Consider the following 72,089-nt stretch of genomic DNA (forward strand, 5'->3'; position numbering starts at 1 on the left):
CTACGCGGGTCAATGTTTTCAATGCAAAATCTACACAAAAGAATTATTTTCGATGCAGCCGCTCCAGACTATCATAGGACAGTTTCCTCACATTTCTGATCGCTTGTGCGAAAGATATGGCCATATGGGCAGATTAGTTTCTTCTTCTTGCGGATATAAGATATAAGCACTTGTTACCACTTGTGCCAAAGATATAATCGGTACGAGTACGACTAGCTCTCGTTTTCTTCTTCATTTTTCTTCTCAAATAATATTGGTAGGCTTCAACTAGGCATGGATGGATAAAGGAGTTGACCTAGAAGCTTACCGTATACTACCTTAATTTCAAAGCTTAATGCTTATATTAATTTTTAAAAGTCAAATCAAGTAAATTTAATTAAATTTTAAAAGAATTATCAACACATATGATATTTTGTAGATACCATATAAAAAATATATTTTATTATCTATCTAATGATATTAATTTCATATTTTAAATGTGAATGATTTTTTAATAAAAACTTGTTCAAACTTGATATAATTTGTTTCTAAAAAATTACAAGACTTAAACCTTGAGATGAAGGTAGTAATTTGCTCCGACGAGACGAGCCCCCGGAGAACATATTGAATTCCCAAGTTTGACTAACAAATTCAAACCAAATAAATCAACGGAGATTCCGTCTCCGTCCTCGGTGGTACTAGTATATAGGACTAGTATAACTCCATTGACGCCTTCTCTCGTCTTTCCGTGCGGATAGTCGGGAGTTTGTCAATTTTCCTGTTTCATCGATAGGTAACCTGGTCGCGTGTGTTTTTCTATCTACCTTTCTATTTTAAGAACATATCAGCTCACATTTTTTTAATGTACTACTAGCAAGTAGCGCCGCTGAGCAAGTAATAATAAACAAAAGGTGGGCGAAACGAATGGAACATTTAGTATTTATTTCACATTTTAATTTACAGAGATGATTTGGTTCGGCTGATATGAGTACAACTGTACAAGCAGCTGTCGATACCTTTATCTATACCTAATAATAAAGAAATTACCTAATAATAAAGAAAATAAGGCTTCTTGTTCGTCCGTCTATTTTTGCCCCTGGATCTCAATGAAATTACAACTCCTGCCACCGCCTAATTCAGAAAACGATTCGCTCAAGCCCAAATAAATTCGTTAACCTCGCTCCCATGGTGATTCTCGCTCGCCTTCGTGCGATGGACGCCTTCCGCCTCCCGCTCCCTCCCTGTGTTGGCTGCTCAGCCATCACCATCGACACGGATCTCCAACAGAAGAAGGGTCTTGATATGGGTCGGGCGCCGTATCGTCCACGTAGACGTATGTGTCGTGCCACCGCTGGAGCTTCTCCCCGGCCCCCTCCTCCACCCGCACCTGGACAGAGCATGCCAGCTCGACCTTCGTTCGTCATTCCCGGCAGCGGCGGCAACACGCGCCTGCGCTTGACGCGAAGCCGGCGGCGACTAGCAGCCGAGACCAAGACCCGGCACCTTAGCGCCTCTATCCGACCATCTCCACTACGCCAATCTCAGGCGTGGGAGCGTGTCTAGGCGAGCCCCGCTCCAAATTGAGCCGCTCCTCCGTCGTGTCCTGGTACTGCAAGCTGGGCTCACCCTGCTATGGCAAACTTCTCCTCCTGCATTCTGCTCCGTCCCCATGTGGCACGCCCTGTTTATAGAGTTCGGCGCTCCACCGTACAGAAAGTGTTCGACATAATGTCTACACATTGGCCATGGCACATTCGGTGTTCAAGTCATCCAGGATTTGGTGACTTGGTGCCACTGCAGGCTATGTCTATCAAAATAAGTGTATGCGTTTTAGTCTGCTACTATTTTCTCTAATTCCTTTACTATTAGTAGCGGCGATGCTACTTCTAATTTGCCCTCTCTACATGTAGCCCGTACTGATTATTGCTACTGGCACTGTGCCAGTGAAGCTGCATTAGAAGAGGCCTAGGTACCTTTGAGTAAATGTGTCTATAAGATGTAGTTTCACTGTTCTTTTGCTCCTTGCAAAACTGTTTTAGCTTTTGAGGCTACAACATGTAATAACTGTGCAGCGTAGATTGGGTAAAACATATCATGCATACTGATTTCCTTTGTGTTATTTCGTTGAAATTGAAAACACAATTTTCCATGTAATCCAATTATTTAACAATTTAACAAGATTAAATTAATTTAGTGTTTTTCATATTATTTAGTTTTTTCATATGATGATTTTATACTTTCCGATACACGTGATCTATACCATGAAAATTAGAAACCAATTGCTCAGTTATTTCCTTTATTACTTTTGTTAGGATTGTTTTATAGTGGCACATCTAGGAGAATTGGAATTTTGGTGGAAACCACCGTACTACTTACATCCCGAACCAATTAACTCAACTTTGTTTAAACATAAGATATATGAGTACACACATTTTATTATCTAGATATATATGTGTATCTAGACAAAATTAAGTCAACTAATTTGCGGCGGAGGGAATAGTTCAAAACCATGAAACAAACCAAAATCGAGGGTATAGTTTAAACATAAGATGTTTGACTTATTTTATACCCGTCGCAACGCACGGGCACATTCCCTAGTCTATACCTAATAATAAAGGGAGAAGCGTTTCCGTGGTTTGGTCCGTCAGACCTGATTTTCGTCCGTTCGCTTTCGTTCGTCCGTCGTGCCCAGCTTTCCTACGTCTCCCCCTGTCCAGCTGAACCGCGTCGTGTATGGAGCCACACAAAGTCCGGCTGGACCTGATCCTTCTTTAAATAGCTAACGATCATACCGTATGCCACGTACACAGGCGCTAGGTCTGAAACTTTGTTTAACTCAAAAGGTTTCCTCAGTCGTTGTCTGGACACCGATCTGGCCTATGTATTGCACGTCAAAAGAAAAACGCCAGCAGAAGCAACGATCGGAGCTGACCAAAAATTCAGACGGGAGACAACCGTCATACGCAGAGTCCAGATTGAATCTCTGAGGTAATAGAAAGAGTCCAGGTGTAGTGTGGGAATCACGATCAGAACCGCGCGCGAGTCGGTCTTTTCTTGGCTTTGTCTATACCAAAAAATATAGGAGCGTTAGATTTTGCTCTGCAACAATCGATCTAAGCCAGACAAAAAAATAACGACGACTTTGATGCACCACCACCACCTCCTCCTTCCCGGCGGAGGTCATGACTCATGAGCCGGGTCGTCGACGGGGGCGAGAGCTGGCAAACCAGTACCACTACACGCGGGCGGCAGGATCATGAGGTGTCTCATGGATTAATTCTGCAACAGCCTAGCTGAGGTCGCCAATGTGGCCGACGTCAAAGTCATCTGCAAAGTGTACCTCTCGTCTAGGGTTCTGAACTTCTGATCACGCCAAAGGTTAAGGAGGACCGGGAAACTAGGCACGTCAGGACCAAGAGGAGCGCCGCTGCGGGCGGCGCACTAAGTGCGAAACTGCATTATGTCCTGACGAGCGCTGCGCCATGTCGACGAAGCAGTTCGCTGACCTTGCTGCACTCTTGATCTTAATTTTTTTGCTGCACTCTTGATCTTAATTAACTGGATTTACTTTGGGCGTGCTGGGTCGGACCGCAATCGGCACAACATCGACGGGGACATGCATTCTTCCAGCGCGCTGATGGAAATCATGCAGCTCGCATCGTGGAGGTTGTCGTACCGCGCGTGGCCGATACCTTCAAGCTAGCTTGGCTGTGGATCAAACTGAATTAATTTCTTCAATGTATGCTGCTAGGTGCTTCCTCCATTCACACAAAGATTGCTATCTGAAATTCTGAACCTTCATGTTGCTACAGCTGCTCACGCACATCAGTGTAAATGACCAGACTTGGGTGCGCCTAGAGGCTGAACTCAACATGTTTCTTCAGATACACTAGGAGTTGGTGTTGGATGCTGCGGTTGTTGATAAGTGCAGAGATAAGGTCGTGGCTGCCGAGGATCATCAACGAGGCGGCAAAGGTCAATGTTGTGCCGGACTCGCACGCAGGGCGGTCCGACAGATTGTCTGCCTTGGATCTACCAACAAGCTGTACACTACATCAAGGCTGATCTATCACAGCACCCTCGACACTACATAATCAACAAATTGGACACTACGTCGTCTACAAGTAAGGGTTGATGGAGAGCTATTATGTATACACCACATGTTGGTTGATTTTTTTATTTTAAGTTTACTTCGGTTATTCTGATATTTGTCTTTAAACGATATTTCAAGTCCTCCTTCCTGCATTTTGAACTATAACATAAACTCAAATTATTCTATGTTTGTTCATGCTAAATTGAAAAGGTCCATGTGCTTCTATCTTAATTGGTTGTTGTGTAAGATGTCTTCTTCCAGTTAAGGGTGTTGAAATGTCAATAATACGTATACCTGATGGTTGGTACTAAATCTTCTACAGTAGCAATAGTGAGTAGTATCATTGGAAGAAATATGTGCTCATGTTTTCAAGATAGAAAACTCTATAGGTTTGGAAAAAAGGGAAAGTATTAACACGCCTAGGGTTTTGAGCATTAGCCTAAAACATATACCATAAATCAACGCGCAAGTCAATCCATTTTGGGGCAGAAGTGATCAATATAGAACCGATTAAAAATTATTTTAATAAACCCGTTGCAACGCACGGGCAAATTTACTAGTAATAATAAAGGAGCTAAGGTTTCTGCCAAAATTTTCGTCCAACTTTTCGTTTGACCGTTTTACCCTCCCACCAAATTACATACTACTGCTAATTGTCATTATACCGGTTCGCGTGTATCTCTTTTTTTCTTCCATGGCCCAAACCCAATCCCGTGATTCAGGCACAGGAGCCCTCATCCCGCGATTCCTTGCACAGGAGCCGCCTCGCCCGCTCGGATCTCGCTTGTTCCGCAGTGGGGCGCCACATCCCTCATCCCTCATCCGGCCGGAGAATGAAAGTTCGCCGTCGGACGAGATCCCGTCCCCGAGGCGTCCCGATTTCGTCTGCAAGGGCGCGGGCATACGGAAGAACTCGCCGCGGCCACATCCCGGCACAGCAGCTCGCTCCCCGCGGGTCAACGCCGCCCGCCGCCCACGCGGGCTTCGCCCTGCCAAGGCCGCGCGCGATGCCATAGAGCGTCTGCAAGGGCGAGGGGCTCGCCGCGGCCACATTCCGGCTCAGCAGCGTCGCTCGCCGCGGGTCAACGCCGCCTGCGAAGGCCGCGCGCGGCGCTGTCGAGCGTCTGCACGGGCGCGGGGCTCGCCGCGGCCACATCCCGGCGCAGCAGCGTCGCTCGCCGCGGGTCAGCGTCGCCTGCGAAGGCCCGCACAACCTCGAGACAGGGGCTCCTTCCGCGAGCAGAAGGGAATCGACCTGAAGCTTCCCTCACAACCAGCGCGCCTAAGGAAGGGAGAGGGGGAGCTGGGTCGCCGGGGAGAGGTGAATTGGACGGAAGGAGCACCGAGGAGCCGGCGATTGGCGGCGGCGGACTGTGCAACAACTAAAAATACTGCAAAGTGTGTGGTGATGCTGCCGAGCTGCCGGCCCGCCCGCATATCCAGGGCGGCACACGCTCCCTGGCCGCGCCCCTCTCACTGGACCTCTTCAGCGATCCGTTCCTTGCCGTCAGAACGTCCCTGATCGCCGGAGAGCTCCGCCCTGAACCGTCCCTCACCGGCCTGCTCCGCCCTGATCCATCTCTGCCCTTCTGAGATAGCTGATGCTTGCATAATTGGTGGATGCTACCTAACAGATGCAGAAGAGAGAAGGTTCCAAAACTAGAATATGTTTCATGCAAGCGCAATCGTTCTTCTAATGGTGGTACTTCCCGTGTTCTTTGCCTATAGTTATGCAGGTTTGCAGATACACCAAAAGATTATGCACAGCTGACTCCGCATCTGTTTCTTCTGCAAAAGATGGCTTCAGTACGTACAAGAGCGGCAGATTCAGTGATGGACAGAGGTAGTATTATTAATGACAAGGGAACATAGACTGGTCACATATTTGTGACAACTACTGCTGGCAAAAATGAAAGCGCTACAAGAACAGTGAGCTCTATGCAATGTTTCTCTTCTATAACTGAGAAAGATTAGCCATATCTAAACTTGGTTTTGTAGTATACGCCTGAGACTGTTCATGGTGTTGTAATCGAGCATTACAACATGTACCAGCACATGCCACTTATCCAAGTGAAGTTGTATAATATTTATGTGCATGTACTTTACTGGCATGTTCAGTTCGCATAAGAAAGCAACTCATTTAAAGCAACCTTAGCTAGCTCCAAATCAAGTTGATTTGGTCTTTGATGAATTAAAATAATATCTTATTTTTGGCAGATATGTAGGGCATTTTCTTTACATTCAGGCAGAGATATCAAGCCTTCCAGGTATACCGCAAAATGCCTTATAAGGTATATGATACACACGAGCAATCTATAATTGTAAAGATCCTGAAGTTTAATGGGATAATTCTTAATAATGGCAATAAAGTAGTTATTTTTAAATTGTTATATATTGAATACTTATTTATTTCAGTATATATTTAGGAGTCAAGTGTGAATGTACCCTGTAAGAGATGTGTAGAGAAGCGAGTCACAAGATATAATTCATTTGATTATTTATTTCTCCCGGTGCAACCTATAGACACTTTTACAAATACTTGCTCCGTAGCGAAGCACGGGTTTTGTCCTAGTCTTTTCTAAAAAAAAGATGTGACAAATTGAAAAAAAAATCCAACACAATTAAGGTTTGGGTTACCACTATTGCTGACACCCTAACAGATAGCAGTGTGTGGCCCGTGTTTTGTTCGCTAAACTAGTTTCTAACCGGTGGACCTATGGCAGGCCTAGGTGGCAAGGAGGTAAGGGTTAAGGGAGACAAATGTTAGACTGGTCTAAATTGTTACTTAGATCCCCTCTATCTTTAATATCTTTAAGAGCATCTCCACCGGCGCCCCCATAACGGTCCCGATAGTATTTTGGGGACCGGCAGCGAAAATGGGCTCGCACCGGTGCGTTCCAAACGGTGCCGGCTAATTTTCGAGCCCAATAGAATCGCCGGCAACCCCGTGCCAGCCTCTTCGCCAAGGGCACGAATCGGGCGCGTCGGCACCTCGGGGCATGTCTGAAAACGAGCGTGAGCTCCGCCTGCAGCCAGACACACCGATTTCCCACCTCCTACACACGCCCGAGCCGACTCCCACCCCTCTAGATCGCCACCGTCACCGTCGCTGCCGCGGCCCCCTGCTTGCAATAGACACCGCCAACTGTCTAGGAACCGCCGTCCATCGACACGGCCGCCACCCCCTCGACCGGCGGCCGCTGTTTCGCCCGGAACAGAGCTCGCCGCCACCGCGATGGTACCGCCCCGCCCGCAAGGTGTTCGTCTGATTGCCGCGATGGACAGCGACGATGAGATGATGGTGCAGCTGTTCACGGAGGAGCAGAACGCTTAGGCTGTTCGGCGGCAACAGCAGCAGCTGATTCTGATGAACCTGATGCGTGTTCGTCAGCCTTTCTTCGTCGTGCCTCGGCGCGGCGGCTCAAAGCCAGGCAAGAGGAGGAACATCAACCGGCATCGTGAAGCCGGCGCAATGCTGCTTGACGCCGACTACTTCAACGACGATGCGACTCATTCGCTGAAGGAATTTCGGCGCCGGTTTAGGATGAACAAGGAGCTGTTCTTGAAGATTGTCCATGACGTCAGGAAGTACGACAAGTACTTCATGGCCAAAAAAGATTGCACAGATTTGTGGGGTTTCACCTCGATTCAGAAGTGCACTGCTGCAATGCGCTGTCTTGCATACGGAGCTCCTCCAGATAGAACCAATGACTACCTACGGATGGCAGAGTCGACATGTACAGAGACTCTCTACATGTTCTGTCGAGCCGTCATAGCGGTATTTGCTAAAGACTATTTGAGAGCACCAAGACAAGATGATACAGCTCGGATCCTGGAAAAGAATGCAGCAAGAGGGTTTCCTGGGATGCTCGGAAGCATTGACTGTATGCATTGGGGATGGAAGAATTGCCCTTTTGCTTGGCAGGGGATCTACAAGGGGCATACTGGTGAGTGCAGTGTCATTCTTGAGGCTGTGGCAGACCATGAGCTTTGGATTTGGCATGTATTTTTTGGCATGACAGGAACAAACAATGATATCAACGTGTTGCAGCGCTCTCCGGTGTTTGCCAGGCTAGCTGAGGGATAAGCTCCTGCCGTGAACTTTGAGGTAAACGGCCACGCATACAACAAGGGGTACTATCTAGCTGATGATATCTACCCAACATATGCTACATTTGTGAAGACAATTCCCTCTCCATCAAACGAGATGGAAGCCTATTTTGCAACATACCAGGAAGCAACACACAAGGATGTTGAGCGTGCTTTTGGGGTGCTTCAGCACCGTTTCGCCATTGGCAGGTACCTGCTCTCACTTTGTCTGAGGCTCAGATGTGGGAGGTGATGAACGCCTGTGTGATCATCCACAACATGATCATTGAGAGCGAGCGCAACGCACCTGTGCAGGATAATCATCCATTTGATTATCAAGGGCCACTAGCTGAGGTACAACATGTACCCCAAGAATTTGCTGCTTTTTTCATATGCACAATGAAATTCGAGATGCAGGTGCCCATGCACAGCTGAAGGAGGATCTAGTTGCGCATTTGTGGGCGAGAAGAGGAGCCGCCAACAATGCATGATTTTATTTCTATTTGTTTGCATGTATGCATAATTTAAGTATTGTTTGTTTGTTAGGTTGTATGAATAATTTAAGTACTATTTGTTTGATTGATTGTATGAATAATTTAATTACTATTTGTTTGATTGATTGTATGAATAATTTAATTCTACTTGTGTGATTGTATGAATAAAATATGATTGATATGTTGTTTCAAAATATTGTAAAAAGAAAAAAATTGGGGGCCGCCGTTTGGGAGGCGCCGGCGTGGGAACAATGTCCCCAAATGGAGAATGCACTGCCGACGCCCCTGCCGGCGACTATTTGGGGGCTGCCGGTGGAGATGCTCTAAATCCTCAGTGAGCCTCACGCCTAACTAGAGTCAGGCTCACGTCGGCACAACACGTTGGAACCAGCGAAGAAGCTAGAGTATCTGAAACCAGGGTGCACGCAGGGTGCCTTGACAGAGAGAAGATAATTTTAAAGGGTGCATATATGGTGAAAAAATATTCTACCAAGAATTTGTTTTCTAACACCGGGGTCATGTGCGCCCCTAGCTTAGGGTGGATCCGCCGCTGGTTGGAACCACCTCATCATTCTGCCCTTCTCCCTCAATTTACAACTCTCCTCTTCCACGGAGCGCGGCGAATGTTGTCGTCAGCATCTCTATCCTCCCGGTCTCCGCGGACCTCGCTGAGCTCCCAAGTCCCAACAACCCGTTAGCTCCACATTAGTTGAAGGTCGTGCGGAGCTGCCCCGGTTTGTTTAGTTCATCTTCATCTTCTCTGGTACTAGGGCGACGTCGATCTCCTGCACCGCCTTGTACCATACCTCCTCGTTTTCTTCCTCAACATATTGCGAACCTCTTGAAGCTTCCAGAGCTGCCCCTCAATGCAGTGTGCCTTTGAGCCTAGCTCGTCATGTCACCCTGCTTTGGCCACAGTCGTAATGAGAACCCGATGAGAAATTCTGATGGGAGCATGGAGAATACAACACGGTCGACATTGACGAAGCATCTCTGTTGGTTGACGATGACAGAGCATCTCTGATGAATGGTTTCATTCGATGACTTTTCCCCAGCACATCACAGTCGGGTGGATTGAGGCCAAGGCGAAGGGGCGATGATTCGTCGCATGCCGATGGTAGCTCCCTGGCGCCACTGCCCTAGGAAAGCTTGTCAAGTGAAGCATCATCGAGTGTCTGTTCTCGCTAGTGCCACTAATGAAAGAGCCACTTTGGGGCCGGGGGGGGGGGGGGGGGGCTGCCATGCTTGAAGCCGACTTCGCTCTAGACATGACACAGAGTTTGATGGCACACGGTCATTGTGCACATGTGCGATGTTGTGCTTCCCCTTCCTTGAGTTGGAGCCTCACGACGTTGAAGCCAAGGGTCACCGACACGTTCAGGAAGGACCAATTCGAGACTCCTAGTGAGCGCTTTTGACGGATAGACTGTGTGAATGGATTTTGTTTTCTGCAAAATAAACGTGCCACGTAGGCCTACACGTTGGGGTCCACAGGGGAAAAACACACTTTGGGCACCAGAAATAGTAGGGGAAAGGAAGAAGCAAGAAGCCCACGCAATAAGAATTTACAATGTATGAAGGGATTTTTTTCCTGCAAAATAGACGTGCCACGTAGGCCTACACGTTGGGATCTACCGGTCAAAAACTCGCTTAGGGCACCTGAACTGGCCTGTTAGGTTTACGGTATTACGCAACGGTAGTTTTTTTATATAAAATTTGCCGCATTGTTCGTCTTTTTAAACCCTAATCTCAATTGTGGTTGTATTTTGCATTTTTTTCAAAAAAAGATGAACCCCGATCTTGTTGCTAGTTATGCATGCATTGGCAAATGAACCAAACAGAGCAGTTCTCATTCGGCATATACCATTTCCCATTGTTCTTTCTATCAGCACCATTGCCGGGGAAACCTAATTACAATAAGGTTACTACTACTACTACTAGAGTCCTTCCTGCCGAACTAAACACAACAGTTTCGGGCTTTCGGCAAAGAAGGAACATGATTTCTCAAGAGAACTCTGGAACTCCTTGAACTACTCACTAGACAACCTGCATCTGAAACTTATTCAACTTGTTTCTTTGAGCTGAAACTTATTCAACTTGAGGACATACTATATATGTACCACCAACGCCACCACCTAGAAGGTCGACCTCCAGAGCCTCCCCTCGAACGATATCACGATGATCGACACGTCGTCATGGTAGTTCCTCCTGTCGCCGTGCGGCACCTCGAGCAGTTGATGGCACTCCATACCTGAAAATCAATCGGCATATGAACAATGTCAGTAAGCTGGTTTGTGGATACATGATTTGTGCTGCCACTGCCAGATGAGATAGAGTTGGTTGCTCACCAGCCTTCCTTGCAGCCCGGAGCAGAAGTTCTCGGACGAGATGCTGTGCGGGATCGCCTTCGGGATTTGCCGCTGTGAACATCTGCACCTGATCAACCACCTCCTTGTTGGTGAAATACTGATAGAGCCCGTCCGACGACAGCACCAGAAACTTGTCTTCCGGACCGATCCGGTGGTGGCACAGTGACGGGATGCAGTTGAGGTAGGGGTCCATGCCGATGTAATTAACCTTGAACGCTGCTAGCAGCCTATTGTTCCACTTTGGCTGCGAAGTCAAAAAAATATATGAAATTGTCAGATATGCAGATTGACAATTCAAGGAAACTTCGATGACTTGGCTATATGTTAACTATTTCCCTATGCTGCAAAAATGCAACAGGAACACGCACCAAACTGGTCAGTTGACATTGCACGTTTGCATGATGGGATGCATGAATTACATGTCCATATCACAATTTTTAGGCCCTTCGTCAACAGAGAAGGCATGAACAACGCTATTGAGCTACTGTAGGATAGTCACTAATCAAGTTATGACTTTAAAGGGTCTGCAGATGTGATGAACAAATTGTTTCATGGAATTAATTGGAAATGCCCACGTCTAGCCCCACAGTGCTAGGCCGATAGCAATTTCATAAAGCAAATCCTAGCAGTCTAACATGCAAATTGAAGAAGAAACAGAGACACTGTTTGATTGGTGTGTACCTGCTTCAGGTAGCCCGCCCCAAATGCTCTGGTGACGTTGAGCTGCCCCTTCACCCTGCCGTTGATGATGGCGTTGCGATCATTCAGATGCTGGCCTCTGATCCTCATCACCTCCTGCATCACCGAGAACCCAGATCGATTCCGTCAACCACAACTCGATGATCGAAACAGTACATGATACTGAAGAAACGATCGAATATGGTGCGTACCTCCTCAACAGCGGTGCTGTGCTCGGCGGTGAGCTGCACGGTCTGCAGGCCGTCCAATTCTTGCCTCGCCTTGCCGATGATGTTCCTGATGTCGGCCTCCCGCCTCCGCGCCAGCACCACACGACTGTCCCCAACGTTCATCACGTACACGTCCTTGTCCTTCATCACCATCACCAGCACGCACGACCCCATCAGCCCGAGCTCCGGGCTCTCCTCCGCGTTTTGCTCCGCTGCCTCGAAGAAGGCCTCCTCCGTCTTCCTCAGCGCCCGGGCCAACGCCTTGAGGACTTCGCGTTGAATTGTTTTCGTTGTGCCACCCCCGGTTGTGGCACCATCGACCATCTCCAGCTGTTCCGTTCGTCCCCTCTTCGTCGGCTTACGGTAAAATTCTGGGCTGTCGTTGCCTCCATCTGGGTGATCGGCATTGGCCACCGGCTCGCCGCCCTCGTTGTCGTCCCAGAGGACGCCCTTGAGCTCGCGGTGCACGGCGACGTACAGGTTCGCGAAGAGGTAGTCGGTCGCGTCTGGGCCGTTGAAGCCGTCGTAAATCCCGACGAACACCCACCCGTGCTCCTCGGACACCGCCACGTGGAACCGGTCCTCGCCGGCCATGCCCTGCGCCCACTGCACATTGTTCTTCGGCGGCGAGCTGGGGTCCCCGTCGCTGGAGGACTCCGTCTTTGCCGCGTCAGCAGGTCCCTCTGACAGGAGGCCTAGGCGCGAGGACCCCCGGAACCGGAGCTTCGAGGCGGCTCTGGCCAAGAATTCGACGAGCGATCGCTCATTGTGGCTTTGAGAGCGCGCCAGACGACGTTCAGCGATGAGATGGGAAATACTGGCCTGGGGCCTCACGAAGGAGGACGACGACGAGAAGGAGCGGTCCAGCGTGCCGGACTTGGAGATCATGGATGCCGTGCCGGACGTCTCGGAGAAGCGGCTGGACATGGATTGGAGTGGTCCGGACATAGCCATCCTGTTCGGCACGGCCTGGAGCGGCACGGAGGCGAAGGAGCGCGAGCTCTCGAAGGTGCACGCAGACGACTGTGGCCACGTCATCTGGTTGAGAAGGCTGAACGACGGCATCGACGCAGCTGTCACCTGGTTGGCACTGATGGCCGCGCCGGACAGCGAGAAGAAGGACGTCTCAGACGACGCCGAAGTTGCGAAGGCGGCACTTGTAGGAACGTACATGAAGGAGTGGCCATGGCTATCCTCGGGGAGCGGGTCCGAAGGGACGGCAGTGGCGTATGGATCCCCAGAGAAGCATGGGTTCTTGGTGATACCATTGCCCATTTTGTTTCCTTGGGTTTGGGATTTTGGCGGCGGAATAGGGGGTGGATGAGTTGACCTTTTGGGAAAGCGAGGGGTAGGGGAACGGTAGTTTGTTTATGGGAATTGACTATAGTTGGAGTTGAGTGATGCAATCAACGGTAGGCCATCCTTAGACTAGTGAATATGGCGGCTTTTTTGCTCCGGCTACCCTATAACTTACCTCAAGTGTTTTTTTCTTCTTCTTTTGACAGAAACTTACCTCAAGTGTTCTTGCTAGCAAAAGCAATGCTTCTTCATACTTGGGACTTGGGAAGCCATGGCACACTGGTAGAGTTGTGGAGGAGTTTGGGTGGATTGCAATGCTCTTGCTTCCGGAGTATATAGAACTCGGAGGGCGTTGTGGAGGAGTTTGGGTGGATTGTAATGCTCTCGCTTCCGGGTTATATAGAACTCGGAGAGCGTTGTGGAGGAGTTTGGGATGGATTGAAATGGTCTCGCTTCCGGTTTATATAGAGCTCGGAGGGCGCTGGCGGACAATCATAACAATAATTTTTCGGTGGGAGATATGCCTCTATTTATTCGATGTACAACCGTTTTGATATCTTGAAGATATGATGACGGACAATACATATGTTTCGAGGCACCGAGGTGCAGTTTCAACTCTGCCGATGTAGCGAGCGACAAAAATGGGCGGGTGACAGGTCACCAGTTCAGTCGACACGAGGCACCGTGGGCGGCAGATGATGAGGCGTAAATGACCGCACTATACTACTCGACATATGTATCGTGTCGCATTCGAAATCAGCGTGCTATATGATTATTTAAAAATCATTTATCCGGTTGCGACGATGCTAATGAAATGCGGACTGCACATTAAGTAATGCTCTTATTTAGCGCAAACCGTCCTTCTAGATTCTATATCTTTCTCTATAAATGGCATATCTTCTCGCAATAGTTTCGTTGAATGGTAAAATCCCTATATTGCCCCGCTAAGTAAAGAATATACTTCTTATGTTGAAAAATATTCAGTTATGCGATGTGAAGTTGAAGTATTGTGTGGTTATATTCAAATTATTTTTGTGTGAATGTGATTTTGTTACTATTGAGAAAATATAGCGAAACAAATTAGGGTCATTACTTTATCTTAGGTGAATGGAAAATATATATCTTGAAAGGAAGCAATATCGGCAAATGTTTCGACAACAAAAAGAAAACCCACATAACACCAACATATTTGTTTTCATTATTGAAAGAGGACTCACCTTTTAGTTGATGTACAAAGTTGGACATAACAAAAAAAAGTATGGCATGCATCAATGCATGCAACGAATTGGGGGTGAAAAGCTGACTGACCGTAACAAATGGTACGGTGCTTCTTAACTTCCTTTTCCCTGAAGGAATTGTTAGCTTCAAACTAGTCATAGTGAAGAGTAATATAGAGTAGTAATACTGCGTTATTACCTCTATTGTGGGTAGTAACATATGTGTGGTACCATGCAAGGTCATATTTATTAGGTTGTAGACTTATTTTATCTTGGGAAGTGTGATGCTATGGTAACCTAGCTAGTTACCGACTTGTCTTTCTTTATTTATTATTATGTTATGTTACCAGAATATCTTGAAATGTGTAATGTTACTATCTATGTTACTCCCACTATCAGAAGCCGAGTCTATTGCTTAAGGTAATAAAGTGCCCATTTTCGAAAAAAATGTTACTCCCACTATGAGTAGTCTCATTGAACTGGATGGTAATAGGGCTAACATCCGTTTTATTAAACAAGGACCTACATGCACATATAACGGATGGCAACTTCTCCCGTTCATTTCTCCAAAACACAATTCTGCAATCTATTTAAGATAGTTAGCGTTATAGTCTTCTATATGAAGAGAGAGAGAGAGACTGCAATGACCATTCTTTCCCGTAGAAAATCGCACGACATAAATAAACATCTAAATCATTCAACAATATGAAAAGCAGTCATCTTTTATGCCTGTCGAAAAAAAGATTATATTTTTATTCTTGTAAAGAACAATTAAATCAGGAGTATTTTTTAAGCGATGTTGGAGTTTAAATTATGATGTCCAGCAAAAGAATGAATATAGAGGTAATTCCTCTGGTCCAACGAACTAATAAGGTGTATAAATTAGTCAAAAGTCAACATCCTCTAAACTTGACCAATGGTATAGATAAAAAAATAGAACTTACGATACCAAATCAATATTAGTAGACTGTAAAATATATTTTATAATATGCTTGTTTCATCCTGTAGATATTTATGTTTTCTTCTTTATATTTCGTTAACCTTAGTAAACTTTGATTTTTCACTAAATTTATAGTAAGTCTTATTATTCAGAATGAATGTAGTATAATCCTTCCCGGACGTTGGGAGCAAGGTTAATGATGTCTTGGAGTACTACTATATGCTCTGAATTTATTTCCGATGCGCTCCTACTCGAAATAATGAGTAGCCAATTTCCAAGTTGTTGGGAGCCGTGATGTTCGTCCATTAATTTGTGTAGAGTGTATCCAAGACATAACATACACAGTTATTTATTTAGCTGACAGTAGCGCAGAATGAAAGAGAGAGTGGTAATCGTGAAGGTAATATTGGGAGGCGGTAGCACCATATTTCCTCTCAAGTGCTTGGGCGTTAATGACAGAAAGATTTCGTTTTTCGCTTGGTGGATTTCCTAGTTGTTGGGAGCCGTGATTTATACGTAGAGTGTATCGGACAGTTATTTATTTAGCTGACCGGATGCAACCCCTGGAGCAGCATAAAAGAGTGTGGGTAATGGTGAAGGTAAGGGATTTCCAAGCTGCTCGGAGCGCTGCATAAAAGAGGGTGTGGTAATGGTCCATAGAGTACATTAGTTTCTGTAGAGCGTATCGGAGACTTATCATACGGTTATTTAATCAGCCGGCAGTACAGTAGTATAAATGGCATATCTTTCTCGCAATAGTTTCGTTGAGTGCTTAAATCCTTATATGGCCCCGTTAAGTAAAGAATATATTTCTTATGTTAAAAATTATTTGATTATGCGATGTGAAGTTGAAATACGGTGCGGTTATATTCAAATTATGTTTTTGTGAATGTGATTTTGTTACTGTTGAGAAAATATATCAGAACAAACTTAGGGCCATTACTTCATCTTAGGTGAATGCCAAGTACATAACGTGAAAGAAGCAATATATGTTAATGTTCAGAAAGCAAAAGACCGAATGACAATAACATATTTGTTTTGATTATTGAGAAATGACTTACCTTTTATTGATGTAAAAAGTTGGAAATATTTAGCAAGACAAAATGATATCCATGCATGCAGCGAATAGGGGGTGGGGTGGGGTGGGGGGGGGGGGGGGATAGTTGAGTGACCATAGCAAATAGTGTGATAATTATTAGCTTCATTTTTCCTTGAAGGAATTGTTAGCTTCATCTCGGTTCGATGGCGATCTATTAGATATGGTCCACATGCACGTATAAACGCACGCAAACTTCTCCAGTTTGTTTCTCCAAAACATAATGTTGCAATCTAGTATTCAGGATAGTTAATGCTATAGTATTTATTCTATATGAACAAAGAGAAACCGCAATAAACATTCTTTCCCATGGAAAAATCCAGCGACATAAATAAATATCTAAATCATTCAACGCAATTAGAAGCAGCCATCTTCGTACCCCTGCTAAAAAAATATTTATATTCTTGTGTAGAACAATTGAATCTTTAAATTAGGAGTGTTTTTTTAAGCGATGCTGAAGTTTCAAATATGATGTAAAAAAAAGGAAAACACGGATAATTCATCCGCTCCAATGAATAAGGCGTAAAAAAATTAGTCGAAAGTTAACATCATCTAAGTTTGATCAATGTTATAGAAAAAAAATATTACTAGCATGTATGATACGAAATCAATATTTAGTAGATTCGCCGTAAAATATATTTTGTAGATGTCCCCACTTTCTTCTTTATATTTGGCAGAAGTCGGTAAGATTTGAATTTGGACTAAATTTATAAGCCGTATTTATGAAAATAAAGGTAGTCCTTCCCGAGCATTGGGAGCGAGGTTAATGATTTTTCCACGGCCAGCTGGTCCGATTGCTAGGGTTAATAGTGTACTCAAGTAGAGGATTTTCCTAGTTGTTGGGAGCCGTGATTTACATGCATTAAATAATTTTTATTGAGTGCATCGTGCAGTTATTTATTTAGCTGACAGTATGCAGCGTAAAAGAGAGTGTGGTGATGGTGAAGGTAACACCTAGAGGATTTCCAGTTTGCTCGGGGCCATGATTTTCATAATAGGAGTACATTAATTTCTATAGATGTAGCATTACTGGGCAGTATGCAATGCAACTTCTTGGAGCGCAACATTTAAAAGAGATCGAGTGGTAATGGTGGAGGTAATGTTGGGAGAGGATAGCACCATATCTCCTCTCAACTGCTTCGGCGTTAATGAACAGAAGATATTGTTTTGCTTGGCCTAAATGGCATTAGTTTTTTTTGGTGCGTAAATGACAGAAAGATAGATTGGTGACGTGGGAGTGGGAAGGATGGGCTGCGAGCGAAGGAAGGTCAGACCATGGGCGGGGTGCGCTACAATCCGTGTGCCAGTGGAAGGTGACAAACACAGTGGCATCACCGGCTGATGGATGGCACCGGCACCGCCGGCCAGCTGGATGGGATATCATCTCCTGTTTGGGAGCGCAGGGTCAGACCTCGCCGGGCGGAGCTTCTTGGCGCATCCCAACCGCCCACCCACCGCGCCGCGCGCCACTCGTCTCACTTCCAAGGCCACGCGGCCATCTCGCGCGGTGCAGCCCAGCCCAGCCTTTTTTTTTTCTCGTTCCATTTTCATTTTCCATTTTCTTTATTTTTTGCTTTTATTTAAGCGAAAATGATCACTCTTTGTACCACGAATATGTGCGGGAAGTGCGGGAATATTCTTCGAGAAAATATGAAGCTTGTTTAGAGATATGAATAGTTTTGGAAGCCACATATTTTTTAAAAACCATATGAAGAGTCACTCCTCGAAACAGGTTTTCATTCCGCTATACTAATATAGAAACCACACGACAACTGGTAGAGCCTTAGCACAAAGAACAACCCAACAATTTTTTAAAAAGAAAACAGTGCCAACAACGGCAGATTGACAAGGCAAAGATGGTCCGCAACCGATGCGCCATTCGTCGCCCCACCACCATAGTACTTGGAACCGCTGATTCATGAAGGGCTGCAATAACAACAAGGCTGTTGCCCGGACCGATCCTAGGGTTTTCCCCGGTACTTTGAGGGGGAGTGGGGAAGGGGTGCACCTGACGCCCTTCAGGAAGGACCGGCGGCACCAGCAGGGGTCTCTGCATTAGTGTCAAACGAGTCGAAACAGAATTCTCCTGGCCCCCAATAAACCACTAACCCGGTCGCTCTGAAGCACTCCATGCTGAAAGGATCGTATGTGCACCTAGAGGGGGAATTTGAATACGTGCTAATCAAAATGTAATTCTTTTTTAAATTACACTTCCCACAATAGGTATACTCTCTAGACATGTAACTATGTGAATCTACCTATATGACAAGATACAAGCAACTAACAAGATACACGCTAGAAATAATAAAGGAATGGTAAATGATACAAGTAACCGAGAGCGAAATACATAGAGACACAAAGTTAATTCCCCTAGTTCCTTCCTTTTGAAGGGAAGTATGTCTACTTGGAGGGGCGTGGCACCACGAAGGCCAACCAACGCCACAAAGGCATCACCCTATTATCCGGTGAGCAAACCGCGAAGGTTTATATCACTCTCCACTCAGCGGTAGCATTCAAGGTGGCAACCAGAAACTTTGCGCAAATCTTGGGCTTGCATCCATATCTTAGTTGGTGGCTCCCAAGTGATGGCCACGAAGCTTTACACAAAGAACTAGCTTCAGGGCAACCTCTTCCATTAAGGGTTCCAAAGAACCCAAGAGTAACAAGATTCACAAGGAGCAGTTGTAACAAATCGGGTTGGTAGGATTGTAGACCTAGAACTTATCCTTCACTCCTCAAAGAAACAAGGTGTTTGGGTGGCTAGAGAAGGAGGTCTAGATGATTTACGAGGTGTAGTAATGGTGGAGAGAGGTAGGTAGGTAGGCAAGATTGCAAGGATAAAGAGTACCTTCTTTTATAGGTGGAGATGGATTCTAGTTGTTGGGGAAAAGAAGACAGATTTTTCCGCTCACTGGAATAGCCGGCCGGGCCAAACCACTCCGACCGGCCGGACTAATCCCCAGTGGATGGAACAATACCGGCAATGAGCTGGCATAGTACTGAGCACCTGGAACTTGTCTTGGACCGAGGCAGGACCAATCTAGTTGTGTTCGTCCTTCTTGGTCGGACCAATCTAGGCTGGCTAGACCACTCTGGCGGCAACATGGCAACATGCCCACTATAAGCTCCGCAAGCCCAAGGAAAAGACCACGACCTGGGATTTTTTTGAATATGCTTGGGGGTGGTTTGTAGGATGTTTAAACCGACCGCAAACCACCACGCCAACCTATTATTATTCCCTCTGGATAGTACGGGAAGCCTAGCTTAAAACCGAAAAGTAAACGCCAAGCGTCCCTTCACAAAGCTTCATGAAACCGGGGATACTCCACACAACATTTGCTCATTTATATTTAACTATACAAGCTCAAGCAAATGTTTAGTATCCATGTGCTGTTAACAAACATGAAAACCAATTTAGGGGGAAAATTCGCTTTCAACCCCCCGCCTTTTTGTGTTTGATGACAACACATGGATTTGCAACATAATATAGAATGTATACTATAGAATCAAGTGTTAATATAATATATACAGGCTCCCCCTAGATGTGTCCACTACTAAAGTAAATTGCTTTTGAATACAAAATTCACACCACTAGGATCAACACTCCCCTAGGTTTTATAAACGAACAACTAGTGCAATGAGCTCAATGTCAACAAGCATAACCATTGCACTAGATAGATACACCGAGCATTATGTAAAGTGTAAAACATTATAACTATGCTACGCCAAATGATAAAATGAAGCAAATGGAAGAGGCAAAGAGATGCAACCCCCATGGGTAAAGCAAATCCTCAGTGAAAACCTAATAGACTTATCTCCCCTTTGGCATCAAGACACCAAAAAGGAACATAGTGATGCTACATGCCCATGGAGATCACCAGGCATACTCGTCTTCTCCATACTCATCCTAGTATTAAGCTTCGTCGCCTTGAGGGGATAGAGCTTTCCTTGAAGAATATTGATGCATGTAAAATGCATACATGAACTTTGTCCTTCATCATACTGAATTACCACATAATATTTGCAACATATATGATAATAAAATCATGTTTTACATTGATTTATGGGGATTTACCAATGATCCCCTTTATTTGATTTATAAATCTGTAGAACATGATTCCCTATTTTGTGTATTTCATCGGGAAAGGCACCCTGGGACCTGGAAGCACACCTGGAAGGGCCTGAGGACAAAAAGATTCCAGGTGGCATGGCCAAACATGTAGGGCACGCCACCTGCCCTCTTTCGGCCATCGATCGTCAAAATCGCGTGATATTTTCGGCCACCGACGTATTTTGACCTAAAAATCACTATATACATATGACCCGAAGAGTTATCGGGAGGAGAGCAATACAGAAGACATAAACACAAAAACAGAGGCTGCAACAGCGAAGATTGAAAGGGGAAACTACGTCGGGATCACCACCGAAGGGATTTCCACCTTCTCCAACGTCTTCATCATCATCACCATGATCAAGAGGGAGTAGTACGTACACCTCTGGACTACGGTTTTGTGGTAGTATCTTGATCCATTTCTCTCATGATCTTCATAGTTCTTAGTGCCATATGAGTTGCCCTACATGATTATGGCTATATTTGTAATACCTATGTGGTGGATCCATATTCAATGATATTGTGTTATGAGATCTGATCATATTATGTGCAAGATGTATTGATAGATGCATATTATGTACTCCGTTCTTAAATATTGGTTCTGATCCAAATTTTATGCAAGAGCGTGTGTGGGGTGATGTGTGTATTAGATGGAGTTGCATGGTTTTAGTGATTGAATAGTGACAACAAATTCATGATCTATTATGGTTTTGTATTTTCTTTTGCTACCTCACTAGGGATTAAGTGAATGCATGTGTTATGTTCGTCACGTGACAAAAGTGATGATCTTGTTAGCTCAAGATAGCATATTTGATATTCAAACATCATGTGAAAGTACGTATGGCTATGCTCTGTTAATTCTTAATACAAGTTTGCATGAATTTTCCCTTTCTTGTGGAGTATAATAGAGACGTGTTGCATCATTTCTATGTTAGGACGTGATGCCTATATGAATGTGTATCTTTCACATGTTATTATTTTGCATCTTCATATCCCATTGATGAATTGTTACTGTCCACTACAACTTAAAAGACAGAATAGTCAAGTGAACCCATGAACCCCGGTCCACTTTTTATCATAAGAAAAACCTTTATATTGTTTTTATCTTCCTTTCTATTTGTTGCATTAGTTTAATCCGAAAATACAAAAATAATTACTTTTCCTGTTTGCATCCAAAACCCCAAAAACAACCAACATTTTACTATTTTACTTAGTTACTTTATTTTATCTAGTTTTACTTGTTCTATTACTACTTGTGTTTTATTTACTTACGCGAAGCCTTGTGCTTGACAACCACATGGTGGAGTTGGGGACACAAGGCTTTATTTTACTTTGCAGGATTGCTAGAAGAAGAGAGGGAGAAATACCTCTTGGCGCAGTCCCCGAGAGTTTGATATAACCCTCGAGTTACCCTTGTGGGGAAAATTGATTCCTCGACTACATACTCTGCATTTGGAGTCCCAACGTTTCAAGAGACTTTTCCTGGTGTTTTAAGGCTCCATCAAAGATGCATCATCATCCCAATCAGAGTAATTGCCCTTCCACTCCGCTGAAGCGATGAGATTACCCTGAGAGCCACTAGCCACGGTCAAGCCCATCTTCCTCAGCATCTCATTTTTTGGCATCGAATGAGTTTGTTCTCATGATGAAGCTTGTAGTTTTTCTCTTTGATTTAATACCTTTGAAAAAGAGTTTCCCTTGAGCTTATCTTTCCAAGTTTCCTTGATTTCCATACCACGAGTATTTAGGACAGTTTCTTCCACACCGAGAGCTTCTTCTTGCATGCGGCACTAGGAGTTGGTGGATGTAGTGACAGATAACGCGTGAAGCACATGTCCGTTGGGAACCCCAAGAGTAAGGTGTGATACGTACAGCAGCAAGTTTTCCCTCAGTAAAAAACCAAGGTTATCGAACCAGTAGGAGATGAAGGCCACGTGAAGATTGTTGGTGAAGGAGTGTAGTGCGGCGCAACACCAGGGATTCCGACGTCAACGTGGAACCTTGATGACCCACAAGTATAGGGGGTGTATCGTAGTATTTTCGATAAGTAAGAATGTCGATCCCAACGAGGAGCAGAAGGTGTTGACAAGCATTTTCGATGAAGGATTCACTGTAAATGCTCACAGACAAGTATTCAGGGGGTTTTGATGTAGCAGATGAATAAAGTACGAGTAAGTAAAGTGCGAGAGTAATAATTGCAGCGAGTGGCCCAATCCTTTTTAGCACAAAGGACAAGCCGGTTTGTTTACTTATAATGACCAAACGTTCTCGAAGACACACGGGATTTTAGTCTAGTGCTTTCGCTACATACGGCTAATTAATCTTCATTGTTTTGATAAGTGTTGTGTGGGTGAACCTATGCTAATGTACCGCCCTTCCTAGGACTAATACATACTTGTGATTATACCCCTTGCAAGCATCCGCAACTACAAGAAAGTAATTAAGATAAATCTAACCACAACCTTAAACTCTGAGATCCTGCTATCCCTCCTGCATCGATATACCAACGGGGGTTCAGGTTTCTGTCACTCCGGCAACCCCGCAATTGGCAAACGAGTACAAGATGCATTCCCCTAGGCCCATAAAGGTGAAGTGTCGTGTAGTCGACGTTCACACGACACCACTAGAAGAATAACACCATAACTTAAATATCATAACATTGAATATTACTCAACCATACTTCACTACTAACATTTAGACTTCACCCATGTCCTCAAGAACTAAACGAACTACTCACGAGACATCATATGGAACATGATCAGAGGTGATATGATGATGAATAACAATCTGAACATAAACCTTGGTTCAACGGTTTCACTCAATAGCATCAATAACAAGTAGAAATCAACACCGGGAGAGTTTCCCCTATCAAACAATCAAGATCAAACCCAAATTGTTACAGCAGTGACGATGTGCAGCGGTGGAGACGGCGGTGATGATGATGGAGATGATGGTGATGGTGATGGAGATGATGTCTAGCTCGATGGTGGTGACGATGGCGTCGATTTCCCCCTCCGGGAGGGAATTTCCCCGGCAGATCTCAGCCTGCCGGAGAGCTCTTTTCTCTCTGGTGTTCTCCGCCCCGCAGAGGCGGCTGTGACTCTTCGCGACTTTCTCCCTGGAGCTTAGGTTTTCGGGACGAAGAAATACGCGAAGGAGAGGAGGCCAGAGGGGGCTGTGGGCCCCCTCCCCACAAGGCGGCGTGGCCAGGGCAGGGCCCGCGCCGGCCTGTGAGGGGGGCCCATGGTGGCCCTCCTCGGCTCCTCCTTCTGGCTCTCGTCATCTTCTGGAAAAATAGGATTTTTCATATAACTTTCGTCAATTGTTGATCTTCCGAAATATTGCATTCTGACGGCGCTTTTTCCAGCAGAACCTAACTCCGGTGTGCGATCCTCCAATAATCATGAAACATGCAAAATAGATGAAATAACATAAGTATCATCTCCAAATATGAAATATATCAATGAATAACAACAAATTATGATATAAAATAGTGATGCAAATTGGACGTATCAACTCCCCCCAAGCTTAGACTTCGCTTGTCCCCAAGCGAAACTGAACTCGGTAAACAGGACCACATGTTTATGGAGTGAAGAGTCGATAAATAAAATACGGACAAGAAGCATCATATTCATTCACACAAGACATTCTAGTAAACAACTTCCTCATATAATTCAACTTGGAACAAGTATAGGATAATCACAAATAAAGGTGCATAAGAAATCATAGTTGGTGATGGCAAACTTCGTTCTTGGTCAGAGAACAATTAACAGGTTATACTTATCTATCAAGCAGCGCTCTTATGTTAAAGTTTATATGGCACAGCTTGCATACTCAATCATAATAATCTCCTCATGATCATTGATAACTTTCAAAGCTATATTCATTCAGATAAAACTTATACTAAACAAGGAAGAGTAAAAGACATGATGAAGTAAATCACAATATAATGGTTTGATCACAACAACTCAAATGCTTGCTTAAGATGGAGGGAAATAGGTTTACTGACTCAACATAAAGTAAAAGACAGGCCCTTCGCAGAGGGAAGCAGGGATTAAATCATGTGCTAGAGCTTTTTCAATTTTGAAATCATATAAAGAGAGCAAAAGTAACATTTTGAGAGGTGTTTGTTGTTGTCAACGACTGGTAGCGGGTACTCTAACCCCCTTGCCAGACAAACTCTCGAAGAGCGGCTCCCATAAAGTTTTATTTTAGGTTGGCACTCCTTCCAACCTTTGCTTTCACAAACCACGGCTAACCGAATCCTCGGGTGCCTGCCAACAATCTCATACCATGAAGGAGTGCCTTTTTATTTTAGTTTTATTATGATGACACTCCTCCCCACCTTTGCTTTCTCAAGCCATGGCTAACCAAATCCTTCGGGTGCCGTCCAACAATCACATACCATGGAGGAGTGTCTATTTAGGTTAATTAATTTGGGACTGGGAATCCCATTGCCAGCTCTTTTTGCAAAGTTATTGGATAAGTGGATGAAGCCACTAGTCCATTGGTGAAAGTTGCCCAACAAGATTGAAAGATAAAACACCACATACTTCCTCATGAGCTATAAAACATTGACACAAATAAGAGATAGTAAATTTTGAATTATTTTAAAGGTAGCACATGAAGTATTTACTTGGAATGGCAGGAAATACCATGTAGTAGATAGTTATGGTGGACACAAATGGCATAGGTTCGGGTTAAGGTTTGGATGCATGAGAAGTGTTCCCTCTCAGTACAGGTCTTTGGCTAGCAAGGTTAATTAGCAAGCATAAGAGTCGAGGGAAACAAACAAATATACATGTGATGGAAACAATCATGCATCTTCCTTGTAAGCACAAACAATTTTAACTTCAGAATAATAAGCTATGAGCTAACAAGAAAGGAAGACAATGAAACAACTACATGTATTTCTCTTTTCTACTTAAACCGCAAAGTGTTGTTGCTATTGACCAATGCTAAGTTTTCCAAAACCAAATAGATTTATTCAGTGCTCCCAAAGTGATACCAATACTAATAACAAGATCAATCATATAATAGGGATTGCAAACTAAAATAAGATGTGCAATATGTAAATGATAAGACTTCTCATTAATACTTCATAACGATAACTCACACCAAGGGATACATAGACAACCAACTAAAGGAGAGATACTTCCACACTGCAACCCATCTTATACGATAACTTCCCTACTCATGATATGACACTACTTGATAGTAAAAAGTAAAAGATAGTGATGATGTGATACCGCGGCACTCCCCCAAGCTTGGAACAAACCAAGGGGATGCCAATACCGATGATGAATTACTCCTTCGGTGATGGTGGTGATGAATTCCTCTCGCGCTTCTTACAGGTCTCATTCAGCTTCAGTTTCTCAGTTTGGCAATTCTGCACTAAGACTCGAAGAGATTCATTGTTATCTGAAGTTGGCGGTGGCGACCTTGTGATGGGAATCGAGTAATATTCCAGCATTCTACGGAGTCGGTAATTCTCCTCCTGAAGTATCTCCACTTCTCTTCTTAGAGCCCGATATTGATCACAAAACTCATCGGTAGTCCGTAGAGCTTCTTCCAACACAGGGAAAGAGTCGAGGCTAAGAGCAGGTGGTAAGGGTCCCTGCAAGTTATGAGAAAAAGAACGTCGAGTGTCAACAGATCCCACCAAAATTTGCTTACTCCCAACGGCTTGTTGCTCTTGTTTTGACGACACCCTTTTCACTTCTTCCTCCGAAAGCCCCTTTCCCTTGTTGTTGGAGGTCATGGTGCTCCTAGATTGAAAATAGATCCTGGCAGAAACAGCTCGAAACAAAACACGTCGAGAAAACGATATACGGACCTCCAGGGGTCCGGGGGATTTATATAGCATGAATTTTTATGTCATAAGGAAAGTACCAGGTCGAACCAGAGTCGGAGAGGGGCGACGAGGCGGCCAGCTCATAGGACGGCGCGGCCAGGCTGGGGCCCACGCCGGCCTATGGGGGCACGCCCTCGTGCGTCTCCTCCACTCCGTTTTGATCTCGTAATTTTTCATATTTTTCAAAAACAGCAAAAACATTGTTCGGAAAGTAAATTGCGAACTTTTTATTACCAGTACTGTTACCTATTCAAAGTCGAGTTAAGCGGATTTGTCAATTTGACCTTTGATGAAAGCCTCCGGTGTTTCCACTCGAATAACATCAACATCTACATTATAAGAATCACCTGAGATATAATGCTTGAGTCTTTGTCCATTCACCACTTGTGTGGCATTGCCTTGGAGAGAGCTAATTTTTATTGCTCCTGAACGATACACCTCCTCAACAACATATGGTCCTTCCCATTTCGAGAGTAATTTCCCTGCAAAGAATCTGAGACGAGACCGATACAATAGGACTTTATCCCCAATATTAAATTCTCTTTTGATAATCCTTCTATCATGCCATTTTTTAACTTTCTCTTTAAAGAGTTTAGCATTTTCATAAGCTTCACTTCTCCATTCATCTAGAGAACTCAATTGTAGCAACCTCTTCTTACCGGCTAGTTTAGGATCTTTATTTAGTTCTCTAACAGCCCAATAAGCTTTGTGCTCTAGTTCTAAAGGTAAATGACAAGCTTTTCCATAAACCATTTTATAAGGTGACATTCCCATGGGATTTTTATAAGCAGTTCTATAAGCCCATAGTACTTCCTTCAATTTACTAGCCCAATTCTTTCTAGTTTTATTAACAGTCTTTTGCAAGATAGATTTAATCTCTCTATTCGATAATTCTACTTGCCCACTAGTTTGAGGATGATAAGCGGAAGCAATTCTATGATTAATACCATATTTAGCAAGAGTTTTTCTAAAACCACCATGAATAAAATGAGAACCTCCATCAGTCATAATATATCTAGGAACTCCAAATCTAGCAAAAATAATATCTAAAAGCATTCTTAAAGAAGTCTCACCATCAGCACTTTTTGTAGGTATGGCTTCCACCCATTTAGTAACATAATCAACAGCAACAAGTATATGAGTGTTACCTTCTGAAGAGAGAAAAGGTCCCATGAAGTCAAATCCCCAACAATCAAACGGTTCAATAACAAGAGTATAATTCATAGGCATTTCATTGCGTCTGGAGATATTACCAACCCTTTGGCATTCATCACAAGATAAGATAAACTTCCTTGCATCTTTGAAGAGAGTCGGCCAATAAAAACCTGATTGGAGAACCTTTTGCGCAGTTCTTTCTCTGGCGTGATGTCCTCCATAAGCACTACCATGACATTTACTCAATATCTCTTGCTGTTCATATTCGGGAACACATCTTCGCAGAATACCATCCACTCCTTCTTTATATAAGTGTGGGTCATCCCAAAAATAATGCCTCAAGTCATAAAAGAATTTCCTCCTTTGCTGAGCTGAAAAGGTTGGAGGCAAGTACTTGGAAACAATAAAGTTAGCATAATCAGCATACCAAGGACTGTCTCGCGAGCTCACCTTTATTACAGCCAATTGTTCATTTGGAAAACTATCATTAACATGAACAGGATCATAAGCAATATTTTCCAATCTAGACAAATTATCAGCAACAGGATTATCAGCACCTTTCCTATCTACAATATGTAAATCAAATTCTTGCAACAGAAGTACCCATCTAATAAGCCTTGGCTTAGCATCTTTCTTTTGCATAAGGTATCTGATTGTAGCATGATCAGTATGTATAGTAACTTTTGAATCAACAATATAAGATCTAAACTTATCACAAGCAAAGACTACAGCTAACAATTCTTTTTCAGTAGTAGCATAATTTCTTTGAGCAGCTGATGTCTACGGGAGCTTCTATTCTTGTAGACAGTGTTGGGCCCTCAAGAGCAGAGGTTTGTAGAACAGCAGCAAGTTTCCCTAAAGTGGATCACCCAAGGTTTATCGATCTCAGGGAGGAAGAGGTCAAAGATATCCCTCTCATGCAACCCTGCAACCACAAAGCAAGAAGTCTCTTGTGTCCCCAACACACCTAATAGGTGCACTAGTTCGGCGAAGAGATAGTGAAATACAGGTGGTATGAATAAGTATGAGCAGTAGCAATGGCACCAGAAAAGTGCTTTGCTGTCCAGGACTGGCGTGTAGTTGATGGTGGTAATATTGCAGGCAGTAGAAACACAGTAAAACAGTAAACAAGCAGCGATAGCAGTATTTAGGAACAAGGCCTAGGGATTATACTTTCACTAGTGGACACTCTCAACATTGATCACATAACAGAATAAATAGATAGATGCTAGACTCTACACCCTCTTGTTGGATGATGAACACCACTAATTGTGTAGGATTACACGAACCCTCAATGCCGGAGTTAACAAGCTCCACAATATTCAATGTTCATATTTAAATAACCTTAGAGTGCAAGATAGATCAACATAACCAAATAGATCACATCAATACCATCATAGTGATAGTTAACTTCATAATCCACAAGAGATCACAATCATAAACTACGCCAAGTACTACATGATGCACACACTGCCACCTTTACACCATGCAGGAGGAATAGAGTACTTTAATAACATCACTAGAGTAGCACATAGAATAGTAGTGATACAAAACTCATATAAATCTCAATCATGTAAGGCAGCTCATGAGATCATTGTATTGAAGTACATAGGAGAGAGATTAACCACATAGCTACCGGTACAGCCCCGAGCCTCGATGGAGAACTACTCCCTCCTCATGGGAGACAGCAGCGTTGATGAAGATGGCGGTGGAGTCGATGGAGAAGCCTTCCGGGGGCACTTCCCCGTCCCGGCGGCGTGCCGGAACAGAGACTCATGTCCCCCAGATCTTGGCTTCGCGATGGCAGCGGCTCTGGAAGGTTTCTCGTACCGTGGCTTTTCCGTGTCGAGGTTTTAGGTCGGAGGGGCTTAAATAGGCGAAGAGGCGGCGTCGGAGGGTCAACGAGGCGGTGTCACCACAGGGGGGCGCGGGCCACCCCTGGGCCGCGCTGGCCTATCACCTGGGGGGCTTGTGTCCCCTCTCTGGCGGCTCTCGGGTGTTCTGGATGCTTCCGGGGATTCTAAGATGCTGGGCGTTGATTTCGTCCGATTCCGAGAATATTTCCTTACTAGGATTTCTGAAACCAAAAACAGCAGAAAATAGCAACTGGCCCTTCGGCATCTCGTCAATAGGTTAGTTCCGGAAAACGCATAATGATGACATAAAGTATGCATAAAACATGTAGATATCATCAATAATGTGGCATGGAACATAAGAAATTATCGATACGTCGGAGACGTATCAGCATCCCCAAGCTTAGTTTCTGCTCGTCCCGAGCAGGTAAACGATAACAAAGATAATTTCTGGAGTGACATGCCATCATAATCTTGATCATACTATTGTCAGCATATGTAATGAATGCAACGATCAAAACAATGTAAATGACATGAGTAAACAAATGAATCATATAGCAAAGACTTTTCATGAATAGTACTTCAAGACAAGCATCAATAAGTCTTGCATAAGAGTTAACTCATAAAGCAATAATTCAAAGTAAAGGTATTGAAGCAACACAAAGGAAGATTAAGTTTCAGCGGTTGCTTTCAACTTATAACATGTATATCTCATGGATAGTTGTCAATGTAAAGTAATATAACAAGTGCAATATGCAAGTATGTAGGAATCAATGCACAGTTCACACAAGTGTTTGCTTCTTGAGATGGAGAGAAATAGGTGAACTGACTCAACATAAAAGTAAAAGAAAGGCCCTTCGCAGAGGGAAGCATTGATTGCTATATTTGTGCTAGAGCTTTGATTTTGAAAACAAGAAACAATTTTGTCAACGGTAGTAATAAAGCATATGTGTTATGTAAATTATATCTTACAAGTTGCAAGCCTCATGCATAGTATACTAATAGTGCCCGCACCTTGTCCTAATTAGCTTGGATTACCGGGATTATCGCAATGCACATGTTTTAACCAAGTGTCACAAAGGGGTACCTCTATGCCGCCTGTACAAAGGTCTAAGGAGAAAGCTCACATTGGATTTCTCGCTATTGATTATTCTGAACTTAGACATCCATACCGGTACAACATAGACAACAGATAATGGACTCCTCTTTTATGCATAAGCATGTAGCAACAATTAATTTTCTCATATGAGATTGAGGATATATGTCCAAAACTGAAATTTCCACCATGGATCATGGCTTTAGTTAGCGGCCCAATGTTCTTCTCTAACAATATGCATGCTCTAACCATTAAATGAGTGGTAAATCTCCCTTACTTCAGACAAGACGGACATGCATAGCAACTCACATGATATTCAACAAAGAGTAGTTGATGGCGTCCCCAGGAACATGGTTATCGCACAACAAGCAACTTAATAAGAAATAAAATGCATAAGTACATATTCAATACCACAATAGTTTTTAGGCTATTTGTCCCATGAGCTATATATTGTAAAGGTAGAGGATAGAATTTTAAAGGTAGCACTCAAGCAATTTACTTTGGAATGGCGGAGAAATACCATGTAGTAGGTAGGTATGGTGGACACAAATGGCATAGTGGTTGGCTCAAGGATTTTGGATGCATGAGAAGTATTCCCTCTCGATACAAGGTTTAGGCTAGCAAGGTTATTTGAAACAAACACAAGGATGAACCGGTGCAGCAAAACTCACATAAAAGACATATTGTAAACATTATAAGACTCTACACCGTCTTCCTTGTTGTTCAAACCAATACTAGAAATTATCTAGACTTTAGAGAGACCAATTATGCAAACCAAATTTTAGCAAGCTCTATGTATTTCTTCATTAATAGGTGCAAAGTATATGATGCAAGAGCTTAAACATGAGCACAACGATTGCCAAGTATCACATTATCCAAGACATTATAGCAATTACTACATGTAGCATTTCCCTTTTCCAACCATATAACAATTAACGAAGCAGTTTCAACCTTCGCCATGAAAATTAAAAGCTAAGAACACATGTGTTCATATGAACCAGCGGAGCGTGTCTCTCTCCCACATAAGCATTTATTCAAACAAAAACAAAAACAAAAGCACACAGACGCTCCAAGTAAAGTACATAAGATGTGGCCGAATAAAAATATAGTTTCAAGGGAGGAACCTGATAATTTTGTCGATGAAGAAGGGGATGCTTTGGGAATCCCCAAGCTTAGATGCTTGAGTCTTCTTGAAATATGAAGGGATGAACCACCGGGGCATCCCCAAGCTTAGAGCTTTCACTCTTCTTGATCATATTGTATCATCCTCCTCTCTTGACCCTTGAAAACTTCCTCCACACCAAACTCAAAACAACTCATTAGAGGGTTAGTGCATAATAAAAATTCACATGTTCAGAGGTGACACAATCATTCTTAACACTTCTGGCATTGCCCAAAGCTACTGGAAGTTAATGGAACAAAGAAATCCATCCCACATAGCAAAAGAGGCAATGCGAAATAAAAGGCAGAATCTGTCAAAACAGAACAGTTCGTAAAGACGAATTTTATTGAGGCACCAGACTTGCTCAAATGAAAATGCTCAAATTTAATGAAAGTTGCGTACATATCTGAGGATCACTCACGTAAATTGGCATAATTTTCTGAGTTACCTACAGAGAATTAAGCCCAGATTCGTGACAGAAAAGAAATCTGTTTCTGCGCAGTAATCCAAATCTAGTATGAACCTTACTATCAAAGACTTTACTTGGCACAACAATGCAATAAAATAAAGATAAGGAGAGGTTGCTACAGTAGTAACAACTTCCAAGAAACAAATATAAAAAAAAAGTTACTGTAGCAAAATAAACACATAGGTTATCTCCCAAGAAGTGTTTTCTTTATAGCCATTAAGATGGGCTCAGCAGTTTTAATGATGCACTCGCAAGAAATAGTATTTGAAGTAAAAGAGAGCATCAAGAGGCAAATTGAAAACAAATTTAAGCCTAACATGCTTCCTATGAAAATGAATCTTGTAAATAAACAAGTTATGTAGGCATAATGCAACAAGCATAGGAAAACTAGACAAGCTCAATTTCAAAATTTTGAGCATATAGAGAGGTGTTTTAGTAACATGAAAATTTCTACAACCATATTTTCCTCTCTCATAATAATATACAGTAGCATCAGGAGCAAACTCAACAATATAACTATCAAATGAAACATTCTTATCATGAGTCTCATGCATTAAATTATTACCCTCCACATAAGCATAATCAATTTTATTAGTTGTAGTGGGAGCAAATTCAACAAAGTAACTATCATCAAATATAGGAGGCATATTGTAATCATAATCAAATTTATCCTCCATAACAGGTGGTACCAAAAGACTACTATCATTATAATCATCATAAATAGGAGGCAAAGTATCATCAAAGAAAATTTTCTCCTCAATGCTTGGGGGACTAAAAAGATCATGCTCATCAAAACCAGCTTCCCCAAGCTTAGAATTTTCCATATCATTAGCAACAATAGTGTTCAAAGTGTTCATGCTAATATGTTCCATGGGTTTTTTAATTTTTGGATCAAACCATCCATGTCTTAAATCGGGAAATAGAATAAGAAGCTCATTGTTGTCCATTATGCCTAACTAGTGTAAACAAGAAACAAAAAGATGCAATTGCATGATCTAAAGGAAATAGCTTCGAGCACACACACAATGGCGCCAGAAAAGTACTGTTACCTGGAACCGGAGTATGAGTGCCTTTTACCTTTCCTCCCCAGCAACGGTGCCAGAAAAGTACTTGATGTCTACGGGAGCTTCTATTCTTGTAGACAGTGTTGGGCCTCCAAGAGCAGAGGTTTGTAGAATAGCAGCAAGTTTCCCTTAAGTGGATCACCCAAGGTTTATCGATCTCAGGGAGGAAGAGGTCAAAGATATCCCTCTCATGCAACCCTGCAACCACAAAGCAAGAAGTCTCTTGTGTCCCCAACACACCTAATAGGTGCACTAGTTCGGCGAAGAGATAGTGAAATACAGGTGGTATGAATAAGTATGAGCAATAGAAATGGCACCAAAAAAGTGCTTTGCTGTCCATGACTCGCGTGTAGTTGATGGTGGTAATATTGCAGGCATTAGAAACGCAGTAAAACAGTAAACAAGCAGCGATAGCAGTATTTAGGAACAAGGCCTAGGGATTATACTTTCACTAGTGGACACTCTCAACATTGATCACATAACAGAATAAATAGATAGATGCTAGACTCTACACCCTCTTGTTGGATGATGAACACCACTAATTGTGTAGGATTACACGAACCCTCAATGCCGGAGTTAACAAGCTCCACAATATTCAATGTTCATATTTAAATAACCTTAGAGTGCAAGATAGATCAACATAACCAAATAGATCACATCAATACCATCATAATGATAGTTAACTTCATAATCCACAAGAGATCACAATCATAAACTACGCCAAGTACTACATGATGCACACACTGCCACCTTTACACCATGCAGGAGGAATAGAGTACTTTAATAACATCACTAGAGTAGCACATAGAATAGTAGTGATACAAAACTCATATAAATCTCAATCATGTAAGGCAGCTCATGAGATCATTGTATTGAAGTACATAGGAGAGAGATTAACCACATAGCTACCGGTACAGCCCCGAGCCTCGATGGAGAACTACTCCCTCCTCATGGGAGACAGCAGCGTTGATGAAGATGGCGGCGGAGTCGATGGAGAAGCCTTCCGGGGGCACTTCCCCGTCCCGGCGGCGTGCCGGAACAGAGACTCCTGTAGCCCAGATCTTGGCTTCGCGATGGCGGCGGCTCTGGAAGGTTTCTCGTACCGTGGCTTTTCAGTGTCGAGGTTTTAGGTCGAGGGGGCTTAAATAGGAGAAGAGGCGGCGTCGGAGGGTCAACGAGGCGATGTCAATACAGGGGGGCGCGGGCCACCCCTGGGCCACGCCGGCCTATCACCTGGGGGGCCTGTGTCCCCTCTCTGGCGGCTCTCGGGTGTTCTGGATGCTTCCGGGGATTCTAAGATGCTGGGCGTTGATTTCGTCCGATTCCGAGAATATTTCCTTACTAGGATTTCTGAAACCAAAAATAGCAGAAAACAGCAACTGGCCCTTCGGCATCTCATCAATAGGTTAGTTCCGGAAAACGCATAATAATGACATAAAGTATGCATAAAACATGTAGATATCATCAATAATGTGGCATGGAACATAAGAAATTATCGATACGTCGGAGACGTATCAGCAGCATCAAGGGTTTTACTAGCATAATGAATAACATTCAATTTTTTATCTACTCGCTGTCCAAGAACAGCGCCTACAGCAAAATCACTAGCATCACACATAATTTCAAATGGTAAGTTCCAATCAGGAGGTTCAACTATAGGAGCAGTTGTTAAGGCTTTCTTTAGAGTTTCAAAAGCTTCCTTACAATCATCATCAAAAACAAAAGGTACATCTTTTTGAATAAGATTAGTAAGAGGCTTTGAAATCTTGGAGAAATCTTTAATAAACCTCTTGTAAAACCCAGCATGACCAAGAACACTACGAATACCTTTAACATCCCTGGGATAGGGCATCTTCTCAATTGCTTCAACTTTAGCTCTATCAACTTCAATACCTCTCTCGGAAATTTTATGTCCCAATACAATTCCTTCATTAACCATAAAGTGGCATTTCTCCCAATTAAGAACAAGGTTAGTTTCTTCACATCTCTGCAAAACTTTATCAAGGTTCTGCAAGCAATTATCAAAAGAATTCCCATAAACAGAAAAATCGTCCATGAATACCTCTACAATACTCTCGCAAAAGCCATGAAAAATAGCAGACATGCATCTTTGAAAAGTAGCAGGAGCATTACATAAACCAAAAGGCATACGTCTATAAGCATAAGTTCCATAGGGACAAGTGAAAGTGGTTTTCTCTTGATCCTTAGTTTTAACAGCAATTTGTGAAAACCCAGAATAACCATCAAGAAAGCAAAATTGAGTATTTTTAGATAACCTTTCTAACATTTGATCAATAAAAGGCAAAGGGTAATGATCTTTCTTAGTAACCTTATTAACTTTTCGATAATCAATGCACATTCTATACCCTACAACTACTCTTTGAGGTATGAGCTCATCATTATCATTAGGCACAACAGTCATTCCTCCTTTCTTAGGAACACAATGCACAGGACTAACCCATCTACTATCAGCAATAGGATATATAATACCAGCTTCAAGAAGTCTTAATACCTCATTTCTTACCACATCCTTCATCTTAGGAATTAGACGACGCTGATGTTCAACAACAGGCTTCGCATCATCTTCCATATTAATGGCGTGTTGGCAAATAGAGGGAGAAATCCCCTTCAAGTCATCAAGAGTGTAGCCAATAGCTCCTCGGTGTTTCTTTAGTATTTCCAGTAACCTTTCTTCTTCAAACTCTGAAAGCTTAGAACTAATAATAACAGGATATATTTTCTTATCATCAATATGAGCACATTTAAGATTATCAGGCAATGGTTTTAAATCAAAGGCAGGATCTTCCTTTGGTGGTGGTGTTGTACCCAGATCTTCCACCGGTAAATCATGCTTAAGAATAGGTTGACGAAGGAAAATTTCATCAAGCTCATTTCTTTCTTCCCTAAAAACTTCACTCTCACTATTCTCCAAATCTTGCTACAAAGGATTATTAGGAGCAAGAGCAATAGATGCACACTGTTCAACTCTAAAATCATTATTAGGCGAATCAGCTTTATAAGGAGTTTTGGCAAATTTAGAGAAGTTAAACTCATAAGATTCACCAGCAAATTTAGTCAAAATTTTCTCTTTCTTGCAATCTATGATAGCTCCACAAGTATTTAGAAAAGGTCAACCAAAAATGGTAGGACAATATTTACTAGCAGCAGAACCAAGTACCAAAAAGTCAGCAGGATATTTAATCTTACCACATAGAACTTCCACATCTCGAACAATACCAATTGGAGAGATAGTTTCTTTATTAGCCAGCCGAATAACCACATCAATATCTTCAAGTTCACAAGAACCAATTTCGTGCATAATCTCCGTGTAAAGCTCATAAGGAATAGCACTAATACTTGCACCAATATCACATAAACCATAATAACAATGATCTCCAATTCTATCAGATAGCATAGGAACGCTAGCTTTCTTAGACTTATTAGGATGTGAAACAATATTAGAGGCATCTTCACAGAAAATAATATGACCATCCTCCACATTTTCAGTCACAAGATCTTTAACTACTGCAACAGCAGGTTCAACCTTTATTTGTTCTTCAGGTTCTATAGGTTTCTTTTCACTTTATGAACCGCACTATTTATAACAGAGTACTCCTTCATTTTAGCAGGAAAAGGAGTTTTTTCAATATAAGCTTCAGGAATAACATGATCAACAGTTTCAACTACAACACATTTATTTATAGATGAGTCAATTTTATCTTTATACGGTTCATGATACTTATCAAAGTTCTTCTTGGGCAATTCATAATGAGAGGCAAAAGCTTTATAAAGATTTGCAGCAACTTGAGAATCAAGACCATAAGTAGCACTCATATTACGAAATTTATCAGTATCCATAAAAGCTTCAATGCATTTATAATCATAATTTATACCTGATTCTCTATCCTTGTCATTCTCCCATCCTTCAGTATTTTCCTGGATCCGATTAAGAAGGTCCCTTTTAAACTCTTCCTTGTTGCGCGTGAATGATCCAGAACAAGAAGTATCCAGCAAGGTCTTGTCTTGAAAAGAAAGTCTTGCATAGAAATTATCAATAATAATATTACCAGGAAGCTCATGAATGGGGCATTTGAGCATTAAAGACTTCAATCTCCCCCACGCTTGGGCAATACTCTCTCCATCATGAGGCCAAAAATTATATATGCGGTTCTGATCTTTGTGGATCTCACTTGGAGGATAGAACTTAGAATAAAACCGGGGCACAATATCATTCCATTCAAGAGAATCCCCATTATCCAGTAATTTATACCAATGCACCGCTTTACCAGACAGCGATATAGAGAATAGTTTCTTCCTCACTTCATCCATAGCAATACCTGCACACTTGAATAAACCGCATAATTCATGTAAGAACAGTAAATGATCGCCAGGGTGGACAGTTCCATCCCCTGTATAACGGTTATCCACTACACGTTCAATAATTTTCATAGGTATTTTGTATGGTATTTCTTCCTCACCTGGCACCTCATCCACTACCTTTGCAGTAGTAGTAGATTTTCCAAATAAAAACTCAAGAGAAGATCTCTCCATAACGAATTATAGCAGCATGCAGAAATAAAATCAGCACAAACAGTAGAAGTTTCCCTTACCAATTCCACTTACCAATAGCGCTTCACTCCCCGGCAACGGCGCCAGAAAATAGTCTTGATGACCCACAAGTATAGGGGGTGTATCGTAGTATTTTCGATAAGTAAGAATGTCGATCCCAACGAGGAGCAGAAGGTGTTGACAAGCAGTTTCGATGAAGGATTCACTGTAAATGCTCACAGACAAGTATTCAGGGGGTTTTGATGTAGCAGATGAATAAAGTACGAGTAAGTAAAGTGCGAGAGTAATAATTGCAGCGAGTGGCCCAATCCTTTTTAGCACAAAGGACAAGCCGGTTTGTTTACTTATAATGACCAAACGTTCTCGAGGACACACGGGATTTTAGTCTAGTGCTTTCACTACATACGGCTAATTAATCTTCATTGTTTTGATAAGTGTTGTGTGGGTGAACCTATGCTAATGTACCGCCCTTCCTAGGACTAATACATACTTGTGATTATACCCCTTGCAAGCATCCGCAACTACTAGAAAGTAATTAAGATAAATCTAACCACAGCCTTAAACTCTGAGATCCTGCTATCCCTCCTGCATCGATATACCAATGGGGGTTCAGGTTTCTGTCACTTCGGCAACCCCGCAATTGGCAAACGAGTACAAGATGCATTCCCCTAGGCCCATAAAGGTGAAGTGTCGTGTAGTCGACGTTCACACGACACCACTAGAAGAATGACACCACAACTTAAGTATCATAACATTGAATATTACTCAACCATACTTCACTACTAACATTTAGACTGTCGGAGATATGCCCAAGAGGCAATAATAAATGGTTATTATATATCTTTGTGTTTATGAGAATGTTTATATACCATGATATAATTGTATTAACCGAAACATTGATACATGTGTGATATGTAAACAACAAAGAGTCCCTAGTATGCCTCTTAACTAGCTTGTTGATTAATGGATGATTAGTTTCATAATCATGAACATTGGATGATATTAATAACAAGGTTATATCATTATATGAATGATGTAATGGACACACCCAATTAAGCGTAGCATAAGATCACGTCATTAAGTTATTTGCTATAAGCTTTCGATACATAGTTACCTAGTCCTTATGACCATGAGATCATGTAAATCACTTATACCGGAAAGGTACTTTGATTACATCAAACGCCACTGCGTAAATGGGTGGTTATAAAGGTGGGATTAAGTATCCGGAAAGTATGAGTTGAGGCATATGGATCAACAGTGGGATTTGTCCATCCCGATGACGGATAGATATACTCTGGGCCCTCTCGGTGGAATGTCGTCTAATGTCTTGCAAGCATATGAATAAGTTCATAAGAGACCACATACCATGGTATGAGTAAAGAGTACTTGTCAGGAGACGAGGTTGAACAAGGTATAGAGTAATACCGATGATCAAACCTCGGACAAGTAAAATATCACGTGACAAAGGGAATTGGTATCGTATGTGAATGGTTCATTCGATCACTAAGTCATCGTTGAATATGTGGGAGCCATTATGGATCTCCAGATCCCGCTATTGGTTATTGGTCGGAGAGAAGTCTCAACTATGTCTACATAGTTCACGAACCGTAGGGTGACACACTTAAGGTTTGATGTCGTTTAAAGTAGATATGGAATATGGAATGGAGTTCGAAGTTTTGTTCGGAGTCTCGGATGGGATCTAGGACATCACGAGGAGTTCCGGAATGGTCCGGAGAATAAGATTCATATATAGGAAGTCATTTTATAAGATTTAAAATGATCCGGAAGGTTTTACGGAAGGTTCTAGAAGGTTCTAGAAAAGTCCGGAAGAAATAAGGATGGAAGGTGGAGTCCCAGAGGGACTCCACCCACCTTGGCCGGCCAGCCTAAGGGAGGAGGAGTCCCAAGTGGACTCCCCACCATGGTGGCCGGCCACCCCACCAAGGAAAGGGGGGAGTCCCACTCCCCCTAGGTTTGGACACTTGGAAGGTTTTTGTTGGGGTCTTATTCGGATACTTTGACCTAAACCTTGGGGCTTCCACCTATATAAAGAGGGGGAGAGAGGGTCTGGCCGGCCACTCAAGCCACCACCATGGCCGCACCCCTCAAGGGTGCCCTAGCCGGCGCCCCTCTTCCCAAACCCTAGCACCCCTCCTCCACCACCTCTCCCGCATATGCTTAGCGAAGCTCCGTCGGAGATCTCCATCAACACTGCCACCACGCCGTCGTGCTGCCGGGATTCCGAGGAGGATCTACTACTTCCGCTGCCCGCTGGAATGGGGAGAAGGACGTCATCCTCAACACCGAACGTGTGACCGAGTACGGAGGTGCTGCCCGATCGTGGCACCGTGATCAAGATCTTCTACGCGCTTTTGCAAGCGGCAAGTGATCGTCTACCGTAGCAATAAGAGCCTACTCTTATAGGCTTTGGAAATCTTCAAGGGTTAGTCTTGATCATCCCCTCGTTGCTCCCGTCTTCTAGATTGCATCTTGGCTTGGATTGCGTTCTCGCGGTAGGAAATTTTTTGTTTTCTATGCAACGAATCCCTACAGTGGTATCAGAGCCAGGTCTATGCATAGATGGTTGCACGAGTAGAACACAATGGTTTTGTGGGCGTTGATGCTCTTGTTGTCTTTAGTTTGAGTACTTTGCATCTTTGTGGCATAGTGGGATGAAGCGGCTCGGACTAACTTTACATGACCGCGTTCATGAGACTTGTTCCTCGTTCGACATGCAACTTGTATTGCATAAGAGGCTTTGCGGGTGTCTGTCTCTCCTACTATAGTGAAGATTCAATTTACTCTTCTATTGACAACACTAGTATCACCGTTGTGGTTCATGTTCGTAGGTAGATTAGATCTCTCTCGAAACCCCTAAACCACGTAAAATATGCAAACCAAATTAGAGACGTCTAACTTGTTTTTGCAGGGTTTGGTGATGTGATATGGCCATAATGTGATGATGAATATGTATGAGATGATCATTATTGTATTGTGGCAACCGGCAGGAGCCTTATGGTTGTCTTTAAATTTCATGTTGAGTAGTATTTCAAAGTAGTTGTAATAGTTGCTACATGAGGTAAACAACCATGAAGACGGCGCCATGAACCTTGACGCTACGCCGACGATGATGGAGATCATGCCCGTTGATGATGGAGATCATGTCTGTGCTTTGGAGATGAAGATCAAAGGCGCAAAGACAAAAGGGCCATATCATATCACATATGAACTGCATGTGATGTTAATCCTTTATGCATCTTATTTTGCTTAGATCGCGACGGTAGCATTATAAGATGATCCCTCACATTAATATCAAGATAATAAAGTGTTCTCCCCTCGTATGCACCGTTGTACAGTTCGTCGTTTTGAAGCATCTCGTGATGATCGGATGTGATAGATTCAACGATTCACATACAACGGGTGTAAGCCATGTTGCACACTGATGTCTACGCCCCCCTCCTTTTCCTGTAGACAGTGTTGGGCCTCCAAGAGCAGAGGTTTGTAGAACAGCAGCAAGTTTTCCCTTAAGTGGATCACCCAAGGTTTATCGAACTCAGGGAGGAAGAGGTCAAAGATATCCCTCTCATGCAACCCTGCAACCACAAAGCAAGAAGTCTCTTGTGTCCCCAACACACCTAATAGGTGCACTAGTTCGGCGAAGAGATAGTGAAATACAGGTGGTATGAATATATATGAGCAGTAGCAACGGCACCAGAAAAGTGCTTTGCCCGGGACGATAAACAAGCGTAGTAACGCAGCGTGAGTAACGCAAAGAAACAGTAAACAAGCAGCGATAGCGGTATTTAGGAACAAGGCCTAGGGATTACACTTTCACTAGTGGACACTCTCAACATTGATCACATAACAGAATAGATAAATGCATACTCTACACTCTTGTTGGATGATGAACACATTGCGTAGGATTACACGAACCCTCAATGCCGGAGTTAACAAGCTCCACAATTCAATGTTCATATTTAAATAACCTTAGAGTGTAAGAAAGATCAACACGACTAAACCAAGTACTAACGTAGCATGCACACTATCACCTTCATGCTAAGAAAGGAGGCATAGATCATGTCAATACTATCATAGCAATAGTTAACTTCATAATCTACAAGAGATCATAATCATAGCCTACGCCAAGTACTAACACGGATGCACACACTGTCACCATTACACCGTGCAGGAGGAATAAAACTACTTTAATAACATCACTAGAGTAGCACATAGATAAATTGTGATACAAAACACATTGCAATCATAAAGAGATATAAATAAGCACTTCACTATGCCATCCATAACAGTGAATAAGTATTCTGTGAAATATAGCCTAAGAGACCCACACGGTGCACACACTGTCACCTTTACACACGTGGGACAAGGAGTCTCCGGAGATCACATAAGTAAAATTCACTTGACTAGCATAACGACATCTAGATTACAAGCATCATCATATGAATCTCAATCATGTAAGGCAGCTCATGAGATTATTGTATTGAAGTACATAGGAGAGAGATGAACCACATAGCTACCGGTACAGCCCCGAGCCTCGATGGAGAACTACTCCCTCCTCATGGGAGACAGCAGCGGTGATGAAGATGGCGGTGGTGTCGATGGAGGAGCCTTTCGGGGGCACTTCCCCGTCCCGGCGGCGTGCCGGAACAGAGACTCCTGTCCCCCAGATCTTGGCTTCACGATGGCGGCGGCTCTGGATGGTTTCTCGTAACGTGGCTTTTTCGTATCGAGGTTTTAGGTCGAGGAGGCTTAAATAGGTGAAGAGGCGGCGTCAGAGGGTCGAAGGGGTGCCGACACTATAGGGCGGCGCGGCCAGGGCCTGGGCCGCGCCGGCCTATGGTCTGGGGGCCCAGTGCCCCCTCTCTGGTCCTTCTCGTGTGTTCTGGATGCTTCCGGGCAAAATAGGAACCTGGGCGTTGATTTCGTCCGATTCCGAGAATATTTCGTTACTAGGATTTCTGAAACCGAAAACAGCAGAAAATAGGAACTGGCACCTCGGCATCTTGTTAATAGGTTAGTTCCAGAAAATGCACGAATATGACATAAAGTGTGCATAAAACATGTAGATATCATCAATAATGTGGCATGGAACATAAGAAATTATCGATACATCGGAGACGTATCAGCATCCCCAAGCTTAGTTCTGCTCGTCCCGAGCAGGTAAAACGATAACAAAGATAATTTCTGGAGTGACATGCCATCATAACCTTGATCATACTATTTGTAAAGCATATGTAGTGAATGCAGCGATCAAAACAATGTATATGACATGAGTAAACAAGTGAATCATATAGCAAAGACTTTTCATGAATAGTACCTCAAGACAAGCATCAATAAGTCTTGCATAAGAGTTAACTCATAAAGGAATAAATCAAAGTAAAAGCATTGAAGCAACACAAAGGAAGATTAAGTTTCAGCGGTTGCTTTCAACTTATAACATGCATATCTCATGGATAATTGTCAACATAGAGTAATATAATAAGTGCAATATGCAAGTATGTAGGAATCAATGCACAGTTCACACAAGTGTTTGCTTCTTGAGGTGGAGAGGAATAGGTGAACTGACTCAACATAAAAGTAAAAGAATGGTCCTTCAAAGAGGAAAGCTTCGATTGCTATATTTGTGCTAGAGCTTTGATTTTGAAAACAAGAAACAATTTTGTCAACGGTAGTAATAAAGCATATGTATCATGTAAATTATATCTTACAAGTTGCAAGCCTCATGCATAGTATACTAATAGTGCCCGCACCTTGTCCTAATTAGCTTGGACTACCGGATCATCGCAATACACATGTTTTAACCAAGTGTCACAAAGGGGTACCTCTATGCCGCCTGTACAAAGGTCTAAGGAGAAAGCTCGCATTGGATTTCTCGCTATTGATTATTCTCAACTTAGACATCCATACCGGGACAACATAGACAACAGATAATGGACTCCTCTTTTATGCATAAGCATGTAGCAACAATTAATAATTTTCTCATATGAGATTGAGGATATATGTCCAAAACTGAAACTTCCACCATGAATCATGGCTTTAGTTAGCGGCCCAATGTTCTTCTCTAACAATATGCATGCTTAACCATAGGGTGGTAGATCTCTCTTACTTCAGACAAGACGAACATGCATAGCAACTCACATGAAATTCAACAAAGAATAGTTGACGGCGTCCCCAGGAACATGGTTATCGCACAACAAGCAACTTAATAAGAGATAAAGCGCATAAGTACATATTCAATACCACAATAGTTTTTAAGCTATCTGTCCCATGAGCCATATATTGTAAAGGTGAAGAATGGAAATTTAAAGGTAGCACTCAAGCAATTTACTTTGGAATGGCAGAGAAATACCATGTAGTAGGTAGGTATGGTGGACACAAATGGCATAGTGGTTGGCTCAAGGATTTTGGATGCATGAGAAGTATTCCCTCTCGATACAAGGTTTAGGCTAGCAAGGTTTATTTGAAACAAACACAAGGATGAACCGGTGCAGCAAAACTCACATAAAAGACATATTGAAAACATTATAAGACTCTACACCGTCTTCCTTGTTGTTCAAACTCAATACTAGAAATTATCTAGACCTTAGAGAGACCAAATATGCAAACCAAATTTTAGCATGCTCTATGTATTTCTTCATTAATGGGTGCAAACCATATGATGCAAGAGCTTAAACATGAGCACAACAATTGCCAAGTATCACATTACCCAAGACATTTATAGCAATTACTACATGTATCATTTTCCAATTCCAACCATATAACAATTTAACGAAGAAGAAACTTCGCCATGAATACTATGAGTAGAGCCTAAGGACATACTTGTCCATATGCTACAGCGGAGCGTGTCTCTCTCCCACAAAGTGAATGCTAGGATCCATTTTATTCAAACAAAACAAAAAACAAAAACAAACCGACGCTCCAAGAAAAGCACATAAGATGTGATGGAATAAAAATATAGTTTCAGGGGAGGAACCTGATAATTTGTCGATGAAGAAGGGGATGCCTTGGGCATCCCCAAGTTTAGACGCTTGAGTCTTCTTGATATATGCAGGGGTGAACCACCGGGGCATCCCCAAGCTTAGAGCTTTCACTCTTCTTGATCATAGTATATCATCCTCCTCTCTTGACCCTTGAAAACTTCCTTCACACCAAACTTCTCATAAACTTCATTAGAGGGGTTAGTACATAATCAAAAACTCACATGTTCAGAGGTGACACAATCATTTTTAACACTTCTGGACATTGCTCAAAGCTACTGGAAGGTAATGGAACAAAGAAATCCACCCAACACAGCGAAAGAAGCAATGCGAAATAAAAGGCAGAATCTGTCAAAACAGAACAGTCCGTAAAGACGAATTTTTAATAAATACTTCCGTTGCTCGGATCAGAAAACTCAAAACTAATGAAAGTTGCGTACATATCTGAGGAACACGCACGTAAATTGGCATATTTTTCTGAGTTACCTACAGAGAAAACAGCCCAAATTCGTGACAGATAGAAATCTGTTTCTGCGTAGAAATCCAAATCTAGTATCAACCTTCGATTAGAGGCTTCACTTGGCACAACAAAACACAAAACTAAGATAAGGAGAGGTTGCTACAGTAGTAAAAAACTTCCAAGACACAAATATAAAACAAAGTACTGTAGCAAAATAACACATGGGTTATCTCCCAAGAAGTTCTTTCTTTATAGCCATTAAGATGGGCTCAGCAGTTTTGATGATGCACTCGCAAGAAATTGTATTTGAAGCAAAAGAGAGCATCAAGAGGCAAACTAGAAACACATTTAAGTCTAACATGCTTCCTATGTATAGGAATCTTGTAAATAAACAAGTTCATGAAGAGCAAAGTAACAAGCATAGGAAGATAAAACAAGTGTAGCTTCAAAAAATTTAGCACATAGAGAGGTGTTTTAGTAACATGAAAATTTCTACAACCATATTTTCCTCTCTCATAATAACTTTCAGTAGTATCATGAGCAAACTCAACAATATAACTATCACATAAAGCATTCTTATCATGAGTCTCATGCATAAAATTATTACTCTCCACATAAGCATAATCAATTTTATTAGTAGTTGTAGTGGGAGCAAATTCAACAAAGTAGCTATCATTATTATTCTCATCATCAAATATAGGAGGCATATTGTAATCATAATCAAATTCATCCTCCATAACAGGCGGTAACAAAAGACTACTATCATTATAATTATCATAAATAGGAGGCAAAGTATCATCAAAGTAAATTTCCTCCTCAATGCTTGGGGGACTAAAAAGATCATGAAAACCAGCTTCCCCAAGCTTAGAATTTTCCATATTATTAGCAACAATGGTGTTCAAAGTATTCATGCTAACATGTTCCATGGGTTTTTTAATTTTCGGATCAAACCATCCATGTCTTAACTCGGGAAATAGAATAAAAAGCTCATTGTTGTCCATTATGCCAAACTAGTGTAAACAAGAAACAAAAAGATGCAATTGCAGGATCTAAAGGAAATAGCTTCGAGTACTTACAGCGCCGGAAAATAGCTTAGTAGCCGAGATCCGGAGTGTGAGTACCTTTTACCTTTCCTCCCCGGCAACGGCGCCAGAAAATAGCTTGATGTCTACGCCCCCCTCCTTTTCCTGTAGACAGTGTTGGGCCTCCAAGAGCAGAGGTTTGTAGAACAGCAGCAAGTTTTCCCTTAAGTGGATCACCCAAGGTTTATCGAACTCAGGGAGGAAGAGGTCAAAGATATCCCTCTCATGCAACCCTGCAACCACAAAGCAAGAAGTCTCTTGTGTCCCCAACACACCTAATAGGTGCACTAGTTCGGCGAAGAGATAGTGAAATACAGGTGGTATGAATATATATGAGCAGTAACAACGGCACCAGAAAAGTGCTTTGCCCAGGACAGTAAACAAGCAGTAGTAACGCAGCAGTAGTAACGCAGTAAAACAGTAAACAAGCAGCGATAGCAGTATTTAGGAACAAGGCCTAGGGATTACACTTTCACTAGTGGACACTCTCAACATTGATCACATAACAGAATAGATAAATGCATACTCTACACTCTTGTTGGATGATGAACACATTGCGTAGGATTACACGAACCCTCAATGCCGGAGTTAACAAGCTCCACAATTAAATGTTCATATTTAAATAACCTTAGAGTGTAAGAAAGATCAACACGACTAAACCAAGTACTAACGTAGCATGCACACTGTCACCTTCATGCTAAGAAAGGAGGCATAGATCATGTCAATACTATCATAGCAATAGTTAACTTCATAATCTACAAGAGATCATAATCATAGCCTACGCCAAGTACTAACACGGATGCACACACTGTCACCATTACACCGTGCAGGAGGAATAAAACTACTTTAATAACATCACTAGAGTAGCACATAGATAAATTGTGATACAAAACACATTGCAATCATAAAGAGATATAAATAAGCACTTCACTATGCCATCCATAACAGTGAATAAGTATTCTGTGAAATATAGCCTAAGAGACCCACACGGTGCACACACTGTCACCTTTACACACGTGGGACAAGGAGTCTCCGGAGATCACATAAGTAAAATTCACTTGACTAGCATAACGACATCTAGATTACAAGCATCATCATATGAATCTCAATCATGTAAGGCAGCTCATGAGATTATTGTATTGAAGTACATAGGAGAGAGATGAACCACATAGCTACCGGTACAGCCCCGAGCCTCGATGGAGAACTACTCCCTCCTCATGGGAGACAGCAGCGGTGATGAAGATGGCGGTGGTGTCGATGGAGGAGCCTTTCGGGGGCACTTCCCCGTCCCGGCGGCGTGCCGGAACAGAGACTCCTGTCCCCCAGATCTTGGCTTCACGATGGCGGCGGCTCTGGATGGTTTCTCGTAACGTGGCTTTTTCGTATCGAGGTTTTAGGTCGAGGAGGCTTAAATAGGTGAAGAGGCGGCGTCAGAGGGTCGAAGGGGTGCCGACACTATAGGGCGGCGCAGCCAGGGCCTGGGCCACGCCGGCCTATGGTCTGGGGGCCCAGTGCCCCCTCTCTGGTCCTTCTCGTGTGTTCTGGATGCTTCCGGGCAAAATAGGAACCTGGGCGTTGATTTCGTCCGATTCCGAGAATATTTCGTTACTAGGATTTCTGAAACCAAAAACAGCAGAAAACAGGAACTGGCACTTCGGCATCTTGTTAATAGGTTAGTTCCAGAAAATGCACGAATATGACATAAAGTGTGCATAAAACATGTAGATATCATCAATAATGTGGCATGGAACATAAGAAATTATCGATACGTCGGAGACGTATCACACACGCGGAATACTTGGGTTTGCTTGACGAGCCTAGCATGTACAGACATGGCCTCGGGACAACGGAAACCGAAAGGTTGAACACGAGTCATATGGATGATATGATCAACATGTTGATGTTCACCATTGAAGCTACATCATCTCACGTGATGATCGGTTTTGGTGTAGTAAATTTGGATCGTGTACCACTTAACAACTATGAGGGATGTTGTATTAAGTGGGAGTTCATTAGTAATTAGATTAAAACATGAACTAATTATCATAAACATAGTCTGAGTAGTATTTTGTATTAATTTTGTAGTATTGGCATCCGTTTACTACTATGCGCTAGTCTTGTAATTGAGATAGAAATACTGTTAAAATCTGACAAGAAACTTTACGGATTGGTACCGTATTGTTAAAGAATCAAGAATTGATTAAGTCCTATTGCAAACTTTTAATAAACCTCACATTGTTGATTCAAAGAGCTATGGTTTCAATTAGTACCTAAAGTTATCTTGTCTCCGTGAAACTTGAAGTTCAAATCTGTTTGAAAAGTAAGGAGCTGAAAATTTAGTTTTCAGAAATAATCAAGGTATGAGATATATGTGATATCTAAGACCTTATTGCAAGATGATAGAATATAAATTTGGTGAGACTACATAAACTCATAAGTTTTATGGGAATGTATGAAGGTTGAAGACGCCAGGCGTCACAATCCTCCAACTATTGGGGCACTAATGATATTCGCATATCCATGAAGTTATCATCCTTAGTATGCACCGTTGCTAAAGACTCGTCGTATCGAAGCATCACGTGATGATCGGGTGTGATAGATTCTACGTGTGCATACAACGGGTGCAAACCAGATTTGCACATGCGAATACTAAGGTTAAAACTTTACGAGCCTAGCATGTACAGACATGGTCTCAGAAAGTCGTCATGATATGATGGATAAAATTATGAGTGAAATTGTTCATCATATTACAAAGTTACTAATAGTGAAATCTGAAACACTTGTCATATGATGATCAACTTAAAGTAAGAACCTCAAGGTTATTGGTATTTGACCAACAAACCTAGAAGTTAATAATGTTAAAGTGTTTTTCTGAATAATGAGGAAAGCTAAAAGAGAAACTGCAAAAGATATTTTGGCAAAAAGAAAAGAAAAATACTAGAAAGTCTAGCTCAGGTGTATATAAATGATATACATGCTATGGTTGTATTCCTAGTTAAGTCGCACTATGAAATTCTTGGGTATTTGTACCATATTGGTTAGTATGAAGTGTCATACAAAACAACGCAATACAAGAATACAATGGCCTAAGTGACTGACAAGGAATATGATAGGAATGCACATCTGGAACAAAAATAAAGTGTTATTATGTTCGTCGTTGGCATTCTATCTAGCCCTTAGAATTTATAATAAAGAACTTAATAATTGTTATTTTGCTCTGGTCAAATGAAAACAATGAGTTGTTCAAATTATGATATTTCTCCATGTACGATGGATAAGTTATTATAAATATTAATGGTGAAACACACAACACATAACACTGACGCTAAAATGCCATAAGGCAAATGATTTGAATTCCACTTATTTGTGGAACCGCCATTTAGGTCATGTTAGAAAGGAACGCATGAAGGAACTCCATGTAAATGGATTTTTGGAGTCATTTGATTTTTGAATCATTTGGCGTTTGCAAATCTTTTCTAAAAGAGAATGATTAAAATACCGTTCATAGGCCAAGAGTTGAACGGGCAACTAACTTAGTGGAAAAATACATGATGATGTATGTGGTTCACTGGACATAGTTGTGTGCGGGAGATTCTTCTACTTCATGAAAAACTTTCAACAATGAATTGAGTATATATGAGGATATATTCAATAAGGAAGAAGTTTGAAACATTTGAATGGATTCAAATAAATTTCAGCATGAAGTGGAAATCATCGTAATAGAAAATTCAAATATCTATGATTGGATCATGGTGAAAATATTTGAATTACGAGTTTTAGCGAACATCTAAGAGAGTCATGAAACTCACATTTCTTGGAGTATCATAATGATGATATAGTATCCGAGAGATGTATCCAAACCTTGTTGGATTAATGATGAGATAAAATATTATGACGCCATTATATTTTTGTGGATTATGCTTTAATGACTAACGCTTTTACACTGAATAGAGCATCATCATGATCCATTGAAATGACACCATACAAGTTATGGTATGGGTATAAACCCTAATAGTCTTTTCTTTAAAATTTTGGTCTAAGAGTTTACAACCAAAATCGGATGAATGTCTTTGTTGGTTATCCCAGAGATTTAATTGGGAATTCTTCCCACGAGACAAAGACAAAAGTGTTTGTCAATGTTTCTTATTTCCGAGAAATTGTTTCTAGTGAAGTATTTGAGTGGGAGGACAATATAATTTGATAAGGTTTATGAACCTGAGCATAATGATCAGAGTAGCGCAGCATCGGAATTGGTTTCGGAAGCGGCCACGACGATCATGGTTCTCATGACTACAAAATGTTTTAGCCATGGAGATCGAAGTACATATTGAACCTTGTAGGTATGGTTTACTTTGTGATCAAATAAATGATTTGTGGACAAAGGATTGATTTTGAACAATGATAAACCAACTACAAACAAAGAAGTTATGATGGGCCCTGACTCCGTTAAAATGGCTATACGCCATGAAATCCAAGATAGATGAATACTTTTTGAAAGTAAATGGATCTATGAAATTGATTGACTTGGATGAAATATCCTTGAAGAAGCTTGACTTGTCGAAAAATTGTTTACGACAAAATTCAAAGAGTTAGTCTATGTGGATTATTCTAGTAATCACTACATATTTCTTTTATGAAATATGCTAGTAGGATGGCAAAATACATTACTTATCAGAAGTATGTATTAAAGGTGTATACAAGATACAACCAAGAGTTTTGCTGGTCCGTGAAATGCTAGATAGGTATACAAACTTCAATTGGATGAAGTGAGTATCGCGGAGTTGGAATCTTCACCAGATGAAATAGTCAAAGAGTTTTTGATTTCATCAGAGACGATGAAGAGGCTTGCATTTGCAAGAAATTAAGTGGGAGCGCTGAGACATATTTATAATACTTATGTAGATGACATATAGTTGGTTATAAATAATGTAATTATATACTTGATTAAAAGGTTTCATTGAAAATTAAACTTCAATGAAAAGATATGGACTTAAACAAATTTAGTGTCAAGATCTATGAAGATAGATTGAAACACATAATAAGTTTAAGTCAAAGTACATAGAATGGATATTGAAGTAGTTCAATATAGAAATATTAAGAAAATGTTCTTGTCATGTGAAGCTTTAACAAGACTTGAGTGTATCTGACACTCAATGAGTAAAAACACATGAGTGATTATAGATCACATATAATATGTACACAATCAGATGTCATGTGCTCTTAAAAATGTTATGAGCATGTACCAGAATGATTCATGGGATGATCATTGAAAAACAGTAAGAATATTCTTGAGTACTTAAGAAGAACCAAGGATACATATATATACAAAGTTTTGTAAGGAGAAATGACAAACAAATCGCTGTAAGGTGTTGCACCGATATTTGTTTTGTCACATATGAAAATAAAATTTCAATCTCAAATTAGGCTAAGTGTTGTTTGAAAGGTAGCACAATGAGCTAGAAGTTGTCTATGCTAGATTTAGAAGAGTTCTAAATATTGTGACGGATTCTACAAATGAAGGCAGAGTATGTCATTGTTTTGACAATGACAAAGGATGTCAAAGTCAAGAGGTTCTTTGAGAACTTGGTGTAGTTCCGACAGTGTCAGAACTTTGAAGCTATATTGTGTATGACAATATTAGTGACACATTTCAGACCGTGGAATTAAGGTTCCACCAGAGGACTGAACATATAAGAATAATGCCGATTCATTTGGAAAATGAGTGATGCGTGAAGACGCAAATGAATTGCAAAATACATACGGTTCTGAGCATGTCAGGTCCGTTGACTAAAGCTCTCCCTAGGGCAAAGAATGACCAACACCAGAATGCCATGGGTGTTAGGTACCTTACAATGTAATCTAGATTATTGACTCTAGTGCAAGTGGGAGACTGTTGGAGATATGCCCAAGAGGCAATAATAAATGGTTATTATATATCTTTGTGTTTATGATAATGTTTATATACCATGCTATAATTGTATTAACCGAAACATTTATACATGTGTGATATGTAAACAACAAAGAGTCCCTAGTATGCCTCTTAACTAGCTTGTTGATTAATGGATGATTAGTTTCATAATCATGAACATTGGATGTTATTAATAACAAGGATATATCATTATATGAATGATGTAATGGACACACCCAATTAAGCGTAGCATAAGATCACGTCATTAAGTTATTTGCTATAAGCTTTCGATACATAGTTACCTAGTCCTTATGACCATGAGATCATGTAAATCACTTATACCGGAAAGGTACTTTGATTACATCAAATGCCACTGCGTAAATGGGTGGTTATAAAGGTGGGATTAAGTATCCGGAAAGTATGAGTTGAGGCATATGGATCAACAGTGGGATTTGTCCATCCCGATGACGGATAGATATACTCTGGGCCCTCTCGGTGGAATGTCGTCTAATGTCTTGCAAGCATATGAATATGTTCATAAGAGACCACATACCACGGTACGAGTAAAGAGTACTTGTCAGGAGACGAGGTTGAACAAGGTATAGAGTAATACCGATGATCAAACCTCGGACAAGTAAAATATCGCGTGACAAAGGGAATTGGTATCGTATGTGAATGGTTCATTCGATCACTAAGTCATCGTTGAATATGTGGGAGCCATTATGGATCTCCAGATCCCGCTATTGGTTATTGGTCGGAGAGAAGTCTCAACTATGTCTACATAGTTCACGAACCGTAGGGTGACACACTTAAGGTTTGATGTCATTTAAAGTAGATATGGAATATGGAATGGAGTTCGAAATTTTGTTCGGAGTCTCGGATGGGATCCAGGACATCACGAGGAGTTCCGGAATGGTCCGGAGAATAAGATTCATATATAGAAAGTCACTAGTAAATTTGCCCGTGCGTTGCAACGGGTTTATTAAAATAATTTTTAATCGGTTCTATATTGATCACTTCTGCCCCAAAATGGATTGACTTGCGCGTTGATTTATGGTATATGTTTTAGGCTAATGCTCAAAACCCTTGGCGTGTTAATACTTTCCCTTTTTTCCAAACCTATAGAGTTTTCTATCTTGAAAACATGAGCACATATTTCTTCCAATGATACTACTCACTATTGCTACTGTAGAAGATTTAGTACCAACCATCAGGTATACGTATTATTGACATTTCAACACCCTTAACTGGAAGAAGACATCTTACACAACAACCAATTAAGATAGAAGCACATGGACCTTTTCAATTTAGCATGAACAAACATAGAATAATTTGAGTTTATGTTATAGTTCAAAATGCAGGAAGGAGGACTTGAAATATCGTTTAAAGACAAATATCAGAATAACCGAAGTAAACTTAAAATAAAAAAATCAACCAACATGTGGTGTATACATAATAGCTCTCCATCAACCCTTACTTGTAGACGACGTAGTGTCCAATTTGTTGATTATGTAGTGTCGAGGGTGCTGTGATAGATCAGCCTTGATGTAGTGTACAGCTTGTTGGTAGATCCAAGGCAGACAATCTGTCGGACCGCCCTGCGTGCGAGTCCGGCACAACATTGACCTTTGCCGCCTCGTTGATGATCCTCGGCAGCCACGACCTTATCTCTGCACTTATCAACAACCGCAGCATCCAACACCAACTCCTAGTGTATCTGAAGAAACATGTTGAGTTCAGCCTCTAGGCGCACCCAAGTCTGGTCATTTACACTGATGTGCGTGAGCAGCTGTAGCAACATGAAGGTTCAGAATTTCAGATAGCAATCTTTGTGTGAATGGAGGAAGCACCTAGCAGCATACATTGAAGAAATTAATTCAGTTTGATCCACAGCCAAGCAAGCTTGAAGGTATCGGCCACGCGCGGTACGACAACCTCCACGATGCGAGCTGCATGATTTCCATCAGCGCGCTGGAAGAATGCATGTCCCCGTCGATGTTGTGCCGATTGCGGTCCGACCCAGCACGCCCAAAGTAAATCCAGTTAATTAAGATCAAGAGTGCAGCAAAAAAATTAAGATCAAGAGTGCAGCAAGGTCAGCGAACTGCTTCGTCGACATGGCGCAGCGCTCGTCAGGACATAATGCAGTTTCACACTTAGTGCGCCGCCCGCAGCGGCGCTCCTCTTGGTCCTGACGTGCCTAGTTTCCCGGTCCTCCTTAACCTTTGGCGTGATCAGAAGTTCAGAACCCTAGACGAGAGGTACACTTTACAGATGACTTTGACGTCGGCCACATTGGCAACCTCAGCTAGGCTGTTGCAGAATTAATCCATGAGACACCTCATGATCCTGCCGCCCGCGTGTAGTGGTAGTGGTTTGCCAGCTCTCGCCCCCGTCGACGACCCGGCTCATGAGTCATGACCTCCGCCGGGAAGGAGGAGGTGGTGGTGGTGCATCAAAGTCGTCGTTATTTTTTTGTCTGGCTTAGATCGATTGTTGCAGAGCAAAATCTAACGCTCCTATATTTTTTGGTATAGACAAAGCCAAGAAAAGACCGACTCGCGCGCGGTTCTGATCATGATTCCCACACTACACCTGGACTCTTTCTATTACCTCAGAGATTCAATCTGGACTCTGCGTATGACGGTTGTCTCCCGTCTGAATTTTTGGTCCGCTCCGATCGTTGCTTCTGCTGGCGTTTTTCTTTTGACGTGCAATACATAGGCCAGATCGGTGTCCAGACAACGACTGAGGAAACCTTTTGAGTTAAACAAAGTTTCAGACCTAGCGCCTATGTACGTGGCATACGGTATGATCGTTAGCTATTTAAAGAAGGATCAGGTCCAGCCGGACTTTGTGTGGCTCCATACACGACGCGGTTCAGCTGGACAGGGGGAGACGTAGGAAAGCTGGGCACGACGGACGAACGAAAGCGAACGGACGAAAATCAGGTCTGACGGACCAAACCACGGAAACGCTTTTCCCTTTATTATTAGGTATAGATTTTATAAGATTTAAAATGATTCGGAAGGTTCTACGGAAGGTTCTAGAAGGTTCTAGAAAAGTCCGGAAGAAATAAGGATGGAAGGTGGAGTCCCAGAGGGACTCCACCCACCTTGGCCGGCCAGCCTAAGGGAGGAGGAGTCCCAAGTGGACTCCCCACCATGGTGGCCGGCCACCCCACCAAGGAAAGGGGGGAGTCCCACTCCCCCTAGGTTTGGACACTTGGAAGGTTTTTGTTGGGGTCTTATTCGGATACTTTGACCTAAACCTTGGGGCTTCCACCTATATAAAGAGGGGGAGAGAGGGGCTGGCCGGCCACTCAAGCCACCACCATGGCCGCACCCCTCAAGGGTGCCCTAGCCGGCGCCCCTCTTCCCAAACCCTAGCACCCCTCCTCCACCACCTCTCCCGCATATGCTTAGCGAAGCTCCGCCGGAGATCTCCATCAACACCGCCACCATGCCGTCGTTCTGCTGGGATTCCGAGGAGGATCTACTACTTCCGCTGCCCGCTGGAACGGGGAGAAGGACGTCGTCATCAACAACGAACGTGTGACCGAGTATGGAGGTGCTGCCCGATCGTGGCACCGTGATCAAGATCTTCTACACGCTTTTGCAAGCGGCAAGTGATCGTCTACCGCAGCAATAAGAGCCTACTCTTATAGGCTTTGGAAATCTTCAAGGGTTAGTCTTGATCATCCCCTCGTTGCTCCCGTCATCTAGATTGCATCTTGGCTTGGATTGCGTTCTCGCGGTAGGAAATTTTTTGTTTTCTATGCAACGAATCCCTACATAGACTTCACCCATGTCCTCAAGAACTAAACGAACTACTCACGAGACATCATATGGAACATGATCAGAGGTGATATGATGATGAATAACAATCTGAACATAAACCTTGGTTCAACGGTTTCACTCAATAGCATCAATAACAAGTAGAAATCAACACCGGGAGAGTTTCCCCTATCAAACAATCAAGATCAAACCCAAATTGTTACAGCGGTGATGATGTGCAGCGGTGGAGACGGCGGTGATGATGATGGAGATGATGGTGATGGTGATGGTGATGGAGATGATGTCCAGCTCGATGGCGGTGACGATGGCGTCGATTTCCCCCTCCGGGAGGGAATTTCCCCGGCAGATCTCAGCCTGCCGGAGAGCTCTTTTCTCTCTGGTGTTCTCCGCCCCGCAGAGGCGGCTGTGACTCTTCGCGACTTTCTCCCTGGAGCTTAGGTTTTCGGGACGAAGAAATACGCGAAGGAGAGGAGGCCAGAGGGGGCTGTGGGCCCCCTCCCCACAAGGCGGCGTGGCCAGGGCAGGGCCCGCGCCGGCCTGTGAGGGGGGCCCATGGTGGCCCTCCTCGGCTCCTCCTTCTGGCTCTCGTCATCTTCTGGAAAAATAGGATTTTTCATATAACTTTCGTCAATTGTTGATCTTCCGAAATATTGCATTCTGACGGCGCTTTTTCCAGCAGAATCCTGACTCCGGTGCGCGATCCTCCAATAATCATTAAACATGCAAAATAGATGAAATAACATAAGTATCATCTCCAAATATGAAATATATCAATGAATAACAGCAAATTATGATATAAAATAGTGATGCAAATTGGACGTATCAAACCTGCACAACACAATTAAGATACTTTGCCCCAACTTAACAGTGAGGTTGTCAATCTCACCGGCTTGATGTAAACAAAGGATTAAACGTATGGTGTGGAGAATGATGTTTGTTTGCAAAGAACAGTAGAGAACAATGATTGCAGTAGACTGTATTTCAGATGTAAGAGAATGGACCAGGGTCCACAGTTCACTAGTGGTGTCTCTCCAATAAGAAATAGCATGTTGGATGAACAAATTACAGTTGGGCAATTGACAAATAGAAAGGGCATAACAATGCACATACATATCATGATGACTAATATGAGATTTACTTAGGGCATTACGACAAAGAACATAGACCGCTATCCAGCATGCATCTATGCCTAAAAACTCCACCTTCGGGTTAGCATCCGCACCCCTTCCAGTATTAAGTTGCAAACAACAGACAATTACATTAAATACTGTGCGTAATGTAAACAATACAAATATCATTAGACAAAGCATTGTTGTTTTATCCCTAGTGGCAACAACACATCCATAACCTTAGAACTTTCTGTCACTGTCCCACATTCAATGGAGGCATGAACCCACTATCGAGCATAAATACTCCCTCTTGGAGTCACAAGTATCAACTTGGCCAGAGCCTCTACTAGCAACGGAGAGCATGCAAGATCATAAACAACACATATATGATAGATCAATAATCAACTTGACATAGTATTCCATATTCATCGGATCCCAACAAACATAACATGTAGCATTACAAATTGATGATCTTGATCATGATAGGAAGCTCACAAGATCTAAACATGATAGCACAAGAGGAGAAGACAACCATCTAGCTACTGCTATGGACCCATAGTCCAAGGATGAACTACTCACGCATCAGTACGGAGGCGGGCATGGTGATGTAGAGCCCTCTGGTGATGATTCCCCTCTCCGGCAGGGTGCCGGAGGCGATCTTCTGAATCCCCCGAGATGGGATTGGCGGATGCGGCGTCTCTGGAACTTTTCTCGTACCGTGGCTCTCGGTAATAGGGTTTTCGCGACGGAGAGAATAAATAGGCGAAGGGGAAGAGTCGAGGGACGCTCGAGGGGCCCACCCCATAGGGCGGCGCGGCCATGGGTGGGGCTGCGCCTCCCTAGGGTGTGGCCGCCTCGACGTCCCTCTTCGTCTCCTCTTCGGACTTCTGGAAGGCTCCGTGGAAAATAAGACCGTGGGCTTTTGTTTCGTCCAATTCCGAGAATATTTCTTGTGTAGGATTTCTGAAACCAAAAACAACAGAAAACAGGAACTGGCGCTTCGGCATCTTGTTAATAGGTTAGTGCCGGAAAATGCATCAAAATGATATAAAGTGTATATAAAACATGTGAGTATTGTCATAAAACTAGCATGGAACATAAGAAATTATAGATACGTTTGAGACGTATCAAGCATCCCCAAGCTTAGTTCCTACTCGCCCTCGAGTAGGTAAACGATAACAAGGATAATTTCTGAAGTGACATGCTACTATCATAATCTTTATTAATACTATTGTAAAGCATATGAGATGAATGAAGTGATTCAAAGCAATGGTAAAGATAATGACTAAACACTGAATCATATAGCAAAGACTTTTCATGAATAGTACTTTCAAGACAAGCATCAACAAGTCTTGCATAAGAGTTAACTCATAAAGCAATAAATTCTTAATAGAAGGTTTTGAAGCAATACAAAGGAAGATATAAGTTTCAGCAGTTGCTTTCAACTTCAACATGTATATCTCATGGATAATTGTCAACACAAAGTAATATGATGAATGCAAATAAGTAAGTATGTAAGAATCAATGCACACAGTTGACACAAGTGTTTGCTTCTAAGATAGAGAGAAGTAGGTAAAATGACTCAACATAAAGTAAAAGAAAGGCCCTTCACAGAGGGAAGCAGGGATTACTTATGTGCTAGAGCTTTTTATTTTGAAAACATGGAAACAATTTTGTCAACGGTAGTAATAATTCATATGTGTTATGCATAAAACATCCTATAAGTTGCAAGCCTCATGCATCGAATACCAATAGTGCTCGCACCTTGTCCTAATTAGCTCGGATTTCCATGGATTATCATTGCGTTGCATATGTTTCAACCAAGTGTCACAAAGGGGTACCTCTATGTCACCTGTACAAAGGTCCAAGGAGATAGATCGCATTTGATTTCTCGTTTTTGATAGATCTCAACTTGAGGACATCCATACCGGGACAACATAGAAAACAGATAATGGACTCCTCTTTAATGCTTAAGCATTCAACAACAAATAATATTCTCATAAGAGATTGAGGATTAATGTCCAAGCTGAAACTTCCACCATGATACATGTCTTCGGTTGGCGGCCCAATGTTCTTCTCTAACAATATGCATACTCAAACCATTCGACTCATGGCAAATCACCCTTACTTCAGACAAGACAAACATGCATAGCAACTCACATGATATTCAACAAAGGTGTAACAGTTGATGGCGTCCCCAGAAACATGGTTACCGCTCAACAAGCAACTTATAAGAAATAAGATACATAAGCGACATATTCTTTACCACAATAGTTTTTAAGCTACTTTCCCATGAGCTATATATTGCAAAGACAAGGAATGAAATTTTAAAGGTAGCACACAAGCAATTTACTTGGAATGGCAGAGAAATACCACATAGTAGGTAGTTATGGTGGACACAAATGGCATAGGTTTTGGCTCAAGGTTTTGGATGCACGAGAAGCATTCCCTCTCAGTACAAGGCTTTGGCTAGCAAGGTTGTTTGAAGCAAACACAAGTATGAACCGGTACAGAAAAACTTACATAAGAATATATTGCAAGCATTATAAGACTCTACACTGTCTTCCTTGTTGTTCAAACACTTTTACCATAAAATATCTAGAATTTTAGAGAGACCAATCATGCAAACCAGATTTCAACAAGCTCTACGGTAGTTCTCCACTAATAGGTTTAAACTACATGACGCAAGAGCTTAAACATGATCTATTTGAGAGCTCAAAACAATTGCCAAGTATCAAATTATTCAAGATAATATACCAATTACCACATGAAGCATTTTCTGTTTCCAACCAAATAGCAATGAATGAAGCGGCTTTAAGCTTTCGCCATGAACATTAAAAGTAAAGCTAAGAACACCAGTGTTCATATGAAACAGCGGAGCGTGTCTTTCTCCCACACAAAGAATGCTAGGATCCGAATTTATTCAAACACAAACAAAAATAAAAACATACAGACGCTCCAAGTAAAGCACATAAGATGTGACGGAATAAAAATATAGTTTCACTAGAGGTGACCTGATAAGTTGTCGATGAAGAAGGGGATGCCTTGGGCATCCCCAAGCTTAGATGCTTGAGTCTTCTTGAAATATGCAGGGATGAACCACGGGGGCATCCCCAAGCTTAGACATTTCACTCTTCTTGATCATATTATATCATCCTCCTCTCTTGACCCTTGAAAACTTCCTCCACACCAACTCAAAACAATCTCATTAGAGGGTTAGTGCATAATCAAAAATTCACATGTTCAGAGAGGAAACAATCATTCCTAACACTTCTGAACATTACCCAAAGCTACTGAAAGTTAATGGAGCAAAGAAATCCATTCAAACACAGTAAAGCAGGCAATGTGAAACAAAAGGCAGAATCTGTCAAAACAGAACAGTCCGTAAAGACGAATTTTTTAGAGGCACTTAACATGCTCAGATGAAGAAGCTAAAAGTGAATGAAATTTGAGTACATATCTGAGGATTACTCATGATTTTTCGCAGATTTTTCTGAGTTTCCTACAGAGAGATCTACTCAAATTCGTGACAGCTAGAAATCTGTTTCTGCGCAGAAATCCAAATCTAGTATCAACCTTACTATCAAAGACTTTACTTGGCACAACAATACAATAAAGTAAAGATAATGAGAGGTTGCTACAGTAGTAACAACTTCCAAGACACAAATATAAAACAAAAATTGTAGAAATAAAATAATGGGTTGTCTCCCATAAGCGCTTTTCTTTAACGCCTTTCAGCTAGGCGCAGAAAGCGTAAATCAAGTAACATCTAGAGAAGAAGCATCAACATCATAATTTGTTCTAATAATAGAATCAAAAGGTAACTTCATTCTCTTTCTAGGGAAGTGTTTCATACCTTTCTTAAGAGGGAATTGATACTTAATATTCCCTTCCTTCATATCAATAATAGCACCAACAGTTCGAAGAAAGGGTCTTCCCAAAATAATAGGACAAGATGCATTGCATTCAATATCCAAGACAACAAAATCAACGGGGACAAGGTTATTGTTAACCGTAATGTGAACATTGTCAATCCTCCCCAAAGGTTTCTTTATAGAATTATCAGCGAGATTAACATCCAAATAACAATATTTCAATGGTGGCAAGTCAAGCATATCATAAAGTTTCTTAGGCATAACAGAAATACTTGCACCAAGATCACATAAAGCATTACAATCAAAATCATTGACCTTCATTTTAATGATGGGCTCCCATCCATCTTCTAACTTCCTAGGAATAGAAGTTTCAAGTTTTAATTTCTCTTCTCTAGCTTTAATGAGAGCATTTGTAATATGTTTTGTAAAGGCCAAGTTTATAGCACTAGCATTAGGACTTCTAGCAAGTTTTTGCAAGAACTTAATAAATTCAGAGATATGACAATTATCAAAATCTAAACCATTATGATCTAAAGCAATGGGATCATTGTCCCCAATATTCTGAAAAATTTCAGCACTTTTATCACAAACAGTTTCAGCAATTTCAGGCAATTTTGCACGCTTTGTATTAGGAGTAGAAACATTGCCAACACCAATTATTTTACCATTTATAGTAGGAGGTTTAGCAACATGTGAAGTATTGACATTACTAGTGGTGGTGATAGTCCAAGCTTTAGCTACATTATTCTCTTTAGCAAGTTTTTCTTCTCTTTCCCACCTAGCATGCAATTCATCCATCAATCTAATATTGTCATTAATTCGAACTTGTATAGCGTTTGCTGTAGCAAATGACTTAATATCTTTATCTTCATTAGGCATAACTTTCAATTTTAAAAGATCAACATCAGCAGCAAGACTATCAACCTTAGAAGCAAGAACATCAATTTACCAAGATTTTCTTCAATAGATTTGTTAAAAGTAGTTTGTGTACTAATAAATTCTTTAAGCATGACTTCAAGACCATAGGGTACACTCCTACTATTGTTGTAAGAATTACCATAAGAATTACCATAACCATTACCATTATTAGAAGGATATGGCCTATAGTTGTTACCAAAGTTATTCCTATAAGCATTGTTGTTGAAATTATTATTTTTAATGAAGTTCACATCAACATGCTCTCCTTGAGCAACCAATGAAGCTAAAGGAACATTATTAGGATCAACATTAGATCTACCATTAACAAGCATAGACATAATAACATCAATCTTATCACTCAAGGAGGAGGTTTCTTCAACAGAATTTACCTTCTTACCTTGTGGAGTCCTTTCAGTGTGCCATTCAGACTAGTTGATCATCATATCATCAAGAAGCTTTATTGCGGCATGATATGTCTCCGACGTATCGATAATTTCTTATGTTCCATGCCACATTATTGATGATATCTACATGTTTTATGCACACTTTATGTCATATTCGTGCATTTTCTGAAAAACTAACCTATTAACAAGATGCCAAAGTGCCAGTTGCTGTTTTCTGCTGTTTTTGGTTTCAGAAATCCTAGTAAGGAAATATTCTCGGAATTGGACGAAATCAACGCAAAGGGGCCTATTTTGCCACGAAGCTTCCAGAAGACCGAAGAGTCAATGAAGTGGGGCCACGAGGTGGCCAGGAGGGTAGGCGGCGCGGCCCCACCCTTGGCCGCGCCGACCTGTCTCCTGGGCCCCTCGCGACGCCCCCTGACCTACCCTTCCGCCTACAAATAGCCTTCGTCGCGAAACCCCCAGTACCGAGAGCCACGATACAGAAAACCTTCCAGAGACGCCGCCGCCGCCAATCCCATCTCGGGGGATTCAGGAGATCGCCTCCGGCACCCTTCCGGAGAGGGGAATCATCTCCCGGAGGACTCTACGCCGCCATGGTCGCCTCCGGAGTGATGTGTGAGTAGTCTACCCCTGGACTATGGGTCCATAGCAGTAGCTAGATGGTTGTCTTCTCCTCATTGTGCTTAATTGTCGGATCTTGTGAGCTGCCGAACATGATCAAGATCATCTATCTATAATTCTATATGTTGTGTTTGTTGGGATCTGATGAATAGAGAATACCATGTTATGTTGATTATCAATTTATATCTATGTGTTGTTTATGATCTTGCATGCTCTCCGTTATTAGTAGATGCTCTGGCCAAGTTGATGCTAGTAACTCCAAGAGGGAGTATTTATGCTCGATAGTAGGTTCATGTCTCCGTGAATCTGGGGGAGTGAGAGAAACCTCTAAGATCATGGATGTGCTGTTGCCACTAGGGATAAAACATTGATGCTATGTCCGAGGATGTAGTTATTGATTACATTACGCGCAATACTTAATGCAATTGTCTGTTGTTAGCAACTTAATATTGGAAGGGGTTCGGACGGTAACCTGAAGGTGGACTTTTTAGGCATAGATGCATGCTGGATAGCGGTCTATGTACTTTGTCGTAATGCCCAATTAAATCTCACTATACTCATCATAATATGTATGTGCATGGTCATGCCCTCTCTATTTGTCAATTGCCCAACTGTAATTTGTTCACCCAACATGCTGTTTATCTTATGGGAGGGACACCTCTAGTGAACTGTGGACCCCGGTCCAATTCTCTATACTGAAATACAATCTACTGCAATACTCGTTCTACTGTTTTCTGCAAACAATCATCATCCACACTATACATCTAATCCTTTGTTACAGCAAGCCGGTGAGATTGACAACCTCACTGTTTCGTTGGGGCAAAGTACTTGGTTTGTGTTGTGTAGGTTCCACGTTGGCGCCGGAATCCCTGGTGTTGCGCCGCACTACATCTCGCCGCCATCAACCTTCAACGTGCTTCTTGACTCCTACTGGTTCGATAAACCTTGGTTTCTACTGAGGGAAACTTGCCACTGTGCGCATCACACCTTCCTCTTGGGGTTCCCAACGGACGTGTGTCGAACGAAAAGACAATACGTCAACCACGCGCATCAAGCAAATTTCTGGCGCCGTTGCCGGGGAGATCAAGACACGCTGCAAGGGGAGTCTCCACATCCCAATCTCTTTACTTTGTTTTTGTCTTGCTTTACTTTATTTATTACCTTGTTTGCTGCACTAAATCAAAATACAAAAAAATTAGTTGCTAGTTTTACTTTATTTGCTATCTTGTTTGCTATATCAAAAACACAAAAAAATTAGTTGCTTGCATTTACTTTATCTAGTTTGTTTTATTTACTACTGCTAAAATGGGTACTCCTGAAAATACTAAGTTGTGTGACTTCACAACCACAAATAATAATGATTTCTTATGCACACCTATTGCTCCACCTGCTACTACTGCAGAATTCTTTGAAATTAAACCTGCTTTACTAAATCTTGTTATGCGAGAGCAATTTTCTGGTGTTAGTTCTGATGATGCTGCTGCCCATCTCAATAATTTTGTTGAACTTTGTGAAATGCAAAAGTATAAAGATGTAGATGGTGACATTATAAAATTAATATTGTTCCCTTTCTCATTAAGAGGAAGAGCTAAAGATTGGTTGCTATCTCTGCCTAAGAATAGTATTGATTCATGGACTAAATGCAAGGATGCTTTTATTGGTAGATATTATCCCCCTGCTAAAATTATATCTTTGAGGAGTAGCATAATGAATTTTAAACAATTAGATACTGAACATGTTGCACAAGCATGGGAAAGAATGAAATCTTTGGTTAAAAATTGCCCAACCCATGGACTGACTACTTGGATGATCATCCAAACCTTTTATGCAGGACTGAATTTTTCTTCGCGGAACCTATTGGATTCAGCTGCTGGAGGTACCTTTATGTCCAGCACTCTTGGTGAAGCAACAAAGCTTCTTGATAATATGATGATCAATTACTCTGAATGGCACACGGAAAGAGCTCCACAAGGTAAGAAGGTAAATTCTCTCGAAGAAACCTCTTCCTTGAGTGATAAGATTGATGCTATTATGTCTATGCTTGTGAATGATAGGACTAATGTTGACCCTAATAATGTTCCGTTAGCTTCATTGGTTGCTCAAGAAGAACATGTTGATGTAAACTTCATTAAAAATAATAATTTCAACAACAATGCTTACCGGAACAATTCTAGTAACAACTATAGGCCATATCCTTATAATAATGGCAACGGCTATAGTAATTCTTATGGGAATTCTTACAACAATAATAGGAATTCACCCCCTGGACTTTAAGCCATGCTTAAAGAATTTATTAGTACACAAACTGCTTTTAACAAATCTGTTGAAGAAAAGCTTGGGAAAATTGATATACTTGCTTCTAAAGTCGATAGTCTTGTTGCTGATGTTGATCTTTTGAAATCGAAAGTTATGCCTAATGAAAATCATCATAATAAAATTGTTACTACAGCAAATGCCATCCAAGTTAGAATTAATGAGAAATAAGATTGATGGCCGAATTGCGTGCTAGGTGGGAAAGAGAAGAAAATGAAAAAGAAGATAATATAGCTAAAGTTTGGACTATTACCACCACTAGTAATGCTAATGCTACACAAGTTGCTGCACCTCCTACTATTACTAATAAAAGAATTTGTGTTAGCAATGTTTCCACTTCTAATGCAAAGCGCGAGAAACTGCCCGAAACTGCTAAAACTGCTGAAACTGCCTGTGACAAAACTGCTGAAATTTTTTCCAACATGGGGGATGATGATCCCATTGCTTTAGATTATAATGGTTTAAATTTTGATGATTGCCACATCTCTGAAGTTATAAAGTTCTTACAAAAACTTGCTAAAATTCCTAGTGCTAGTGCTATAAACTTGGCTTTCACAAAACATATTACAAATGCTCTCATAAAGTTAGAGAAGAGAAATTAGAGCGCGAAGCTTCTATTCCTGGGAAGCTCGAGGATGGTTGGGAGCCCATCATTAAGATGAAGGTTAATGACTTTGATTGTAATGCTTTATGTGATCTTGGTGCAAGTATTTCTGTTATGCCTAAGAAAATTTATAATATGCTTGACTTGCCACCATTGAAAAATTGTTATTTGGATGTTAATCTTGCTGATCATTCTACAAAGAAACCTTTGGGGAAAGTTGATAATGTTCGCATTACCGTTAACAATTACCTTGTCCCCGTTGATTTTGTTGTCTTGGATATTGAATGCAATGCATCTTGTCCCATTATATTGGGAAGACCTTTTCTTCGAACTGTTGGTGCTATCATTGATATGAAGGAAGGTAATATTAAATATCAATTTCCTCTCAAGAAAGGTATGGAACACGTCCCTAGAAAGAGAATGAAGTTACCTTTTGATTCTATTATTAGAACAAATTATGATGTTGACACTTCGTCTCTCGATAATACTTGATACACACTTTCTGCGCCTAGCTGAAAGGCGTTAAAGAAAAGCGCTTATGGGAGACAACCCATATTTTTTACTACAGTACTTTGTTTTATATTTGTGTCTTGGAAGTTGTTTACTACTGTAGCAACCTATCCTTATCTTAGTTTTGTGTTTTGTTGTGCCAAGTAAAGTCGTTGATAGTAAGGTTCATACTAGATTTGGATTACTGCGCAGAAACAGATTTCTTTGCTGTCACGAATCTGGGCAAAATTCTCTGTAGGTAACTCAGAAAATTATGCCAATTTACGTGAGTGATCCTCAGATATGTACGCAACTTTCATTCAATTTGAGCATTTTCATTTGAGCAAGTCTTGTGCCTCAATAAAATTCGTCATTACGAACTGTTCTGTTTTTGACAGATTCTGCCTTTTATTTCGCATTGCCTGTTTTGTTATGTTCGATGGATATTTCGATTCCATTGACTTTCAGTAGCTTTGTGCAATGTCCAGAAGTGTTAAGAATGATTATGTCACCTCTGAACATGTATATTTTGATTGTGCACTAACCCTCTAATGAGTTGTTTTGAGTTTGGTGTGGAGGAAGTTTTCAAGGATCAAGAGAGGGAGATAATACAACATGATCAAGGAGAGTGAAAGCTCTAAGCTTGGGGATGCCCCGGTGGTTCACCCCTGCATATATCAAGAAGACTCAAGCATCTAAGCTTGGGTATGTTCAAGGCATCCCCTTCTTCATCGACAATATTATCAGGTTCCTCCCCTGAAACTATATTTTTATTCCGTCACATCTTATGTGCTTTGCTTGGAGCGTCGGTTTGTTTTTGTTTTTTGTTTTGTTTGAATAAAATGGATCCTAGCATTCATTGTGTGGGAGAGAGACACGCTCCGCTGTAGCATATGGACAAGTATGTCCTTAGGCTTTACTCATAGTATTCATGGCGAAGTTTCTTCTTCGTTAAATTGTTATATGGTTGGAATTGGAAAATGCTACATGTAGTAAATTGCTAAAATGTCTTGGATAATGTGATACTTGGCAATTGTTGTTCTCATGTTTAAGCTCTTGCATCATATACTTTGCACCTATTAATGAAGAAATACATAGAGCATGCTAAAATTTGGTTTGCATATTTGGTCTCTCTAAGGTCTAGATAATTTCTAGTATTGAGTTTGAACAACAAGGAAGACGGTGTATAGTCTTATAATGTTTTCAATATGTATTTTATGTGAGTTTTGCTGCACTGCTTCATCCTTGTGTTTGTTTCAAATAGCCTTGCTAGCCTAAACCTTGTATCGAGAGGGATTACTTCTCATGCATCCAAATACTTGAGCCAACCACTATGCCATTTGTGTCCACCATACCTACCTACTACATGGTATTTCTCCGCCATTCCAAAGTAAATTGCTTGAGTGCTACCTTTAAAATTTCCATTCTTCACCTTTACAATATATAGCTCATGGGACAAATAGCCTAAAAACTATTGTGGTATTGAATATGTACTTCTGCACTTTATCTCTTATTAAGTTGCTTGTTGTGCGATAACCATGTTCCTGGGGATGCCATTGTTGATCGCCAAAACCCACCGGCGGGCAGCGGCCTGTCAACACGGTAGAGCCGGGAAGAGCCTAGAGCTGCGGCTGGCTGAGACCCCTCCGAGCGACGGCCCGCAATGCTCTTCTGGTCACACGCGGCGATGCGAAGTGCAAGGGCGTGCCACCTGACCTATACCTGGTCAGGAAGGTGATGGGGATGCCTCGCTTAGTTCCTGCATGGCATACACGTAAACATTAAATAAGAGCCTCGATCGGCTCTCAGGTTATCCTGTGAATCGGCTCAAAGAGCCGATCCACCCATGATCCGTACGGGGTGCACGAATACTTGGTGATCCTGCTTGATCAAGATAAAGCTAATGAGATCTACGACGATTTAGGGTTTTCACCGCATAATCGGATCATCCTACTCCAGGTTGGGCCTCGCGGCCACGCACGGTGCTCGTAAGCCGATCCTAAACAAGGCCACACAACCAACGTGACGTTGATCATCGGAACATCCTGTTTAGGACTTGCGAACGCCACCCTACGTGCCGCTGGATCCTCCCCCCCTTCGTAAGGCCTAACTATTGCAGATATTAAACTAATCCTTGCAGAGCAAGGAGCAATCGTAACGGATCAGATCTACTAGATGATGAACAAGCAGGGTGCCGCCCCCACGCCTGAGATAGGCGTGAGGGCGGCTAGACATGCGAGGGTTGCACTACGTAAGCATGTTTATACGAAGAGCTATGCTAACCCTAACACATCTATGATAACTACGTTGCCCGCCATCAAAGACGCTTCAGTACGGGCAACGCATGAACAACGTGGAGCTTGTGCTGCCTAGATCGCAAGATGCGATCTAGGCAGCATGTCGCTTACCTGATTGAAACCCTCGAGACGAAGGAGTTGGCGATGCGCCGAGATTGGTTTGTTTTGGGGTGAACGTTGTGTTGTTGTTTATTCCATAAACCCTAGATACATATTTATAGTCCGGCGGACTTTCTAATTCGGACGTGCACCTAACCGTGCACGAGTAAAACTCTAACTTTTAATCTAAAGATACGATCCACTAAATTACAGATACAATGGGCAATTCAGCCCAACTTCGTGTATAAGGCCAATTCTTGTTTTTCCTTCCATGTATATCTTCAAGTCTTTCTCAATCGTGGCCCACCTCCGACTCGGTCAAATTCTGGTGATAACACATGCCCCCCTGGTTTTGGAATTGGTAATTCCAAAATCACTCTGTTTTCCTTCGTCGGGTCATGTCGTGGCAGAACCGTCGCAGATCCTTCATCATGATGCCCTGCCTCCTCAACTTCTCCGCGTGATCCGGCAGTTTTTTTCTTCTTAGGCACCACTTCCTCGGAAACTGCTGTGGCATTGAATTTCCACTATATCTCCTTTTATTTAACCGCTACGCACAGTTCTCCTCCGTATCTCCATCGCACTAGCACTCCAAAAGCCCTCCTGCCACCATGTCTTCTTCCTCCTCTGCTCCATCGGGTCCTTCCAGCCAGTCCTCCGCATCCCGTGAGCCGACGCCGGAGTACAATCCGGCAGAGGTCCATGCAGCGAACATCCGCCGCGCCATTGCGGCCGGGGAGGAGTCAGACCACGACTTCTCCATCTGGTCCGAGGACGACCAGTCCTCGACGGACGGGGAGAGCGACCTCCGCTTCCTCGCCGTTGGGGCAACGGAGGAGGAGAGCGACGACGACGCAGCTTCTCCTGCGACTTCACCTCTTCCGGGAGGAGGAGGAGCAGGAAGAGGAGGAGGAGGACGACGACAAGAGCTCCTCCGACGAGCCGCCGGCCAGCGGTTCTGCCCTTGGCCGGGCAATCTTAGCGACTTCGACAGCGACGAGGACGACGCTGACGAAGAGGATGAAGACAACGAGGACCCGGTCGGCGGCCATTGGAGCGACGACGAGCCCGCCGGGAGCAGCGCCGACAGCGGCGACGACGGCGACGACGAGGGCAGTAATGGCCCGTAGATAGGACCTCTAGAATAGGGCCAGTAGTAGTAGATGGGGCAATGTATCCCCTAGTACTTCCTTTTGAGAGCAATCAGCTCTTTATGTAAGAAATCTAATCAATGAAGAACTTTCCCCAATTTGATCTTGCCGATTTCCTTTGAGTTTAATTTAGCCGATTCCTCCTTCTACTGACCTTGCCGATTTGTCCCCTTTGCCAATGCGTAATGAGCCGATAGCACCGCATCGGACCTCCGAAATTCGCCCTTTCCTTCTTCAACTGATGATTTTTTTTTTTTTTAATTCCGGCGGATAATGCAGAATCTTCAGGAAAACCTTGGAATTCTTCCAACCAAAACCAATGGTCCTTTTCAATACTCATCATCTGTGAAGGAGGCTGCAATGAAAAATCAGCCGATGGCATCCCCATCGGCTCTTCTGAGTATCCACTAGGCCTCGTTGCCCCCGAGTCTTACTCGCGCTCATCGCCCCCGAGCCTTACTCGGGGCGAGAATGTCAAAGAGAATGCGCCACAGCCGATCTTCTTTCTTCCTCCAATCAGCCGATAATCTTCCGTCTCAGCTGAACTAGCCCCAAAGATTGGAAATCCTTGACAACGGGGTTCAGGAACCCGGATCGGCTCGAAGTAGCTGAAGAAGTTTCCATTGTTTTACTCACTCGAGGCAACAGAAGGTACCACCGTTGGCCTGGATCTGGTGGAGACTCGATAGACATTGCATAATTCCACTAAAGTCGATGGTTGCGCATCGGCTGCCTTTCAATTCTAAAGTCGATGCCCTTGCATCGGCTGTAAATTTTTGTTTTTATTTTTTTACTGGCCGATTTTCTCCTATCAGCCCCCAGTATTCATTGCACACATGTACCCCTGCATCTGTTCCAGTATTTAGGTGCCCCCCGAGCCGAATCTGTTAAAGAATGGCAGATATCGGCTCTGTAATTCGCACGTCGGCTCCTGATAGGGCCAAAGGTGAACACAAGCAGAACATGTGGTGAGGATAATTTTGGCCGATTGCTGGGATCGGCCTCCATAATGATTGGAGCACTGACTGAAGGTTCCGTAATGTCCCTTCATAGACCTTTGGGGCCGATCACAAGGATCAGCCTCGCCAAGTTATACGTCGCTTTGCTTCGACTACATGGTCAGGCCGGTGGATAAAACCAGCTTAACCCTTCCCTTTGTCACATCGATGCGTTCGCAGTCGTCTAAGTTGATGCCTGAGAGGGGTTCTTGGCCTGCTGCTTCCCATGCGTTCATGTCAGCCGTTGAAACTTCAACTGAATCATCGGCCTGGACGACCTCTACCTCATCTCCATCCCACTGTATTATGCATTGGTGCATCGTGGAGGGAATATAGCAGTTGGCGTGGATCCAATCTCTTCCCAAAGAAGACAAAGATAACTGCTCGTGCTATCGACGATGAAGAACGTTGTAGGGATAGTTTTCCTTCCTACGGTCAGATCCACGTTCGAACTCCCCGTGCCTCGACGCTTGGCCGTTGAAATCGCTCAATGTTACATTGGTCTTGATTAAATCCGAGCTAGAGCGTCCCGGCCGACGTAACATAGAATACGGCATGATGTTAATCGCCGCTCCGGTGTCTACCACATCTTGTTCACGGGCCTCCCATCGATATATCCTCGCAAATATAGGGCCTTCAGATGCCCGTAGCTCTTATCTTGTGGCTTCTCAAAGATAACCGGCCGTGGGCGCTCAAGTTGTGCCACGGATGTCTCATCTAACCCTGGAGCACTGAACTCTGAAGGGAGGATGAACACCATGTTCGTGCCAGCCGATGTTTCATCATCGGCTCTCCTTTGTTTGGGGCGCCACTCCATTCTCCGTGGACGACCCTCTTCATTCAGGGCTCGCTGAACCTTTGCAGCCAGATCAGGCCGTGCCTTTCTTAGCGTATGCAGGTATAACCTTTCGGCTTCCTCCAAAGCCGCGCAACCGCTGAACCCTGCGTTTCTGTGAACGGCTGAGTCCGTCAGGGCACCACCTTGGACGGTGGTACCTATCTTCTTCTTCTTCTAGTCCCTCATCTTCTGAATCCTCAAGATCTGCCCAACGAGGTGACTCAGCGCGTTTGCTTGGTGGTGGGAGAGGCCCTAAGCGCTCAAACACAGACACGTTGGCTGCCTCCTTCTTCTTCTTGTTGCATTCTGGG

General features: G+C 42.4%; 2 protein-coding genes and 1 long non-coding RNA gene across 3 annotated transcripts; 2 read left to right on the top strand and 1 right to left on the bottom strand.

Annotated features, from left to right (window-relative positions):
* Positions 1-4,653: 4,653 nt before the first annotated feature.
* Positions 4,654-6,221, top strand: LOC127296012 (uncharacterized). The gene is made up of 2 exons (XR_011743778.1): positions 4,654-5,722; positions 5,801-6,221. It is a non-coding gene; the product is annotated as an uncharacterized lncRNA (long non-coding RNA).
* A 1,128-nt stretch (positions 6,222-7,349) lies between these two features.
* LOC139830200 (uncharacterized) lies at positions 7,350-8,414 on the top strand. Its single transcript, XM_071818208.1, has 3 exons — positions 7,350-7,373; positions 7,464-7,850; positions 8,256-8,414. Exons 1-3 carry the CDS (start codon positions 7,350-7,352, stop codon positions 8,412-8,414), a joined length of 570 nt encoding a protein of 189 aa, XP_071674309.1.
* A 2,070-nt stretch (positions 8,415-10,484) lies between these two features.
* LOC127349018 (probable protein phosphatase 2C 31) lies at positions 10,485-13,207 on the bottom strand. The gene is made up of 4 exons (XM_051374844.2): positions 11,915-13,207; positions 11,706-11,819; positions 11,004-11,268; positions 10,485-10,906 (listed from the first exon to the last, which is right to left on the bottom strand). Exons 1-4 carry the CDS (start codon positions 13,205-13,207, stop codon positions 10,791-10,793), a joined length of 1,788 nt encoding a protein of 595 aa, XP_051230804.1. The 3' UTR covers positions 10,485-10,790.
* Positions 13,208-72,089: the final 58,882 nt, after the last annotated feature.

Source organism: Lolium perenne, chromosome 4 (genome assembly GCF_019359855.2).
Source record: "Lolium perenne isolate Kyuss_39 chromosome 4, Kyuss_2.0, whole genome shotgun sequence".
Lineage (NCBI taxonomy): Eukaryota > Viridiplantae > Streptophyta > Magnoliopsida > Poales > Poaceae > Lolium > Lolium perenne.

Bases quoted from the DNA above. Each gene is read 5' to 3' on its own strand.
- LOC139830200 (XM_071818208.1), top strand. From the start codon at position 7,350: ATGGACAGCGACGATGAGATGATG. The intron at 7,374-7,463 runs GTGCAGCTGTTC...CGTGTTCGTCAG, and splicing joins ACAGCGACGATGAGATGATG to CCTTTCTTCGTCGTGCCTCG. The intron at 7,851-8,255 runs GTATTTGCTAAA...ACATTTGTGAAG, and splicing joins TCTGTCGAGCCGTCATAGCG to ACAATTCCCTCTCCATCAAA.
- LOC127349018 (XM_051374844.2), bottom strand. From the start codon at position 13,207: ATGGGCAATGGTATCACCAAGAACCCATGCTTCTCTGGGGATCCATAC. The intron at 11,820-11,914 runs GTACGCACCATA...TCGGTGATGCAG, and splicing joins ACAGCACCGCTGTTGAGGAG to GAGGTGATGAGGATCAGAGG. The intron at 11,269-11,705 runs GTACACACCAAT...TTGACTTCGCAG, and splicing joins GGGCGGGCTACCTGAAGCAG to CCAAAGTGGAACAATAGGCT.